At 37.2% G+C, this 72089-nt stretch overlaps 3 protein-coding genes and 2 long non-coding RNA genes across 5 annotated transcripts; 4 read left to right on the top strand and 1 right to left on the bottom strand.

The window, feature by feature from the left end:
* Window positions 1-24305: 24305 nt before the first annotated feature.
* Window positions 24306-29506, bottom strand: LOC103402475 (amino-acid permease BAT1-like). Its single transcript, XM_008341229.4, has 7 exons — window positions 29324-29506; window positions 28990-29169; window positions 28783-28902; window positions 28503-28694; window positions 25422-25727; window positions 24926-25108; window positions 24306-24848 (listed from the first exon to the last, which is right to left on the bottom strand). Exons 1-7 carry the CDS (start codon window positions 29405-29407, stop codon window positions 24357-24359), a joined length of 1557 nt encoding a protein of 518 aa, XP_008339451.4. The 5' UTR covers window positions 29408-29506; the 3' UTR covers window positions 24306-24356.
* On the top strand, window positions 26511-28484 carry LOC103402406 (B3 domain-containing protein REM8-like). Its single transcript, XM_008341151.4, has 3 exons — window positions 26511-26759; window positions 27430-27744; window positions 28015-28484. The coding sequence occupies exons 1-3, from the start codon at window positions 26670-26672 to the stop codon at window positions 28306-28308; spliced, it is 699 nt and encodes a 232-aa protein (XP_008339373.4). The 5' UTR covers window positions 26511-26669; the 3' UTR covers window positions 28309-28484.
* Window positions 29507-34208: 4702 nt separating the features above from the next.
* LOC139192215 (uncharacterized) lies at window positions 34209-36884 on the top strand. The gene is made up of 5 exons (XR_011576178.1): window positions 34209-34532; window positions 34616-34775; window positions 34881-34949; window positions 35580-35638; window positions 36631-36884. It is a non-coding gene; the product is annotated as an uncharacterized lncRNA (long non-coding RNA).
* A 2602-nt stretch (window positions 36885-39486) lies between these two features.
* Window positions 39487-44100, top strand: LOC139192214 (uncharacterized). Its single transcript, XR_011576177.1, has 6 exons — window positions 39487-41220; window positions 41304-41463; window positions 41569-41637; window positions 42268-42326; window positions 43319-43498; window positions 43930-44100. It is a non-coding gene; the product is annotated as an uncharacterized lncRNA (long non-coding RNA).
* A 19335-nt stretch (window positions 44101-63435) lies between these two features.
* LOC139191919 (uncharacterized) lies at window positions 63436-66774 on the top strand. Its single transcript, XM_070812949.1, has 9 exons — window positions 63436-64085; window positions 64200-64212; window positions 64327-64446; window positions 64555-64754; window positions 64929-65101; window positions 65246-65382; window positions 65517-65607; window positions 66261-66322; window positions 66427-66774. The coding sequence occupies exons 1-9, from the start codon at window positions 63436-63438 to the stop codon at window positions 66772-66774; spliced, it is 1794 nt and encodes a 597-aa protein (XP_070669050.1).
* Window positions 66775-72089: the final 5315 nt, after the last annotated feature.

The following is a 72089-nucleotide window of genomic DNA, read 5'->3' as shown; positions in this document are numbered from 1 at the left end:
GACGGGATTTCAGAGATCGAAGAGGCAATTCCAGATATCGGAGAGTGATAGGAGCATATTTGTGCGACTTAGTATGTTTGTTTTCGTGCATTTATGTTCTTAGTTCTTAGTTATGTTAGTAGTTTAAGCCATTTTTGTGTGTTTGTAGGTTCTATGGGCCAAGGATGCAAGAAGATGCATTTTGGAGCATTTTGGAGCATTTTTGGGCTAAGATTGGATGGTGCAAACATGGAGACATGAGGATGGACGTTTTGGGCTTTTGTGTGTGCAAGTGTGTGTGTGTAATTGCAAGGATAAACACATGCAAAGAAGCCCACATGCAAACTCAAGGCAAGAGAGGGAGAAAACACATGCAAAGAAGCCCACATGCAAAGTAAAAGGGACATACACGGCAAAGGGGAAGGAAATGGTGTGTTTTGTGGTTGAAATGATGAAGCAAGTGTGTGCAAATGCAAAGGGGATCTAAACATGGACAGCACATGTCATGTGCAAAGGAGAAACAAAGATGACAACACACACATGCAAAGAAGAAAACAGCAAGAAAGGCATGTGCAAAAGAGAAACATGGACAACCAACAAATTCGTCAAAACTGCCTGTGCAGATTAGCTGACTTTGGAAGCATGTTACGAACAGCTCCAAATGAATGAGAGAATGAGCCTTATATGCTTGGAAAGCTACGGATGTCTATTTTCTGGAGCAATTTACAGATTGTTAATATCATTTTTCTAGAAGAAGTTATGGGCATTTTAACACTGAAAGGTTTAGAAACGGGCTAAGCAGATTTGGCTAATAAAAGGCACTTGTTTTGTGTTTTGCTTTGTCATCAACACTCAGCAGCAAATGGGGTTATGATTACACTCATTTGTCTTTGGAGCAAGTGGAAATGCACAGCTAGAAGAGAAGGCACAACACATGCAAAGGAAAGGAGAAACATGGGCTGAAAATGTGGGTGTTTGGTGCTTGAAATGATGAAGCATGTGTGTGTAAATGTAAAGGAAAATAGGGCAGAAAATGTGTGTGTGTTGTGGTTGAAATGATGAAGCATGTGTGTGTAAATGTAAAGAGGAAACATGCCAACACACACCCACACAAGCTCACATGCAAAGGAAATGGAGTGGTCCTATCTCAAGCCTATAAATACCACCTTCCATATTCATCAAAGGGATAACAGATTTTCTCTCCAAATTTAGCCAAAAACCACCCCTAGCCACACCACCCATCAATCCTAAACCTTTCCATACCATTCCCCATCCATTCTACACCATAAAAACCACCCAAAACCGTCCAAAACCTCTAGTGCCGCAGCTTGCAAGTAAGGAAGGAGAAGGAACATCTTGTGCCGTGCCTAAGCCCAAGCCTTGGGAGTGTTGGAGCGTTTCTAGGTGTTTTCTATCTTTGATTTCAATGTCTAATTTTATGTATCTTTGTTTTGCAAGTATGAGGAACTAAACCCCCCTTTAGCTAGGGGGTGATTTGAAACTATGTTTATGCTTGCAATATGAATTGATTATCTTTGGTTGGAATTTCATAAGTTGTGGATTCAATTTGTTTAACCGTTTGATTGATAACTTATTTATGTATGTTTATTGAGAGTGCACGCTTAATTTTCATGCATAAATATGACGCTAGAATATAAGTGAGTTTCACCTAATCGTTATGAACTTATATTCACAAGTAGTGGAGGTTGCTTATAAACAATCGCGTTAAATGAATTCTTGGCACTAGTTTCATGCTTTTCATAGTAATGAATGCCTCGTCAACACTTATAGTTTTCATGATGCTTAATGATCTTTGATTGTATCTTTATTGTGCTTTTCACGTAAAGGACTTTTGGAGAATGTTGTGAATTGCGTTGCGCAAACCCATCCAATTCATTAACTTAAGGAGAACTTGACGGTTAATTTAAGCGGACCTAATTAACCTAGGGTGTTGAGTTTCATAATTTATCGAAAGACCAACTGAGAATCGATCTTGTATTGCAAGTGTGACATGTGTGGAAAAGAACCCCTTAATCTATTCCATCATCCATATTTTTCATTGCATTCATATTTACATTTTGCCCTTAATTATAATCTGTCCATTTAATTTAATCTCGTCAAAAACAACTCAATTCCCCCCCCCCCCATATTTTGTTAAAGTCTTAGTCGTTCAAATCTATCTTATTTTATGCTTTTAAGTATTTGGAGTCTTTTGAACTTGTTTTGAGTCTTTTGGTTTGTCTTAGTGTTTTAAAAGTTAGTTTTATTTATTTGAGTCAAGTGTTTAGCACCCCTAGTTAATCCCCGGTTAGAACGATCCCTACTTACATCATTACTACAATTGTCACAAATAGGGTTTAATTTGTGTGCTTATATATTTCTCACATCAGAGAGGCATCTGCTTTTCCTGACGTGTCAACATCTGTCACATGCAGAGTAAGCTTTGTGAAAATCACGGGCAGTTTGTCGAAGCGCCGATTCCAACCATCTACTTTTCAAGACGTGTCAACATCTGTCACATGCAGAGTCAACTTTACGAAAATCATGGGCAGTTTGTCGAAGCGTCGATTCCAGATATCGAAGAGGCACTCGCTTTTCTAGACGTGTCAGCGCCGATTCCAGATATCGAAGAGGCATTCGCTTTTCCAGACGTGTCAGCGCCAACCACATGCACACTCAGCCTTGCAGAAATTACGGGCAATCTGTCGAAGATCTCTTGTGAAGTAGAAAGCACGTGAAGTTTACTATTAAATCATCCAACGGTTGCTGACAAGAGTGAAAGAATAGTACCGGTTATTAATTCCTATAAATGTCACCCTTCACCCTCCATTGCAAGGCAGACATACATAACCCTCATTCTTCTCTGAGAATGCCTTTCCAACAAACCCTCTCGAGTCACTCAGTGTTCCTTATTCCTTGGGGTACCTCTGCAAACAACTCATCCAAAGCAAAAGTATTTCATATCATAAAGGTTGAAAGCAAGAGTATCTCATATCATGCTTTCTCCCTGTCCTTCTCCTTGTCGTTGTTTTGGGACAAGGAAAAAGAGAGCAATCAGCCAGCACTTGGTATCAATCTTCCGATCTGGAACCAACTACCTGGAACCCCTTCCTGATTGCTTACCTAGCCTTGCTCTCGAGTACTCATCTTCATCATCTTATGCTTTCTCTTCGTCTACCACATCTGCCTAGGGAACAGATAAGGGAAGTGAAAATGATACCTCGAAGCATGTGGAGACAATTTACCAATTCATCCTCAGCTAGGGACAAAGAGAAAGAAAGCAAGAGGTGGGCACTTGGAAAGATTGAAGAAAGAAACAAACCAACACCTTTACCTCGTGCCAGCCCGCCGTGCAGAAGAAACAAGCAGAGAAGAATGCAGACTACACAATCAAATCATCCCAGCAGAAGGAGTATGATTTGAAACCAAGGAACTCTCATATTTATTGCTCAAAATTCCAAACCAGTTCGAGATCAAAGCTGTGGAAAGTCAACAAGATCATCTATCTCCAAAACCGGATTTGCGTTCTTAAACTCTACTCTGTCTGGTTTTTACATTGCCATATTTGTCAAGTTTATTCGTTAATTGTTTGTTTGCTTGTTTTTGTGTGAGTTTATGCTTAAAACATTGAGGACAATGTTTGATTTAAGTGTGGAGGGGTAACCAAGTTGTTTTGCATGAAATTCGTAGGAGTTTAACACCCATTACTTCTAGTGTTGTTCCTTGCTGTTTTAAGTGTTTTTAAGCTATTTTGGAGTATTTTAGTGTGTTTTGACATAAAAATCCGAAAATCTCATAAAAATTTGAAAAATTGTTTTGAAAAAAACCAAAAAGAGTTGTTTTTGTATGTGTCTTAGGGTACCTTCCAACACAATGATGAGGATTTGGTTTTTAATTACATGACTGTTAAAGAGAGTTATAAACATGGATGAACATTTGATTTACTCTTTGGTGTATGCTTGGTTGTGGTTATAATTTATGAATTCACATGCAATCATAAAGGAAAAATCAGTTTTGTAACATGCTTGAAAGAAGGAACTCAAATGTACGCTACAACCTTGTGAGACTTGAGCCTAAACGTTTATTTGGAGAGTTAATAAACTGTGCATCATTGTTTTCTAAAGTCGTTGCATGATCTCATTATTCTTTGCTTGGTTGCTACTTAGAATGCGTTTCATCATTTAGTTCCAAATGCTAGAACTCATGCCTATTTCATTCAAAGCATGTTATTGATTTGCATAACACATATTCAAGATGAAGTTGTTCAGTGAACTGAGAGCCAAAAAGCCTATCCCATTCATTATATGTTTAAGTTTAACCCCGTTGAGCCTTGTTTAGCATACGTTCTTTGTTAACCCACACTATCCTCACCTAGCCTAGATTAGGACCATCCATACCCTTGTTCTTGAAGCATAGTAAAGCATGACTCAAATTGAATTCCTTTTGATTAATGTATTGCAGAAAACAAGTGTGGGGGAAGTGATTCTTATGTGTGTGTGTGCCAAAGTCTTTAATAAGGCACGGGTCGGAAAAAAAATAAAAAATAAAAAAAGAAAAGTTGTGAAAATGTATGAAAAAGAGTTCTAAAGTGTTGGTTGTTGAAGAAATGGTCCAAAACATTGAATTCGGCCCTAAGTGTTGCTTAAATCTTCCATTTGTGTTAAAAGTTGATTTCTGCATTCTAAAGTGAATTCTAAGTTTCGATTTCATTACTTTGCTTGCTATTGCTTTAAGAACGTTTGTTATCCCTATCTTTCCTTTGTTAACCATTACCCCAAGCCCCGTTACAACCCTTGACTTCTATCTTTAGTGTTATGTGATTCAATTTGTGGAGTTTGAATTTGGTATGAGCATATGGTGTCACTGGTTCTCGCATCTAAGTAGTAGCATTCCATTCATGAGATCATATCTAAACATGCTTAATAACTCCAGAAATTGCTTTCTTTGTAACACATATATGTGAGTGTTCGTTTCCATGTTTACATCAATCTTCTCACATATAACTAGTGTAGGGTGTGTAGTCAGAAAATGTGTGAAAATAGAGAGTATCTTGTAAGGAATTGAGCAAATTCTCTAAGGCATGTTACTACATTCAAAACATCATTTTAATTGGTTAAATGTGAACTAGTAAGTGGTGACTGTGATTAAGTATGTGCTCAAGTGTGAAGATAACTAAAATCTGTGGGAATAATGATTTTTAACATGTCATGTGCATTGGAAATCCCTGAGGCAAATGTTGGAAGGATTAGAATGTGTTTTATTTACTTTGTTTTGTTTGTTTGTTTCGTTTTGCTCGAGGACTAGCAAAAGCTAAGTGTGGGGGAATTTGATAGGAGCATATTTATGCAATTTAGTTAACATGTTTTCTTGCATTTACTTAGTTAGTTATTGCTTATAAGAGTGTTTTAAGCTATTTTCGTGTGTTTGTAGGTCCTAATAACAAAGTTGGAAAGAAAGTGCATTTTGGTGCAATTTGGAGCAATTTTGGGCCAAAATGGATTGCATGCATATGGAGCAAGTGGGATGGACGTTTTTGGTGTTTTAAAAAGGGTTTCAACACATGCAAAAATCTGAATAATGAAGTTGAAGTGTGGAAGTGTGCAGATACATACACCTAAGGAACAATTTGAAAGGAAAAGAAGTGAAAGATGCCATTTGTTGGATTGCTTTACAAGATGTATTCACATTTTCAGCAACTACAAACATAATTGCAAGCTGAAATGATGCATAGCATGTGTGTAGAGGTGTAAAGTGGTCAAAAGTTGATGTTTGCAAGATGAAATGATGCAAAACATGTGTGTGAAAGTTGTCTAACAGCTAGTACATATGGAAAAGGGATGGAATACAAGGCAAATGCATCATAAATTGAAGAATGAAGGCACATGGACAGCTACAAAGGAGTTGAATTAGCTAAAAAGGAATGATTGCCTTTTGTTAAAAGTAAGACACAATGATAAAAGAGCATGTAAACTAGCTGTTTTTGCATCATTTTGGTCTTTGTTTGTATTGTTTATTGAAGCCACTTGAGTGATTCTTTGCTTTAGAGCTTTTATAAATAGGGAGTGAAGGGAAGAACACTAAAGATTACACTACATCAAAAACACATCAACCACCCCTTCATATTCAGAATTTTCTCCAGAAATCATTCCCTCTCTTTACCGCAGCCTTCCTTCACCATTCTTCCATATTTTTCTGATTCTTTTTACCCTAGCCGTACCCCCCATCAATCCTAAACCCTTCCATACCATTCCCTACCCATTCTCCCATACAAATACCACCCTAGAACCTGACTTTAGACCAAGTTCCGCAGCAAGGAGGAAAGAAGACTTGTGGATGCACCTGCTGTCCAAGTTGGATCATCTAGGTGTTTTCTTTCTTTGGATTTTAATGTCTAAATTTATGTATCTTTGCTTTGTGAGTATGAGGAACTAAACCCCCCTTAGCTGGGGGGGGGGAATTCGAAACCATGTTTATGCTTACTATATGATTTGATTACTTTCAATTGCGTTTCATAAGTTGTGAATTCAATTTACTTATCTACATGAATTAAAACTGATTTGTGTATGTTGGTTGAGAGTGCACACTTAATTTTCATGCATAAGTTTGATGCTAGGATATAAGGGAGTTTCACCTAATCGTTATGAACTTATATTCACAAGTAGTAAAGGTTGTTGATCACAATCGTGTTAAGTAAATTCTTGGCATAAGTTTCATGCAATTCATAGTAACGAGTGCTTCGCCAATGCTTATGATTTTCATAGAACTTAATGATTCTTGCTTGTATCTCTATTATGCAATTCATGTAGGGAACTTGTGGGGAATGCTTTGGGTTGTCGTATGCAATTCATCCAATTCAATAAGTTAAGGAAAATCTAAGGGTTAATTAGTGCAATTCACGGTTAATCTGGGGTGTTGGGAATTCATGGTTTATTGAGAAGCAATTGGAAATCATTTTGTATGCAAGTGTGACATGTGTGGAGAAGAACCCCTTAGCTAGCTTTCCATCCATTCACTTTTATCAAATTCGTTTTAGAATCTGTTCAATTTACAAAGTTTGTTCTTGTTTTCAATTTTCGTCAAAACTCAATCCCCATTTATTTTGAAGTGTTAGATTAGTTAGAAATCAATTTAGTTTGTGTTTTTAAGTGTCTTGAGTCAAGTCATAACCCAATTTCGTCCAATTTAGTGTTAGGTGTTCAAAACTGCCCAGAAAGTGTTTTTAAGGCAGTTTTGAGTGTTTATTTGCTGTTTTGAGTCTTTTGTTTGTTTTGGTGTTTTATAGTTTAGTTTTGCATTCTTTGAGTCTAGTTTAGTGTTTTAAACTTTGTTTTTACGTTTTGAGTCAGTTTCAAGTGATTTGGCAATCCCTCCTAATCCCCGGCCTAGAACGATCCCTACTTACATACTTTGCTACAATTGATAAAAAGAGGGTTTAATTTGTGTGCTTATATATTTCGCATCAGTTTTGGTCCACAAGTGATGCAAAAATTAACTTAACACACAAATTTAACCCTCTTTTGACAATTGTAGTATAATTATAAGTAGGGATCGTTCTGGACCGGGGATTAGGAGGGCTTGCTAATAACCTCTAAACTGACTCAAAAACATAAAACTAAACTTAAAAACCCTTAACAAGACTCACAAGACTCAAAGCAAACTTAAAATACTCAAAACAGCTTAAAACAACTAAATAAACTTAAACTAGACACTAGGAATGACTTTGGACGAAAATTGACTTTTACTTGAATCAGAACACTTAAAAACACAAACTAAAACAGATTTGAAACACTTTGAAACAAGAAACTAAAAGGGGGGTTTTGATTTGGATGAAGTTGAAACAAACAAAGAAGTATGAAAAACTAGACAGATTGTAAAACGAATTTGAGAAATAAGATGATGGATGGAATAGCTAGAGGTTTTTTCTCCACACATGACATGTATGAAAATAAATCAATTTCCAGTTACTACTTCATTGAATTATGAACGACAATGCCCCAAATTAACTGTGACATCACTAGTTAACCCTTAGATTTTCCTTGTTTTATTGGATTGGATAACATCATTCGACAACCCAAAACATTCTTCAAAAGTTCCCTACATGACATCATAATAGAGATACAATCAAAGATCATTACGTTTGATGAAAATCATAAGCATTGACAAAGCACTTGCAACTATGACATCATGTCACTCATGCTAGAATTAAACTTAATGCGATCGTTTATAAGCGACCTCCACTAATTATGAATATAAGTTGTAACGATTATGTGAAAGTTTCTTATATTCTAGCATTGGATTTATGCATGCGAATTAAGTGTCGACCCTTAATCAACAAATACAAATAAGTTATCAATCAAATAGTTAAGCCAATTGCATTCACGATTCAAGAGTTCATAACTGGAATTTATCAAATCATATTACACACATAATCATGGCTTTGAAATCACCCCTAGCTAAGAGGGGTTTAGCCACTCATGTTCACAACCAAGCGAAAGATAATGAATTTAAACATAGTAAACAAAAGAAAGAAAACACCTAAACGCTCCAATGATCCAAGTTGGACAGCAAGCACGTCAAGCACTTTCTTTCCCTTCCTTTGCTATGGCACAAGGTGTTGGTGAGTGTTTGAAGGTTTGTTAGTATGGAGGAATGGATGTGAAGATGAATGGACGTGTTATATGAAGGTTGTGTTGAAACGGTGGTGAATGCTCTAACCAAAACTAACTCTATGGCTGCCGCACACACTTCCTTTTATAGAGGAAGTGTATGGCAATGGAGGGAAATTGGTAGTGTGTAATGATTCAAGGGTGAAAATGAAGTAATGATGCAAAGCATGGGGGTAAAATGGAGTGGTGTTGCAGCAATGAATGCATGGAGTGGTGTTTGAAATGATTCAAAGGTGAAAGTGAAGTGATGATGCAAACCATGGGGGGTAAAATGGAGTGGTGTTGCAGTTATGAATGCAAGTGGGGAACATGAATGATTGTGCACATGGTAGAGAAAGGAAAGGGAGGTGGAATGGTACAGAAATGAGTCAAAGGTGCAGGTTGAGTCATGATGCACGGCATGGGATTCCAAAGGTGATGGATGGTGCATCAATGAGTGCATGTAGTAGAGTTAAAAGTTGTTTGAAATCTGATGGGTGAATGGGACAAGGAATGTGTAGCAATTGAGTGCAATGATTCAATGTTTTGGTGCATGAAATCATAAATAATGAAGGAAACAAGGATGGTGCACGGCATGGGTGGTAAAATGGAGTGATTTATGGCAGAAAATAGGAAAGGAATGGCTCCCTTGCACGACAAGGAAGAGAAATTGTGAATGATGGTATGGCTTAGACTTTTAGGGCAGGTTTAGGACTTGTAGAATATGTAATGAAATGTCCCAAAGTATTTAGGAACCCTTCGTGTGACTAAATCTTTGGTAATTTAGGATTAGGAAAGGTAACGACAAGATAAGGCAAGTTTGACTAGTCTTTCCTCACTCTTAATGGTTTCCTTGTCCTCCTTGGTCCTCAATTTATTTTCTTCCTTTCCTTGGCACATTCCTAGCTCATTTAGATCTTTAATTTCGTCCAACCACTTTGCTCCATGCATGTGATATCCATTCCATGCCCAAAACTGCTCCAAAAGGCACCAAAATGCACTTTTTTGCCTCTTTAACCCTTTGTACCTACAACCACACAAAAATGGCTTGAAATACTAAATCAACTAAGAAATAACATCATAAATGCACAAGAATAAGCTGACTAAGTTGAATAAATAAGCTCCTATCAACAAGGCACATTATGTTTAAGTTGTATGACAACTAAAACAAAATGGGCAATTAGCCCAATAAACAAAGACAAAACCGGCCAAGGGTGAGTGTAGCAAACTTGGGTTAATTGCAAGTTTGCCACTCACATGTGAGGTGGTATAAAGGCAACTTTATAGCCATTCTATCACAAGGGTTTTCTTGAGGCAAAGAAGAGAAACCTTTTCTCTTTTTTTTTTTCTAAAGAAGCCGACCACTTAGGGGAAAAATAGCTAGCAATCTTTTTTTTCCTCTAAGTCATCCATTTCATCTTCACACCTCATCCTTGGTGTAGAGAATTAGAGGCACTAAACCTTTGGTGTTCTTGGAGATCCTTTCCTCACATCCTCAAGGGGGCAAAGGAGTATCAAAAGAAAGAAAATCACAAAGAAGATCTAAGGAGCTAGGAGGTGAATTGAAGGCCCTCCACTTGGGTGAATCCCTTATGTAAACAAGGATGAGCTTCAAGGGTAATGAATCTCAAAATCCTTTCTTCTCTTTAATGATGTTAAAGAGTCTTGTGGTTCACCATTCACTAGGCTTTGAAAGTCATGGGTTTTAGAATTTTTTTTTTAATGCATGCCTACTTTAAAGTGTTATTAGTTTGCTCATGTGTTCAAATGTTCTCACATGTTCTTTGTTGGAAGTATGCCCACAAAGCCACTCATTTGATGTAATAGCTTTTTCGAATACTTAATGTGTTAAACTATTATATGTTTAATGAAAGGCAAAACTTATTGTTAATCACTATTTATTTTATTATGTGTTTAAGCAATAAAGGAATCCAAGGAATGTATTTAATCTAAGAGAGAATTGACCTAAGTAAGTTAGATAAACGAGATCTTTCTCTTATGTTCATTCCTAAAACGTTCCTAGCCATAGAATTGCCAATTGGGCATTGACAATCCACTAAGGTTAGTATGTGTTATGTTAACTCAAGCATGAGTATGACTAGCCTCAAGTCATTTAGTGTTGGACACTAAGACAAACACATAGGTGCTCAAAAGGTAATCGAGTACACTGAACTATGATCAAAAGAGAGTTCAAACATACATATCATGTAGGAACTCGTAAGTTGCAATATGCAAAATAGTCCTTTGACCTGAGGCATCATAGATGTCTAATGGTTAGGTCCTTGATCTTTGATCATGTCAAAGGCATTCCATCTAAAGTGTCCACGACATTGTTGGGGTCAAGCAATCTAGTCATGTAGGCATATGAATGCACAACAAGGGATCTCTAACCTTCCATGGTGGAAGGAGAATACTCTGAGATATGATTCGGGAGTCTTTGGCCAAAGCGTACGAATGTGACTTTGGAAGTTTGTTCCAAATCATATTCAATTGAATCATATGGAGAAATATCACATTGGATAGTAGACATGAAACAAACTATCACTCAAACAATGTGATTAAGAGTATTGTATTAGAGAATGACCGTATTGCATTGTAATTGTAACTGGATAGGTTCTCCAACCACTTCTACTTAGCTTGGGTAGCCATGACATACTGCCAGTGTCACTCATGGTTTGTGGAAGCCCTGAAGATTAGCAAACACTAATCTTCATCAAAGGGAGAATTGAAATGTTGTTTCAATTCATAATCAATCATTAAGAGTAACAATTGCCACTGCCTCGCTAATTGGAACCTAATGGATCGTACACCGAGTCAGGATGAAAGTGAAGAAATATAAATGAGATAGAAAAGCAATTAAATGGTTTAATTGAGAATGGTCAAGATTAATTAATTAGTTAATTAATTATACAAAATGTTTGTATTTGGCTTTCAATTTAGTTTTGGGTCTCGGGGGCCCAAAAGTGTTTTGGTCCACAAGGCCCATTATGTTTAAGTTGTATGACAACTAGAACAAAATGGGTAATTTGCCCAATAACAAAGTCAAGGCCGGCCATAAGGGTGAGTGGAGGCAAACTTTGATTAATTGCAAGTTTGCCACTCACATGTGAGGTAGTATAAAGTCATCTTTATAGCTTTTACTCACTAGGGTTTTCTTGAGGCAAAGAAGAGAAACATTTTCTCTCCTTTTTCTCTATAGAGGTCGGCCACTTAGGGAGACTTTTACTAGCATCTAAAATCTCTCTAAGTCATCCATCTTCTCTTCACACTAGATCTTTGGTATGGAGACTTAGAGGTACCAAACCTTTAGTACTTTTTGGAGTCCCCTTTCTCACATCCTTAAGGAGCAAAGGAGATTCAAAAGGAAGAAAAATCACAAAGAAGATTCAAGGAGCTAGGAGGTGACTTGAAGGCCCTCCACTTGGGTGAATCCCTTATGTAAACAAGGATGAGCTTCAAGGGTAATGAATCTCAAAAACTTTCTTCTCTTTAATGTTGTTAAAGAGTCTTGTGGTTTACCATTTACTAGGCTTTGAAAGTCATGGGTTTTAGAATTGTTTTTTAATGCATGCCTACATTAAAGTGTTAATAGTTCGCTTATGTGTTCAAATGTTCTCACATGTTCTTAGCTAGGACAAAATTTCTCCTTCATTCTTAACTAGGACAAAAATTTTCCTTCAGTTCTTACATGACATGTATGTTCGAACTCTCTTTTGATCGTAGTTCAGTGTACTCGATTACCATTTTGAGCACCTATGTTTTTGTCACAGTGTCCAACACTAAATGACTTGAGACTAGTCATACTCATGCTTGAGTTAACATAACACATACTAACCTTATCGGATTGTCAATGTCCAATTGGCAATCCTATGGCTAGGAACGTTTTAGGAATGAATATAAGAGAAAGGCCTCGTTAATTTAACTTACTTAGATCACTTCTCTCTTAGATTAAATAAATTCCTTGGATTCCCTTATTGCTTAAACACATAATACAATAAATAGTGATTAACAATAAGCTTTGTCCTTCATTAAACATATAATAGTTTAACACAATAAGTATTCCAAAAGCTTTTAAATTAAATGAGTGGCTTTGTGGGCATACTTCTAACATTTCTTCCAATAGTGCATTACTATTGCCTGTCACAAGGTTGAAATGGAGATAGAAGAGCTCTCAAAAGGCAAAGCTATCGCCACCGAGGAAGAGAAGACCCTCACGTCCAAAGAAAGCATGCCATCACACTTTAGCATCGAGGAAGCACTACGATTGCCCAAGAAGATGCGAAAAGCACTGGTAGCAGTCTTGGGGAGTCCCGACGACCAAGAGGTGCAAGTAAGCAAGGATGACAACTTGAAGTTTCGGCCACATGAATATGCCACATGCGATGCTGCCCATGATGCAATCAACTTCAATGACAAAGACTTACTACTAGGGTTAAAGCCTCACAACCGTCTTCTCTTCATCTATGGGTACGTAAGAGAGAAAAAAATCAACCACATGCTTGTGGATAGTGGGTCGGCCATAAACATCATGCCAAAGTCAATAATGACCACAATTGGCATCAAGGTGGATGAACTATCCCAAAGTCGTCTCATTATCCAAGGTTTTAACCAAGAAGGACAAAGAGCGATGGGCATGATCTGAGTGGAGATGACTATTGGTGAACTTAAATCAAGCATGCTATTCCACATGATTGATGCAAGAACTTCCTGCAACTTGATTTTAGGAAGACCTTGGATCAACGAGAATGGAGTCCTGCTATCCACCCTTCATCAATGTTTAAAGTTCTACCGAGAAGGAGTAAAAGTGATACAAGGCGACACCAAGCCATTCACCGAAGCTGAATCACACTTCGCAGACGCCAAATTCTACATGGATGAAGACATGGTGCCCGAAGCTCTTCCAAAAGAGATCAAATCCACAGGAAAAGCCGTGCCCAAAAAGCAGGTATGGCAAGATGTGCCCAAGAAGCAAGAATGGGAAACCATGTCATCTTCAAGCAAAGAAGATGATGAGTCTGCGAAGTCTGCAACAACCAAAAGGAGTGCGACGCCCTTAAAAGGACTAAACATACCCGTCTTTCGATACATCCAATGTCGAAAGAAATAATAGGCAATCCCCATTCGAAACTGGAATAAGCAAAGCCGACACACAGCTGCACAAGGACGATGTAAAGCTGCGCAAGACAAATGCAATTTTATCTCTGACCAAGTTCTCTTCCAACCAAGAAGACCGAAGAAGGTTTCGACCTAAACGCCTACAAACTCAATTCAAAGGCTGGGTACGATTTCGCCTCATCTTCAAATCTTGGAAAGAAGAATGCAAACACCGTCAATGATAAAGAATGTGACCTTAACGAGACTCAAAAGAAGTTGAAAGAGCATGGTTATAGAGTTAACAACAACAAAGCTGGACTTGGCTTCACACCAAATACACTTGTGAATATTTCAAGCAAAGCAAAAAACGTTAGCGTTCAACATATTAGCGTGATCGTTGAACAAAATCAAGAGGAGCCTAAACCCGCCCCTTGAACGTCTGTCTTTGATAGGCTGAATTGTTCAACACCTAGACTCTCGACACTTGATTACATTGGTGGTCAAGATTGAACTTCTGTCTTCAAATGGCTTAACGCGCCAACAACTCAAAGCTCTGTGTTTGAAAGGTGGTCAAAACCTAAGAAGCATAACGACACGGCTAGCTTTCTTCAACTACGGTTGGTATTGGAAAGACTTGAAGAAACCAAGCAGCCTTTTAGGAAGAGGAAGACAATGCCCAAGGAAGAAAAACCCAACGATCTAGCAGAAAAAGACGATGTCGAAGCTCGATTCCTTCAAGGATGAAGCGCCAAGCAACCTTAGAAGTTAACACAAAAAGACAACTAAAGGTAAAATGGTGCACCATCATCCACATTGGCCAATCTTCAAGCCAACAAGCCCAAGGAGACGACATTAAAAATGAGGTCCAAGATGTCTTCCACATCAGTGGCGAGTGGCCAATGGGCCACCGCTGCCCTTTTGAGTTAAATTTGATGTTCTTATGTCAATTTGATAACCATTTGCTATAATTTGTTAGTTTGAACCTAATATGGAATACTACGTCACTTGACCATTTTATGATTCGATGATCCGACCATTGGATCGTCACCAAACCTTAATACGATATAGTACGTAATATTTGAGGACATTAGGAACTTATGAATCAGGAATCCAATGTATGGATCTTCTGGAATTGGATTTGTAAGTTTGTACAATAAAACGTTGATCGCCACTTGAACTGTGATTGGCGAAGATCCGACCGTCGAATCGTGGTAATATTTTGGTATGTTGTTTTAGAAGAATAATGTGGAACTTTGGAAGTTACGAATTGAAAATCTGAGGTGTGGATCTTCCGGATCGAGTTACGTAGGGTTGTGGACCCTATCGTCGACCTCTAACCGATGTTGACTTTTGGTCAATAGGTTTCAAATTATTTTAGAATATCCTTGGGGATATGTGTTATGTAAGTTACGTGTTCTATCAATAATAATTTATAGGAGTATATTTATGCGACTTAGTTAGCTTGATTTCTTGCATTGATGTTGTTAGTTCATAGTTATTTTAGTATTTTAAGCTATTTTTGTGTGTTTGTAGGTCCAAAGGGCTAAAGTAGCAAGAAAGTGCATTTTGGAGCCTTTTGAAGCAGTTTTGGGCTTGGAATGGATAGCACATGCATGGAGCAAGGTGGACGGACGAATTTGAAGACCAAAAGAGGCTAGGATTATGTTGAAGTTATGAAGAAATTAATTCAAGAAAAGGAAGTAAAGGATGCAAGCAAGAAAGAAGGAATATTAGCCAAAGTTACCCTATTTTGTCATAAACTTTCCTAATCCTTCACCATTTAATTTCAAGCTGCAAGGAGGATCTTTAATTAAATTAGGAGACTTAATTAGACCTAATTACATTCCTAAAAACTCCTTTCCTCTTCCTTGCCGCACAAGCCCTTTCCTTTCCCCCTTTCCCTTGCACGGCAAGGAATTTCCATTTCCTTTTCTTCCTTGCCGCACCCTACCTTCCCTTTTCCCCTTGGATTCTGAATTTAATTACCCTTTTTCCTTGAGGATTTGGTGTACAAATCCTTCTCCAAATTTAATTAGGTCGTGGTCCTCTCCCTAGCCTATAAATATATGTTCCTGCTGCACCATTCATCATCCATCCTTCACCATAAATCACCTACATCCATCCACCACCACAATTCATCACTCAAACCTTCACCCATACCTTGTGTCGCAGCAAAGAAGAAGAATGAGGACCCTTGGAGTGCTTGCTATTCAAGTTTGGATTGCTAGATCATTATTAGGTGTAATAGTATCTTTTGTTTTCAATGTTTCAGTTTATTTATCTTTGTTTTACGAACATGAGGAGCTAAACTCGTTTTAGCTAAGGGAAAATTCAAAGCCATGAACATATTTGCAATATGAATTAATTACTTCCAATTGTGATTTCATATATTGAGAATGCAATTTGCTTAACTATTTTATTCAAAACTTATTCTTGTTTGTGGATTAAGGATGCATACTTAGTTTTCATGCATGAATTTGATACTAGAATATAAGGGAGTTTCACATAATCGTTACAAACTTATATTCACAAGTAGTGAAGGTCGCTGGTCACGATCGCGTTAAGTTAAATTACTAGCATGAGTATCATGATGTCATAGTTACGAATGCTTTGTCAATGCTTATGATTTTCATAGAACTTAATGATCTTTGATTGTATCTCTATTATGTTGTTCATGTAGGGGACTATTGAAGAATAATTTGGGTTGATGATGCGTATCCCATCTAATTCAATGATTTAAGGAAAATATGAGGGTTAATTAGTGATGGCACAGTTAATTTGGGGCATTGTCATTCATGGTTTATCGAAAAAGCAACTGGAGATCGATTTGTATTCAAGTGTGGAGAAGGGCCCTCTAGCTAGCCCATCATCCATTTAATTCACCAAATTCGTCCAACTTTGTTTCAGTCTTTAATTCACTTGTTTTCACTTTAATTTCGTCCAAAACTCAATCCCCTTTACTTTAGAGTGTTAAACTAGTTAGAATCTGTCCAACTTTGTGTCTTTTATTGTTTTGAGTCAAATTAAAGTTAGAATTCGTCCAAATAACTCCCTAGAGTCTGTTTTGAGTCTATTTGCTTGCTTTGAGCTGTTTTGAGTCATTCTAGTCAGTTTTGAGTCTTTTCAGTTTGTTTTGAGTTCTTTGAATCTAGTTAAGTGTTTTTAGCCTAGTTTTGTGTTTTTAAGTCAGTTTAAAGTAGATTAGCAATCCCTCCTAATCCCCGGCCTAGAACGATCCCTACTTGCATATATACTACAATTGTCATTAAGAGGGTTTAATTTGTGTGTTAAGTAAATTTTCACATCAAATTTTGGCGCCGTTGCCGGTGATTAGTAACTTTGCTAATCCCCCTTGTTTCTTTTTCGTGTTTTTTTTTTTTTTTTTGACTTTGTTTTGCTAATTACCATGTTTGTTTAATTTACTTATGATATTTGATTTAGTTTTATTTCTTTGATCTCAGGTACTATAGAAGTAAGACATGAAAGTTGCTAATCTTCAAGCTCAAATGGCAAATCTTACTTCTAAATTGTCACAGTACATCGAAAGGACCACAATACAAAGCACCCCTACATTCGATGTGTCCTATACACAAGGATATCAAGCAAATTAATGTCCACAGACATATTAGAGTGATCATTCAAACTATATGTGGTGGGAATCTCAACAAGTTCAACACGAAAGACATTGGCAACCATATGAGGAGTTCTATTCACAACCTGCGCAACCACCACAACCTCATATACAATATGCCCAACCAAACTCAGGTTCGTCAATAGATTATAATCAAATTCTTTGGCACATGGCTCACAAAATCAAGCCTAGGAGGCTCAACAAAGCGAATATTGGTAGCCATATGAGGAGTTCTATACAACGCCGATGCATCCACCACAGCCTCCCCCACAACAATTCCAATCGAATTCAAGTATGTCTTTGGATAATGATAAAATTATTTAAGTACTCACCTCTTTGACGCAGGAATTACAAAATCAAGACCAAGTGATGAGCGAATTGAAGAATCAAATGGGAGAGATTGCAGAATTCATGGGACAAATTCAAGAACAAAGTGAACTCTCCAACTTAACCGTTGTTAATCCAAGGGGAGATTTTGAAATCGCTAAAGCTATCACTTTGGGAAGTGGTATGGAGGTTGGAGTTGAACTCAATATGTCTAAACATAGCCGAGAAGTAGACAAACAGTTGATGCTTGAAGAAGAGGAAGAAGATAAAGCCACGGCAAAGGAAGAACAACCTTTGCCACAGCCTCCCAAAGTTCCACCACCATCAAATTTAGGTGAGGTTGTTCCAAATTTAATTCTTTCTAACCCTGTTCCACCAACTGTCCCTATTCCTTGCAGGATCATGCAATCCAAGGAAGAAGAGAGTGAGAAAGGCATCTTCGAAACCTTTCCAAATAATCAAGAGCACGAAGTGGCTGGGGAATGTCGAGATTTCATAAAAAAGGTTATACTTACGACAACAATTCCCAAAGAAGTTGGATTTTATGACACGGGACAAGTCATAACTCTCAAAACACCAAATTTGGCTGAATTTTCTAGTCCCACAAGTTTGGCAAGGGTGTTTATTCTTGAGTTCATGTCGGAGCACACAGGTAAGCCACCTCCCCGAATTTCAATATCGTTTTATACTTACATGTTGTTAATAATTCAAGCACCCACTTTAGAATTTAAACCATTGCCGGATCACTTTAAGTATCACCTTCCATTCAAAGATCAATTCCATGCCGTGGGCTCCAATGAAGTTTGAAGGAGATTTGTCCGGCTGCAAGACATTAAAGCAAGCGCTTCTTGGGAGGCAACCCATGCATTCAACTAGGGGATGACGGAATTATCACTCCAACAATCAGATTTGAGTTCCTACACCCTTCTCTTTACTGCTTTATTTTGCCATGTTTGTTCATTGTTTGTTTGTTTGCTTTGTGTGAGTCTATGTTTGAAACATTGAGGACAATGTTTGATTTAAGTGTGGGCGGGTAAACAAGTGTTTTTATGCAATTTCGTAGGATTCTATCACCTATCACTTCTAATGTTGTTTCTCACTATTTTTAAGTGTTTTTAGTGTGTTTTGAGCTATTTTAGTATGTTTTTAAAAGAAAATACGAAAATTTGAAAAAAAATAGAAAGAGTTTTGAAAAACAAAAAAAAAGTCGTTTTTGTGTGTTTGTGTCTTAGGGTACCTTCCAACACAATGATGAGGATTTGGTTTTTAATTGCATGACTGTTAAAGAAAGTTACAAACATGGGTGGAAGTTTGATATGCTCTTTGGTTAATACTTGGTTGTAGTTGATGTTTATGAATTCACATGTAATCACAAAGGAAAAAAATCAGTTTTTGTAACATGCTTGAAGGAAGGAACTCAAAGTAACGCTACATCCCTGAGAGACTTGAGCCTAAATGTTATTTGGAGAGTTATTAATCTGTGCATTCTTGTTTTCTAAGTCGTTGCATATCTCATTATTCTTTGTTTGGTTGCTACTTAGAATGCGTTTTCATTATTATAGTTCCAAATACTAGAACTCATAACCGTTTCATTCAAAGCTTAAAATTGAGTGCATAACACATAACAAGATGAAGTTGTTTAGTAGTTACCACCAGTGTCAAAAAGCCTTCATCCCATGCATTTGTTTTGTAGGTTTAACCCCTTTGAGCCTTATTTAGCCTATTTTCTTTGTTAGCCACATTATCCCTACCTAGCCTAGAATAGGAATATCCATACCCTTGTTCTTAAAGTGTAGTGGAGCATAACTTAGAAGGAATTCCTTTTGATGAACATTATGCAGAAAAACAAGTGTGGGGGAAGGATATGTACACGGGTTTGAAAGAAAAAGAAAAAAAACGTGGAAAAAGAAAAAGAAAAGAAAAAGTGTATAGAAAAGAAAGAAAAAGAGTTGAAAATAAGTGAGAATGAACTTACAAGTGTTGATTGTTGAAGAAAGGGTCCAAAAGATTGAATCTAACCCTAAGTGTTTTGTGAATCTTCCCTTTGTGTTTAAAGTGGATTTTTGCATTCAAAAGTGAATTCTAAGTGTTAATTTCATTACTTTGCTTACTATTGCTTTAAGAACTTTTGTTTATCCTTTCCCTTTCTTTGTTAGCCAATACCCTAGCCCCGTTACAACCCTTAGACTTCTATCTTGGGTGTTATGTGTTTCAATCTATGGAGTTTGGAATTGGTATGAGCATATGGAATCCCTGGTTCTCGCTTCTAAGTAGTAACATTCCGTTCATGTGATCATATTTATATACATGCATTAATAATTCCAGAAATTGCCTTCTTTGATTAAAAGTATATGTGAGTACTAGTCTACATGTTTACATCAATCTTCTCACATATACCTAGTATAGAGAGTGTAGTCAGAAAATCTGTGTGAAAATAGAGTGTATATCCGGTGAGGAATTGAGGGAATTCTCTAAGGCACGTTACTACATTCAAAATGTTGTTTTAATTGATTAAATGCAAGCTAGTGAATGGTGACTATGATTAAGTGTGCTCAAGGGTAAGGATGACTAAAATCTGTGGGAGTAGTGATCTTTGGCATGTCATGTTTCATTGGAAATCCCTAAGGCAAATGTTGGAAGGTCTAGGTTATGTTTTGTTTGTTTTGTTTGTTTTGTTTTGCTCAAGGACTAGCAAAAGCTAAGTGTGGGGGAATAATTCTGAGATGTGATTTGATATTTGTTCTAGGGGATGATCGTTCATGATGCCTCGATATTCGTGTTAGGGAGTTGTAGCGCGGACTTCAGGTGCATGGGTCTTTTCCTTTTTATAGTGTATATATATATATATATATATATGATTGATAGTGCGTTTGAAAAAGAATTTCTTACGTACGCCTGGATTACACTAAAATTTATAAGCATTAGCGAAATGATGAAATTTATGAAATTATTCCAGATCATGCTGGATGCCTTAATCCAAGTGTTACGACTTTGATGAATGTTATATTGACTAGAAATTATGGAATATGCTACATCCTACGGGATGCACAGGTATGATTATAATCTTTGATGCCATAATTATTTCTACAACTATGAATGTTAGTATGTTGATTAGAACTATTGAATCAATGTAGCATGATTGTATTTATGTAGTCTGCTCATCATTGTTGCACCCCGGTGTTAGTGCTCACCTAGGACCAGGGCCATTCTTTCATGTGTATGTTCACATCCGCACTGCACGCTTGCCTTGGATCCATCTAGGTGCCAGTCATGTCATACAAGTTGCAATAAGCAACTCCGACATCTTGTTGTACAGGTTGCAATAAGCAACTCCAACTCATATGTGACAGGAATAGTGCCAGTCTTTACATGATTGTAGCACTAGAGCGTATATTATGATTACACCCAGTCTTGTCGTACAAGTTGCATTAGGCAACTTTGACTTGTGTGCTAGCATAGATTGATGAGCATCAGTCCAATCGTATAAGTTGCATTAGGCGACTCCGACTTGTGTGCTAGCATAAATCAATTACCACCTGATTTTATTATACTACTGTTAAAATATTGTGATTTGGCATGTTTATGGATTTACTGTTGATTTGCATTTGATTTCATACTTATACGTAGTATGATTTTCTGGAAACTATACATGTTTTACGGAGAGGGGTTATAACGTTTTGAAAGGTTTTTATTAAAACTTTATTTTTAGACCCACTCACCCTTGTTTTTCGCCTCTCCAGGTTTTAACTGCTGAACTTTTGTATCAACGTGGATTCTTCGCAAATCTCAGTATAGGTGGCTACCTTTGATGGTATAATCCTTATCCTATCTTACTGTACTTTACTTATGCTCTAACATCACGTGTGAAATGGGTTAATTCCCGCTCACCATGCACTCTTGTATTTAGGCACTTTTAGGTTTAAATTTATTCACATTTTCCACATCACTACACTTTATGGTTTCGTCACCTTCCAGGTGTTGGCTAGCACAGCTCGATTCGAAGTCCTAATGGACATTCCAAGTCGGGGTGTGTCAAATATGTGCATATTAATAAAATTAAAATTTTAATGTGGATACATTAAATAAAAATACACATTAAATAACAAAAAATAGAATATAATTTTTTATAAAAATACACTTCAAAGGATTAAATTGAATATGTAATCCAGCACCAGGTTGTTTTTTTGTAATTCTAATCTTTTGCAAGGACTAATATTCAAAAACCCCTTAAAACTTCTTGCTGCCAACAATTATTCAAACTCTTTTGATTTGGTTGAAATCAGTATACCAGACAATTTCTTACACGACACGAAAATAATGGGTTGCGGGTCAACATGTTAACTAATCAGATCATTATTGTGTCACCAGTTAAAACTCATTAATAACGGGCCCTTAATGGGTTTACACGTGGGTAACTCATTTCGACCGATTAAGCAAAAAAACAAATATTATTTTGATGATTTTAAAGTTAAACTACTAAAAAACTTACTATAAAATACAATAGGCCTAGTGTATATATTGTATATTAAACATGTATTATTGTATTATTATTCTATATAAATTATAAAAAAATTTAAATAATCAGATTGTTTTCCAGTAAGATATGCCACCAACTTTAACAATAAATTCACTATTGTTTGGCTCATAAACGTTGTATTTATTTACTCAAATTTCGCAAGATGTGCCACCAATAATTAGTTTAGAAAAATGCTGGCTACTTCACATACCCCCGATATTTTTTATTTTAACTTGTATAACCTTGTGTCCCAACTCTCCCTCTGTTTCAAAAATCATAGCAATATATACCAAAGTCTGATATTTTGTTCAAAGAAAATACTTGTGGCTTTTGGATGGAATGAGTACCATTTTCGACATCTTGTATTCTTATTAAGGATTTGATTCTTGCATTTGAACATCCGATAAAATCTAACCGTAGGTCCATCCGTGTTAACATACATGTCAATTATCTGAGTTTTCCTATCAAATTCAGTGATTAGGAAATATGGCCTAATGTTATGTTTTGCTTATGAACAGTCAATTCCGGTAGCTTTTACAACAAGTCTTGGCGGAAAGAAATTGGATAAGGCACTTTTTAAGAGCTGTCAGGGATCCTGGGACGTTAAAGTTGGTAGGACTGGCCATGGAGTGTTTTATTTTGAAGAAGGTTGGAAGGAATTTGTGAAGAATCATAGCCTGGAAGTTGGAGAGTTCCTAGTCTTTGAACACAAAGGCAACATGGGCTTTAATGTGAAAGTCTACGAGCTACGAGGTTGTGAGAAAGAGTTTCCTCCTCCCTCCTCCAGAATAATCGTGGGAAAAACTCATCGGAACCAATGTGCTGTTGCAGAAAGTTTTGTACCTTATCTTTCCCTCTAAATTGTGCCTTGACTCATGCTGTTATTTCCCCAAGTTCTAGTTGCAGTACTAGGTAGAGTTGTCATGTTAGGAGTTTTAGTCCATACAGCTAAGATTGATTAGCAACTTAGCATGATGAGGATAATTTTGTTTGGGGAAGTCCTTCTAAGACTCGTGATAGTTAATGAAAGATTATTCCCTCTGAATTCACGAGATCAACTGGCCTTGTTAACAAACCCAGCATGCATCTCAGAGATCCGTATGGAAAATTATGGCGCATAGCAACTTGAAACATCAGACCTAAGAGAAAACCTGCTCGTCCTCGTATTTTTATAAAAAGGAAAAGGTGGATTGAGTATAGCCAACGAGAAGGACGGAGATCTCTGCTTATTTGAGTTCATTGAGAAGCCTAAGTCAAGATCAAAACCTGCCATTATGGATGTCAAAATATTCCGCTTTGGATCCTAGTCAAGTGTTAGCTTCGCTGATTGGTTTTGGAGTTTGAACAATGTGAACAAGCATGTAGATGCCTAACTATTGTAAGTCAAGTATTAAATTCGGGTTTAGGTTGACGATCGACTACTAGCTAACTTTATCTTGTTGTCTTCGGTTAATCTTATGAGGGGTTATTCTTAAGGATCTTATTATGGTCTGACCACTTTGGTATGAACTATCTCATGTACTTGGCTTATGTCCAGTGCTCTGTTCTAAAAATCCCCTTCTACCGCTACCCAGGCCAAGGCGGTTGGTCACCCCCCGATTAGTCTCTAGGCGTTTGAAAATTAAGAAAGTGTGCCTAGACTTCCTTAGGTGTCTGACTAACCTGACTAAACCTGCCTAGGCACCTGCTTAGGTCATAAATCTCACTTAGACAAAAAAATCAATAATTTTCATTTTGCATTTTAATTCGTCAATAAAATGTAGAGACTTGTTAAATACTTAGATGAACACTCACTATATGTTTGTTACCCATGTTTCCATAAGTTCTAATACTTTATAATTTGTATGTCATTTTATTTTGCAATCATGTATCACAATACAATTATGTATTTTTTAAGTATAAATAGGCATTTATTTACATAATATATAATAAATTTACTTAAATTGCCTAGTCGGCCTAAGGCCCCGCCTAACCGCCTAGGCGCTAGGCCTCAACCCGCCACCCGACTAGCGTCTAACATTTTTTAGAACCTTGATCCAGTGTCAGTGTGAGATGTCAGTCCGACGAACTTTCTCGTATACTAACCCGAAAACTCCCCTTTCTCTCCCCCAGAAATCGAAACATAGCTACTTTTATCTCATCGTGACGCAAAAACAATTTCATTTTAATGGTGTCCATTTTGTACATCAATGTTTCTTACCGGTCCTTTGTACCATTTCCTTGCATCCAAAACCCACCAAAGCATTACCAGAGCCAAAGCAGCACCAAGAGCTATTGGTGCATAGTTGAATGTTCTCAATCTAAGAGGGTAAGAAGTTGGCAAAAGAAATATTGAGCATGTATAGCATATCCAAAGGACGGCCACAAAGCAAACTGGCCTTCTTGCTCTCCCCAAATAAAATGGTCCCGGTTTGAAGCTCTCTTCGGCCATCACCAGCCTTGCGAAAATTGGCACAGCGTAGCTGCCCACCCAACCAACTGTACTGACAGAAAGAATGGCGGTGAACACCACGTCAAGTTTCAGGATCGGTAATCCCAGCAGCAAAGTGATTGCTGTGCAAAGCCACACCGCGTTTATTGGAACCTTGCTCGTTGGATGCACTTTCCTCCAGATTGGCGAAAATGGGATGCATTTATCTCTTGATACAGCGTAAACCTTGGAGTGAAAAAACAAAGTTAACTGGAAGCTTCAGGATATAGAAATGTAGGATTAAGAGTTTCGGATTTTCTTACTGCTCTGGCGGCCGTTGTGGTTACAGATAGTCCACAGAAGAAGAAGGAACCCCATATGATAATCATGAAAAGAACAGCTCCAGTTGAACTATGAAACCTCCCATAGAATGCATCATATATTATCTGTGCTGGTACAAGTGCACCACCAGTCTCATTGTCCTCCCTGTATAAATACTCCAAGTCCTGCATTAAAAATTTAACCTTAATAAGCATCCAATAGTTATAGGAGACGATTTTTACACACATTTTTTAGCTTCTCAGGCTCCCTTCTTTATTTCTAGCTGTCAGATTAAATAAATCAAGCGAAAGAACAAGATTAAACAGGATAGTGTGAGAAATTTAAAAAGTGTGCTTATCATTTCCCTTCAATTTTAACGCCGTTAGCTTGACCAAAACACAGCACTAGTAATTTTCAACAGCGAGCGTGTAAGAAATAGTAAAATATTCAGCTTAAAGTGCATATAATAATTAAAATAGGCGTGCGAAAACCGCTTACCTTGATGCTGAAAGTGAGAGCCAAGTAATAAGCCCAACCAAATACTGATATAAGGGCAATACTAGAGAGAATGGCAATAGGACCGGTCCTATCTGCACCTTTTGTCTCCTCAGTGAGATGAGCGGCTGCATCATAACCATATAAACAGTAGTTGCTAAGAAGCACAGATAAAATCACCGCATAAGGTATGCTGGATACTCCAGTTGTCTCTGGAGATGTTTCGAAATGTGTGAAGACGTAGGAAGCTGTCTGTGTTGGCTGTGCCACCAGAGGTAGCATTATGATTATTAACAATCCACCAATTAACTGTATAATTTCAGTTAGGTTAATTAGTATTTGTTAAACCAGATTAGTAGATATATGAATAATATATGAGACAAATGCAATAGAGTGTAACACTGTATAGAAAATGAGAGCACATCATAAATTTTTGGTCTAAAAATACTAAACAAGGCTTAAGTGATGATGAAAGCACTGAGCTTGGTAGTATAGACTTATAATTAAGTATATAGGAAGATAAGTCAAGTGGGTAAGATATTCATTATCACCTTTTATTGAGGTCAAATTAAGCATGTCCTAAAACCTCAGGTTAGTAGAGCATGCCCCACACGCAACATGCAGATAACAAATCACCTTGTGAAAGTACAAAAGTGGCAACCAAAGCCAAGGGTTTCAAGATCTATTACGTCTATATAATTCGTTTAGGTGTGCCAAGTTAGTGCGTATGAGGAATGCGAGTAAATATATAAATGTGTTAAGGGTTGAATTTTTAATATGATTGTGGTCACGTCTAGCTCTAAGGGATGTATGTGTCTTGATACTAAATTATTTATGACAATCTTATTATCTGGCTTAATTTAAATGAGAGGTCTTAGTACTACATCTAATGCCTCTTTACTTGTAAATGAGATGTTTTAAATTTGATTCTTGTCAAAAGTTAATTTAATCCACATTCTTGTGCACGGGCTTGTTTCAAATTTGTAGCGAGGCCGGTGATGCAATAGTTTCAGGCAGCGTTTCTGCAGAGTACGAACTCGCCGTACGACCTCCAGCCAATGGCATTTATGGATTCGCCACCCCTTTTCTGCCACCCACTGCTGCGTTGGCCACCTCCTATGTACTGTCCCTTCCACCTATATATTCAACACTATTCTCCTCCTCCGCCGCAGCTCGTAAACCAAAAAAACCCTAACTTTTCACCTCCCCTCTAAATTTCTCCTCTTTTCTTCACATTTCTTCTATCTGCACATGGCAGATTGGTCGAGATTCATGGCCAGGTCACCTCCTTTTCCCAGAAAGTTTTTCAAGCCTTTGACGCCTGGCTTCCAAAATGGGATGGTATGCTTCTCCCTCTCCCCTTCTCTCTCTATGTCTCTCTCTACACACTCACACTCACTCGCATATGTCTGAGTTATTTTGAAATGTATTTTTTGAGAGCACATACCACTTTATTTGGGGTACATAATGAACATATACGTTACGCAGGGGTCATTTTAATCTTGTGTTTGTCTTTCCAATTTTATAGGATGTACCCGAAAGCACATGGTTTTTCATTTTCTATCTGTCTGGAGATTTCTTTTCAAGAAAGCAATATTTTTGAGAAATAAAAAAGCTAGACCTTTAAAGGAAGATGGGCAATGTAGTACCTAATCTGAGCTGAAACTTTGATATTTGTGAGCCACATGAACATCTGAATGATTTTGCAGGGTTTGCAACACATTTTCGTTAATTCTTGATTAACTTCACATACTCTGCTTTAGAAAAAGAGACTTCAGTACCCGACAGTTTTCGAAAAGGATATTTGTTCTAAGAAAATACTTGTAGTTTTGGGATGGTGCATACCATTTTCGACTGCTTACTTAACGATTTGATTCTTGCATTTGGACATCCAATAAAATCTAACTGTAGGTGTATACATGCTAAACATACATGTAAATTTTTCTGAGTTTTCCGGTCAAATTGAGTGATTAGGAAATGTGGGCTGATTTTTTGTAATGCATATGAACAGGCAATTCCAATAGCCTTTACTAGAGGCCTTGGCGAAAAGAAATTGGATAAAGCACTTATTAAGAGCTGTCAGGGATCCTGGGATGTTCAAGTTCGTAGGACTTGCGATGGAGTGTTTTGTTTTAAACAAGGTTGGAAGGAAGTTGTGAAGAATCATAGCCTGGAAGTTGGAGAGTTCCTAGTCTTTGAACACAAAGGCAACATGGTCTTTAATGTGAAAGTCTATGAGCCACTAGGTTGTGATAAAAAGTTTCCTCCTCCCTCCTTCAGGTTAATAATGGCAAAAACTCATTGGAACGTCAAATGTCCTAGCGCGGTAAGTTTTCTATCTTCTCTTTCTCCATATCAAGTCTTCTTGACTCATGCTGTTATGTCCGCAATTTTCTGAAGTTGTTTTCACAGTACTCATATTGGGCATACTCTAGACTCCGAAGTTTTAGTTTCAGTCCTAGTCAGAGTTGTCATATTAGACTGCTTGTTCAGGTTAAGTTGCAATCCTTACAACTAAACATTGGTTGGCAACTTAGCATGTTGAAGATATTTTGTTTAGGGGAAAATCCGTCTGACTTGTGATTGTTTATGACAGACAATCCCCCTTGACTTCGCAAGATCAACTGGCATTCTTGACAAATCCTGCATGCGTGTTAAAGATCCGTTTGGAAAATTATGGCCAATGGACATAGGAATTGTGAAAGATAAAGAGAAAATTGAAGCTGCTTGGAGTCGTCGTACGTATTTAAAAAGTAAAGGGTGGATTGAGTTTTACAAAGCCAACAAACTGAAGGACGCAGATGTTTGCATCTTTGAGCTCATTCAGGTGCCAAAGTCAAGATCAAAACCCGTCATTATGAATGTCAAGATATTCCGCTTTGGATCGTAGGCAGTTCCAAGTCAAATTGTTAGCTTCATTGATTGTTTTTAGATTTTGAACAATGTGAACTAACATTTAGATGCCCCTAGTACTGTAAGTTGTATTAGATTTGGGTTAAGGTATCAGATTGATAACTAGCTACTTTTATCTTGATGTTGCAATGGAATCTTTTATGCAAAAACAAAGGAGTTGGAAGGGCTCACCTGCCACCATATCGAAATTATGTTGAGAAATGCTATCACTCGTAATGCAAATGTATTGAGCACTGCCCATATGATGGTCAGACCGATATACATGCACAGGAATACACCCCTCGATGCAAAATAGCCTCCGCCCTTGTTCGTCCCTGTGGCTAAAAGAATGACCATCTGCAACGCTTGTGATGCGGAATATGCCTAAAGGGGAAAGAAAATAAAAGGCATTCAAGAAAACATGTTATTCTCTTTGATTCAAAGCCACTTGATGCAGAGGAAGTGGCTATACCTGAGCACCTATTGCGGAAACCAGACCGATGGTTTCAAGCCAAGCGCAGCACCACGACGCGAATGGCCCCCACATGGGTCCGGCCAGATGAGCAGCCCAAAAATAAAGAGAACCTGTGGTCTGATCAATGTTTAAAGCAACCAAGATCATCTCAGATGTTGCTTACAAGTCCATAGGAAAAAGAAAGGGAAAAACAGCACCGCGTACCGGAAAAGAGGAGCATATCTCAGCCATGGCAATTCCGACAAACCATGTGAAGAATGTGACAACAATCCAACCCCATATTAGGGGTGCCGGACCAGCATAGCGCAGACTTTGGCCGTAGAGAGGCGTACCAGTGAACACCGACATGCACGAAAATGTTATTGCCATCGTCTTGAACAATGACTGTAGAAAACCAAGTGAAAAACATTAGATTTCAACCTCTCTCAACATGGTTGCAAGAAAGTTTATGAACATGAAAGAAGCTAACACCCAGCTACGGCTAGAAAGAGAACAACAAATAGAGAGAGAGAGAGAGAGAGAGAGAGAGAGAGAGAACCATTTCCCTTCTGAGTTCTTGCTTGTATCCAAGCTCATTGAGCCGCTTTTCGCCGGAATCCATTTCCAAAGCTTGGTGATTCATTATGGTTTCCGGCGAAAAGTAAGTTTGAACGTAAGATTAAGAATTTCCAAAGTCAAAGGAAATCTGAGAATCAGGAACCTATATGATTCTCTTATGGTATTCTTTGCACGTCTTTGTATTTTAACTCCAAGTAAAAGAGAAGAAGGGAAAGCAGATGGAAAGTTTGAAATTTCTATGTTCCAAATAATGACAAAAAACTTCTAAGTTTGAATATTGATAAAAATAAAATATAAAGATATTGACATCCTTTTCTTCCCGCTGGTACAATAATTAGTATTTCTTGACCAACTAAAATTCAAACAAGTAAAACACAAGAGAGGGTCAAATTTAAGCAGGCCAGTTTGCTCGGTGGCCTTCCTGTTGATATGCTATGCGCCAATAACTCTCATTGATGTTTTGACACAATTACATTGTTTTTGTGGGTTTTGGATGCAAGGAAATGATTGAAAAGACGTGTCCGAAATATCGATGTATAAAACCATTAGAATATATGTTCATTCAAGAGGAAATCTATTAGTTGCTGTGACAATAGTAATAAGTACACATCAACTACCACATCACGTAAAATTAAATCAATGAAACAACCTTTAGAAATTCAATTGCCACTAAGATTTGGTGAGTGTGTGGTCGTATTTGGTTCAACAATTGTGGATTGGACTCAGATGTTGGACTGTCTCTAGATGAGAAATGGACCAACTGTATCGAGTCCGGGTCACAAACGTTTTTTTTTATTTTTTATTTTTATAACGATGTATTCTATTTTAATGGGGGTGAAGATTTGAATTAAACCTTGCAATGAGACAAGAACCAAATTAAGTGCAAATGGGTCAAAGCGCAGCTTGGTATGTCATTATCGTTTCGCATCCCGTTAAGTATTTTATCTCATCCTTGACTTTATACCCACGATTTTTCCACTAATATATTACCCGCCCATTAGAAAAGGTAAAAAAAATATTTTCTTTAACTAGTAGTATATGGACTATTTAGACGAATTAACATGTCAAAATCATAATAATAGTTAATTACATTTACAATACATGAACATACAAGTTTTGTTTTTTTTTTTTTTTTTGTGAGTAAATCAATATTTTTACACTAAAAGGAGGGGGAGTTAGGCTAACCATATAATGGACAACCTAATTTGGTATCGGATTTGTCATCCACGAGATTCGAACCTAAAACCTGTCGCTTCAAGTGAAGAGGAATACTACCAGACCGTAGTACTGAGTACCACATAAACATAAAAGTTAAACTAATAGAATTAAATAGATATGTCACCCAAAATTGGTCTCAAAACAAATTGAACAGGTCATAGTCCTCTACTTACGCTAAGATTGATCACAAAACAAATTGAATAGTTCATAGTCCTCTACTCACACTACGATTGGTCACAAAACAAATTGAATAGTTCGTAATCGTCTACTAACACTCGGTCACAAGAATATATAATTGATAGATTTCAAACAAAGACGATTCTTGGTGGGATTACAATAATCCTCACCCTATTTCTTTTTATCTGAATGATTCTAAGATATTGTATTTTGTTATGCTATAATACAATAATAATGCTAGAGAGATCAAAATTGTAAACCAAATTTGCAAACTAAATGATGCGTCACCAATATGAAATAAGCACGTTAATCGACGATTAAGTGGCAATCAATGATCAACAACCACATCATTTGATTTACAAAATTTAGTGTCTGTAGCATGAGTACGTGCACAATGTGGTAGTAGTGTAACGATGGTGATGCTATAATAAAGACCATTCAAAAAAGAGGATTCATGAACTTCACAATCTCATCTAATTGATTCCAACTTTTTTTTTTTGTCAAACGATAAATTTTGTTAGATTAAATGTTAAATTAGTGATAAGTCAATTTCATATTATAAATTTTACCCTATTCTTAGTATGTTTTGGTAATTATTATTGTAGAATTTTGATATTTTGATTTATATTTTCAATATAGACATCCGACTTCCTCTGGAGCAAAACATGACCAAACAGACGAATTTTGGAGTGATTCAAAGTGGAGGACGTTTGTGTGTCTCTTGGCGTATTCTTGTCAAAATTTGGGATTTTTCTACCAAGCGGTTATTTTCTGGCGATAGAATAAAAGAGTAGTGCGTAATGTTGGAAAATGACGCTTCTGGGTTTAAATTGTGTTTTTGGAGCCCAAGATGACCTCTGATGGGTTTGTGGCCCTTTGGAAAAGTGTTTAGAATATTCCAAACCATCAATCCAACTCTATTAGGCTGGGTTTGGAGCAGTTTAAGGGTCCAAAATGTGGTTGTTCAGATTTGAGGCAAATTTTACCATTTAATTTAGGGTTATGTTTCCTATTTATTTTAGTTTTTAGTTTCCTAGTTGGATTGGAAGACATTTTATTAGGAGGATTTAATTTCTGATAGATTAAATTAAGCTTGGCCGGCTTTACTCTTGAAACTTCTTCTCCGTGAGTTCTTGGAGAGAGGAAATTGGTCAAACGTAGAGATTTTTAGACTTTTTCCATTCTAGGCGTTTTCGATCTTTTATTATTTCAATAAAGAACTTTATGATTTTTATTATGAATATGCGTAACTAATTCTCCTTTTACTAGGGTGAGGCCACGAGCCTTATCAAAAATATGTAGTTTCTCTTCAGTTTGCTTATGATTCTATGTATGCAGGTTTTCGAATTATTAATCACTGTTTTAAACTATCTAATTGTCTTGATGCTTGATCACCATTAGGATTTTTAGAAAAGTAATTTGATGCAATTTTGGTCAGAGGTTGGTCCCTGAAATTGACGAAGGCTTCTTGTGACAGCCTGTCCCGAAATATTTTATCGATGGTGTGAAATGACTCATATGCCCTTTAATCATTGAGTTGTGTATGTGTAAATAGGCGAAGGTTTTGGACCAATTAGTTCTATTCCTAATTAATTAGATCCAATTAGAACTAAAAGACTTAAGGTTTTGTTTGATTGGCTGCAAACTAGACCACACACACACACCCATACCAAACCGTTGACTCTCTCTCTCTTCCCTTTCGGATTTTTTCCATTGTTCGTACAACTGTACAGACAACTCTCAAATTACCTTTGTGTGCACGGATCGATGTCGAGAAGGTTGTTCTTGTGTTCCTTGTGAGTCCAGGAGCTCATCCATGCCATTAGTTCGATGTGAGAACTCGTAGAGCACGAGAACCAGAAAACCCCGATTTGGTGCACTGTTCACTTGACGTGATCGCGGAGGTTTCAGGTAGTTTTGAGACTTAAGAAAGTTCTATTCTTGCTTTTCTAGCACTTTGGATTAATTTTGGAAGAGTTTTGACATAGAAATACTCGAGTTCATCGAGTTGCAGGGGTGGCCGGATTATAGAGATTTTTCCGGCGAAATCCCGTGAGTTTTAGGACCTAAAAGTGTTAAGGTTTTGTTCTTCTCAATTTAAGCTTCATTTGGGTGAAAATTTCATGGATTTTGGTTGAGAAATGGAGGAGATATTGAAGTTCTAAATTTTTCCAAAATCCGGCAATCGCAGAGGTCACCGGCTCCGGACTCCGGTGAACCAAGATTGAAGGAAGAGAATATTCTGTCAACTTTGAAGGAATACGCTAACGGTGTCAGGTATCTTTAACGGCATATTCTATATTTTAACGGAATATTCCCTAACGTCGTTAGGGAATCCGTCAGTGTGTCGGGCAAGTGTTTGCGTGTGGGTCGCTCGTCTGGTCGTGCCTTGACCGGTGCGTGACGGCGCATGAGTGGTCGGAAATTTTTTCTAAAAATATGGGCATGTTCCTGAGGTTGAGTAGGTCACAGTGGTATATTCAAGTACCCCAATTGAGCAATGTATGAGAAGTTATTACCTAGTTTTGTTTATTTGCTTAAAAATAACGTTTAAATAGTTGTTTCGCATATAGGTGAGACATATCATGAGGATGAGCGTAGTCAAGTAAGGCTCGGGGGTTACGACCCTTCCACCTATCAGTGAGTGGGCTTTTGGTTTTCAATATATATAGTTGATATTTTCCCCAGAAAACTTAATTAAATGATTTGATACTTTGAAATGCAATGTCAAATGCTCTTTATGTTTAATTGTGCATTATTATGGTTATATATATATATATATATATATATATATATATATATATATATATTGTTGCTCGATGCTGTGGACGCTCATGTAAGTTTCAGGTGAGTATATTGATGGTAGTAATGGTAATGAGTATATTAGTACTGAGATGTATTTCAAGCAATTTATCCTGCACCCTGGTGTTAGTGCTCTGCCAAAGGACAGGGCTTAGTCTTCACGTGATTATTCACCTCCCACACCACACGCTCACCTTGGATCCAAGGCAGGTGCCAGCCTATCGTACAGACCACTTTAGGTGGTTCCGACTCGTAGGTGACTTGCAATACTTCATACAGCTTTCACGTGATCATATCACTTAAGCGTATTTATTTACACCTAGCATGTCGTACAGACCACATTAGGTGGTTCTAACTCGTGTGCAGAATTTGATTGATGAGTTGTGGACCCAGCCGTACAGGTCACTTTAGGTTACTCCGGCTGGCATACTATTTCATATTGATTTATTGCACCTGGCTTACTTATTCCTTCTTGAGATTTGACATGGTATATTCAGTGGATTGCTATTTTGAATATGATTTTGAGATATAATCGTATATGCTATTTTCTGGGAATTATACAGGTTTTACGGCGAGGGGTTATGTCACAGCCCGTTCCAAATTATTATATTCGTGGCTGTGAATGGACGAAATTGCCCTTAAGAAATACTAAATTTGTGAAGCTCAGGTTGCTAATTATCTAGGTTCCTAAGTTTGAAAATAAAATGGAATTTAATAAGGATGGAACTTAGATTTTTAGGTTAAAATGTTAAAGTTTGGTGTTTGGAGATTGGAATAAGGACCACGTGGGATCCCCACATCCCTCAAAACCCTCCTCATTTCCCGTTCACTGTCTTTCTCTCTCCTCCTTCACGATTTCTCACTCTCTCTGTCTCTCTCCTTCGAACTCACACGGACCACCACCAAAACCACCCTAAATCTATACCAACGTCAAGTTTGAGACCACCATTGGAATCCTGAGGACTTCACGATCACGTTGGTATCCATTTCAGGTAAGTTTTACTTCGGAAAACCTAGATTCTAAACTCCCCATGAAAGTGTACTGTTCATGAGATTTGAATTGGTTGATTTTTAGGACAATCCAAGCTCATAGTGAGCTTAGTGAGGTCCCAAGGAAGCTCGGAGTGCTTCGTTGGAAGTTTTTGGACGTAAGAACACGGAGATCGACAAGTTCAAAGTTTGGCCGGAGCTTTCGAAGCTTTTTCCGGCGAATCCCTGGCGAGTTAGGAGTCGAGGTAGGTATCAATCTCTTCGTCTCGTCAAGTACTACAACTTTCCTTTTTGTTTCACTCAATTGCGTTGAGTATTGAAGAAGTTATACTCATTTGAAAAATACCCAGTTTCCGGCGACCTCCGAGGCTTTCGAGGCAGTTTCCGGCCAAACCACGGCGAACTAGGTGTTTTGCAAGGTACCATTCTCTTTGTCTCTTCAAGGGCTACAACTTTCGTTTTTGAATCACTTGATTTCGTTGAGAAATGACAAAGTTATGGCAATTTGAAAAACTGTTCAGAAAACGGCCGCCGGAAAAACCAGTCCGGCGACCCAAGGAAGAAGAAGGTGCTACAGTAAAAATAAAAAATAAAAATAAAATTATTTTAAAAATATGTCGACGTCCGTGACGTCGAGTAGATCACTGTGGTATATTCATATACCTAAATTGAACACCGTATGAGAAAGTTATTGAAGATTGTTGGTTAGGTGTTCAAATAACGTTTTATAGTTTTCACATTTAGGTGAAAATGTGAATTGATGATCCGACCGTTGGATCATCACCAAACTTTGATACGTTATAGTACGTAATATTTGAGGATTATTGGAACTTACGGATTGGGAATCCGAGTTACGGATCTTCCGGAATTGGAATTGTAAGTCCATAATATAAAATGTTATCCTAGAGATATATTGTGGACCTCTGGAAGTTATGGATTTAAAATCTGAGTGGCAGATCTTCCGGATCGAACTACGTAGTGACGTATTTTATATAAGTTAAATATTCTATCGATATGAATTCTGAGGTTGGATTTGATTACTATTCTAGGCGGCGATCGTCGTGACGCCTTGATGTGTGGTGCTAGGGAGTTGTTGGATGAACTCCAGGTGAGTGGGCAGTTTTGTTTTCCGTATATATATATATACTTAACGTTTTCCCAGAAATTGAAAATGCATGAAAATATGTTTAAAATGAAATGCATATGAGTTATGTGGAAAAACGGGAAGTGAAATACCATGCATAGAATTGATATGAAAAGTATATAGAAATGTGAGTTGAAATGCCATGCATGAATTAATATATGATGCATATGTATGAATTGGTGCGGTGGACGCACAGGTAAGAATTGATTTATGATGCATATGTATGAATTGGTGCGGTGGACGCACAGGTAAGAATTGATTTATGATGCATATGTATGAAATGGTGCGGTGGACGCACAGATGAGTATTTAATTACTGTTATGATGATGATGATATATATTGAGCTCAAATCCTGCACCATGGTTTAGTGCTTATAGTATTCACCGCATCGCACGCTCGCCTTGGATCCAAGTAGATGCTAGTCGTACAGTCCACGCGGAGTGGGTACGACAGACCAGTCGCGAGAGTGTTAGTGAGATTCCGACTGGTGGGTGACCTTAGATTATGTGCACAGATGATTTATGAGAAGCACTAGAGCGTAACTTGTGTGCAGAAGGCCGGACGGGTCACAGAGGTGACTCCGGTAGAGTGATAATGATAGATTTTGAGCTCTAGGTTCAACCGTATAGGGCTATTAGAGGGCCTACGGTTGATTACTTTCTTGCACCTGATATGATTATGTTGATGCATTCATACCTTATTACTGTTGAGATGATGTGGCATGGCATAATTAATATGAGAAATGTTGAGATGACATGGCATGGCATGATTGATAAAGAGATAATGTTGAGATAGTAAAAATGAAGTTTTGAGAATATATATGTATATTTATATTTTACATTTCTGGGAAAGTATACAGGTTTTACGGAGAGGGGTTACAACGTTTTGAGAAATGTTTGGATTTGGAAAAGAATTGTTTTACTGACCCACTCAATTTTGGTTTTGCGCCCCTCCAGGTTCAGGAATCACAAAGGTGTGGTGACTACGAGGAATTCGACGGTGTTCTGACAGATTGGACAAAATTAGGACTCACCTTCGGGTGTATCAATTTAAATTGTATCTTAAAGCTTCCGTACTGTGCAAATGGTTACGTCACTCTCACGTGACGGCCAGCATGCCCTCCTTCGGGACGGGGTGTGTCAGTTGGTATCAGAGCATGGTTGCAATCTTGGACATCTTGAGAAGTTTATAGTGAATTCTGTCAGAACTACACCGCCTCGTAGCAAACCACGTAGTTAGAGGAATTTAGTCTCCCTGATTTAGCGGTTTGGGGGAAACTATGATTATGGTGATTCAGTATATTATCAAAATGGACATTTTAAGACGGGTTATGAGTTGAATTTGAATCACCTTATGAAATGATGAACCTGAGGGAGCGGAGTGACGGTTTAACCAATTGGAAAAGATGTTTCATATTATGCAAGTCAAAGGAAATTTCCTTCTGACAGGTGGGTCGAGACGACTACCTGGTTTTGGGTATGAATTTGCATCCTGGTGGAAACAGGAATGTTAATTGTTGTCACCAGAGGAATCAGCCGATTTAAAATTTTTTAAGGAAAAGTTTATCCCTCCGGCATTTATTGATGGTAGTAAACAAGAGTTTACAAATATGAGACAAGGAAGGTGATGATCGAGGGATATTATAGAAAGTTTTCAGACTTGCCTCGTTCCATCCAGATATTGTTGTTAATTTGGTGGAGGTGTTATGTTGTTTTAAGCTGGGTGGCAAAAAGGGAAGTGGTATTTTGGGTGACCACTATCCATTGTAGTTCTTATCAGGAGTATGCTAGATGTTGTTGAGCCTTGAGGACTCTGAGAACATGAGCAACGAGAATAAAGAAGAATAAGAAAAGAATGGGAATTAAAAGAAGACAATAAAGTTAATGATTCGTCATATCAAGAATATCGAAGGATTCAGAGCTTCGAAAGAAGTGAAGCTAGAGTTAATTCTTCCAGCTGAGGTTTTAATGTCGCTGGTCAGAGTAAAAGTGATGGATATACTGGTAATCCCAGATATTTGAGACAAGGTGTCTCGAGTAAAGGAAATGTACTTTGTGCAGCAGGTACAAAATTAACACTTTGGGAAATGTGAAATTAATGAATGTGTTTATGTGAACAGAAGGGACACAGAGTTGTGAATCGTCCCTAGAATCAGTTGTACTCAACAATTTTCCATGAAATCATAGTGTCGATTCAGCAGAGTTATGGATTTAGTAGTTTGGTCGGATTGACCGTGAGTACAGAGATATTTGATGAGTTATATGTTCAGCCTTACGGACCATGAGAAATGGATTTGACTGACACATGAGAAATTGGTGAGTTATAGGCTCGGCCGTGCCGACCACGCGGAGTGGATCCGGCCGACGTATTATTGAGATAAGAGTTGAATCAACCGTATTGGTCATTCTAGTTGACTTCGGCTGATATATTTCTTATTATGTATGATATTACCTAGAGAGTGGTAAATAAATGTAGTTGAGACGAGTGTATGTATTTTGCATTGAGTGACAAAATAGTAATGTTATATCTTTGTGAGTGGTTGCCTACTTATCGAGACAACGATGATTTATCAGTATTGCGGGCTGCAGACCGTAATATTAATAACTCATTCGTGGATTCGTTAAGCAAGCAACCCGGTAGATTATTTTATGTTAGTATTGTACTTATTTGGAATGCTTAATAATAATAGAATATATATTGTATCAGTTAATTCTGTTCCATTAGATTGGTTGGTTATAATTGTGACAAGACGAAATGTTATGGGAAACCAGTACTTTCCATCGATCTGGATGAACAGAGATTACTTTTGTAAGTATGCAAAGTGGATTGAGTTCAGCCATTATTTATGCTGTGAGAGCAAAGAGATTGTTTTCGAAAGGCTGTCAAAAATACTTAGCTCATGTGGTGCTAAATGATGTTGTTTGGAGTAGTGTGAATAATGTCGAAAGAGTTAGACTTTTCTTGATGTCTTCTCTGAAAGTATATCTGGATTGTCTTCAGGCAGAGATATGAGGTTCATTATTGATTTGTTGCCAGGTATAAATTTATGTTAAAGATTGGTTCATGATGAGTTAAGGGAATTGGAAATTCAGTTGAGAGAATTGGTTGATAAAAGTTTTATTCAACCTAGTACAACACTGTTGAGGAGCACCAGTTTGTGGGTGAGAAAGAAAATGGACTTTAAAGACTATTCCTTGATTATAGATAATGGAGTCGGGTAACGATTGAGAACCGTTATCCATGGTGATGTACTGATGTTTATTTAACCAACTCAAAAGTAATTGCGAAGATTCAAAGATTGAATTGAGATCTGGTTACTACCAATTGAATATTATAAGTGACGTTGATCATAAGATGGTTTTCTGGACTTGTTATAGTTTTTATGAAGTTTGGTGATGCTATATGGATACTCATGCTGTTTTATGAGTTATTGGATGAAGTATTCCAATAATGCCTTGATAAATTGATATCATTTCCATTGAAGATATTCTGGCATATTCTGAGCCAGAGCAGAGTATGTAAACGTATTAAGTCAATGAAGCAAAGATTGAGAGAACGTTAGTTGTATGCTAAGTTTAGCAAAAGCTAAAGTTAAATGGATCAAGTGGCATTCTAAAATTTGTTATGTCTGCTTAAGGTATTCAAGTGAATCCTTAAAGGATAGCAGAAATTGAGAATTTGGAACAACCACGAGTCGTAATTGAGATTTGGAATTTCTTAGCTTACCAGGCTATTTTGGATGGTTGTGAAAGAATTTTTAGTCATTGCTTTGTCATTAACGAGACTGATGAGAAAAGAGGTTATGTATGAGTGGGAAGGAATTGTAAGCAAAGGATTCAACAACTGAAGTATTTCCTCACTCATGCACGTATTTTAATATTCCCAGAAGATAGCGATAATTATCGGTATATGGTGATGTTACATTAAATGTTCTTGGATATGTACTAATGCAAATGTTAGGGTGATTGCATACGTTTCACGACAAATGGAATCTCATGAGATGAATTACCCTACTAGTGATTTGGAAGTCACGATTACCATCCTTGCTGTGAAGTTATGGAGACATTATATTTTAGTGAGAATGCAAGATTTTACAAATCAAAAGAGTCTTCAATATCCATTACTTGGAAGGATTTTGATATGAGGCAGCGAAAGTGAATTGTATTGCTTAATGAACATGATTGTACGATCAGGGTGATCGTAAAGTTTGTTCTAGCTGAAGCACTTGATAAGAAGACTGCAGTAAGAACTAATATCTAGTACGCTTGCCAAGATTATCTTCTTGTGGATTGGAAATCAACTAAAGTAAAGTTAAGAATGAAAGATCGAGAAGAAGTTATACTTGCTAAGTTTCAAGTTAGGCCTTTTGGTAAGGTCGTACTCGAGACTCAAATGGTATGTGGATACAAGAAAACAAAAAGTATGTGCCTAATGCTGAGGATTTGAAGCAAGCAAATATTGGACGAAGTTCACTGTTCAACTTCTGCAATATTCCGAAAGTAATAAGGTTTATCATACCATTTGACATTTTTATTGGTCAGCAGATTGAGGCAGAAAGAAATAAACCTTTGGATTGAGACAGCTATTTTCTATTTCGAAACGGAAATGGAAAGAGAATTGGATTACGGAACTGCTAAGTTTCTTAAGTATGTTGGTTGCGCAGTTTCCGAAGTGAAGCCATAAGGTTCATGAAGTGTGTCATGTGTGTGTTTTGTTGACTTGTGAATGGAATATTTCTGGGTAGAGAAAGATTCGATCGAGAAAGAGTTTTAGTAGACCCTGAGACTATGGATGAGTCTCCTCAAAGTATTCAGGTGATTAAGTTAACCTAAAAGTAACCAGGAATGACAAAAGACATCAACAGATGGATATGCCACTAATCGAGTATATAAGGTAAATGGTTTTATATTTTAGAAGTGTTCACCTTAGAAAAGTAGAATTTGGATTGGAAAAAGAAGGTTCTGAGAGTTAAGATAGAGTAAATGGTAAACGTTTTGTGAAGGAATCATTCAGTGGAAGAAAATTACGTGAGAGAAAAAGAATCGGATGAAAGAAACTTACCGAGGTTGGTATAAGTGTTGATGAATTGGTTGGTTACTGGAATTTCGGGGACGAAATTCTATAAGGAGGGAAGATTGTCACAGCCCGTTCCAAATTATTATATTCGTGGCTGTGAATGGACGAAATTGCCCTTAAGAAATACTAAATTTGTGAAGCTCAGGTTGCTAATTATCTAGGTTCCTAAGTTTGAAAATAAAATGGAATTTAATAAGGATGGAACTTAGATTTTTAGGTTAAAATGTTAAAGTTTGGTGTTTGGAGATTGGAATAAGGACCACGTGGGATCCCCACATCCCTCAAAACCCTCCTCATTTCCCGTTCACTGTCTTTCTCTCTCCTCCTTCACGATTTCTCACTCTCTCTGTCTCTCTCCTTCGAACTCACACGGACCACCACCAAAACCACCCTAAATCTATACCAACGTCAAGTTTGAGACCACCATTGGAATCCTGAGGACTTCACGATCACGTTGGTATCCATTTCAGGTAAGTTTTACTTCGGAAAACCTAGATTCTAAACTCCCCATGAAAGTGTACTGTTCATGAGATTTGAATTGGTTGATTTTTAGGACAATCCAAGCTCATAGTGAGCTTAGTGAGGTCCCAAGGAAGCTCGGAGTGCTTCGTTGGAAGTTTTTGGACGTAAGAACACGGAGATCGACAAGTTCAAAGTTTGGCCGGAGCTTTCGAAGCTTTTTCCGGCGAATCCCTGGCGAGTTAGGAGTCGAGGTAGGTATCAATCTCTTCGTCTCGTCAAGTACTACAACTTTCCTTTTTGTTTCACTCAATTTCGTTGAGTATTGAAGAAGTTATACTCATTTGAAAAATACCCAGTTTCCGGCGACCTCCGAGGCTTTCGAGGCAGTTTCCGGCCAAACCACGGCGAACTAGGTGTTTTGCAAGGTACCATTCTCTTTGTCTCTTCAAGGGCTACAACTTTCGTTTTTGAATCACTTGATTTCGTTGAGAAATGACAAAGTTATGGCAATTTGAAAAACTGTTCAGAAAACGGCCGCCGGAAAAACCAGTCCGGCGACCCAAGGAAGAAGAAGGTGCTACAGTAAAAATAAAAAATAAAAATAAAATTATTTTAAAAATATGTCGACGTCCGTGACGTCGAGTAGATCACTGTGGTATATTCATATACCTAAATTGAACACCGTATGAGAAAGTTATTGAAGATTGTTGGTTAGGTGTTCAAATAACGTTTTATAGTTTTCACATTTAGGTGAAAATGTGAATTGATGATCCGACCGTTGGATCATCACCAAACTTTGATACGTTATAGTACGTAATATTTGAGGATTATTGGAACTTACGGATTGGGAATCCGAGTTACGGATCTTCCGGAATTGGAATTGTAAGTCCATAATATAAAATGTTATCCTAGAGATATATTGTGGACCTCTGGAAGTTATGGATTTAAAATCTGAGTGGCAGATCTTCCGGATCGAACTACGTAGTGACGTATTTTATATAAGTTAAATATTCTATCGATATGAATTCTGAGGTTGGATTTGATTACTATTCTAGGCGGCGATCGTCGTGACGCCTTGATGTGTGGTGCTAGGGAGTTGTTGGATGAACTCCAGGTGAGTGGGCAGTTTTGTTTTCCGTATATATATATATACTTAACGTTTTCCCAGAAATTGAAAATGCATGAAAATATGTTTAAAATGAAATGCATATGAGTTATGTGGAAAAACGGGAAGTGAAATACCATGCATAGAATTGATATGAAAAGTATATAGAAATGTGAGTTGAAATGCCATGCATGAATTAATATATGATGCATATGTATGAATTGGTGCGGTGGACGCACAGGTAAGAATTGATTTATGATGCATATGTATGAATTGGTGCGGTGGACGCACAGGTAAGAATTGATTTATGATGCATATGTATGAAATGGTGCGGTGGACGCACAGATGAGTATTTAATTACTGTTATGATGATGATGATATATATTGAGCTCAAATCCTGCACCATGGTTTAGTGCTTATAGTATTCACCGCATCGCACGCTCGCCTTGGATCCAAGTAGATGCTAGTCGTACAGTCCACGCGGAGTGGGTACGACAGACCAGTCGCGAGAGTGTTAGTGAGATTCCGACTGGTGGGTGACCTTAGATTATGTGCACAGATGATTTATGAGAAGCACTAGAGCGTAACTTGTGTGCAGAAGGCCGGACGGGTCACAGAGGTGACTCCGGTAGAGTGATAATGATAGATTTTGAGCTCTAGGTTCAACCGTATAGGGCTATTAGAGGGCCTACGGTTGATTACTTTCTTGCACCTGATATGATTATGTTGATGCATTCATACCTTATTACTGTTGAGATGATGTGGCATGGCATAATTAATATGAGAAATGTTGAGATGACATGGCATGGCATGATTGATAAAGAGATAATGTTGAGATAGTAAAAATGAAGTTTTGAGAATATATATGTATATTTATATTTTACATTTCTGGGAAAGTATACAGGTTTTACGGAGAGGGGTTACAACGTTTTGAGAAATGTTTGGATTTGGAAAAGAATTGTTTTACTGACCCACTCAATTTTGGTTTTGCGCCCCTCCAGGTTCAGGAATCACAAAGGTGTGGTGACTACGAGGAATTCGACGGTGTTCTGACAGATTGGACAAAATTAGGACTCACCTTCGGGTGTATCAATTTAAATTGTATCTTAAAGCTTCCGTACTGTGCAAATGGTTACGTCACTCTCACGTGACGGCCAGCATGCCCTCCTTCGGGACGGGGTGTGTCAGTTTACTACTTTTGATAAACCAAATGGTCTTTGAAAAGCTTTGTTTTTGCCCACTCACACTTTCTGTTTTGCGCCCCTTCAGGTTCTAGTTAAGAGTGCTCGTTGGTGGCTCAAGAGGATTTCACGGCAGCTTTGACATATTATTACTAATGTAGGACCATATTTAGTATTGTATAATTAGGCCATCTCCAACCGAAGGGTCCAGAGGGCTAGAGGGCCGAAAATAGCCCTAAAACCGTCTCCAACCGAGGGCTAGGCCAGAGGGCTCTGGAATCTGGGAGGGCCCCACGGGATCGGAGAGGGCTGGAGGGCTGGCTGCTTTCGGCCAGCCAGCCAGCCCCGGGCTGGCTTATTTTTTTTTTAATGTTTTCTATTGCTGTCGGTTAAAACCGACAGCATTAAACAGGTTTTATTTTTTTTAATAGTTCTACTATTAGTGTCGGTTATAACCGACACTAATAGTTTGAATGTTTTTTAATACAACGGCTAGTAGCCGTTGTATTATTAGGCCTTTTTTTTTTTTTTAAACTTTTTTTTTTCCTTTTCATATTAATCAAATTTTGTTTCATATTTTTTTTCAATTCTATTTTACAAAATTTGTTTCAATTTTTTTTTAAATTCTATTTTTTTCCTATAACTTCTATTTTACAAAATTTGATTCATATTTTATTTCCTATAACTTCTATTTCACAAAATTTGTTTCATAATTTTTTTCAATTCTATTTTTTTCCTAGGCCATTTATACAACATTAAATTAAATTAAGTAACATGAAACAACATTAAACAATATGAAATAACATTAAATAACATTAACCAACATACAAATTATACAACATAAAAAAACATTTAACAACATGAAACTTAAACAACATTTTTAAAAACATTTAACAACATAAAACTTAAAAGCCTACTCCATGCTTCTTTTGGCCCAAAGATGTGCAACAAGATCCTGTTGTAGTTAAATTGTAGTTTTTAAATAATAAATTATGTTTGGCCCTATGGCCCTTTGGCCCTTGGTTGGAGACGGTTTTTTGTGACAGGGCTAAAACGAGCCCTCTGGCCCTCTGGCCCTCGGTTGGAGACGGAGGCAAATATGGCCCTGTACTGTTCATTAAAATATTAATATCTTGGAGAATCTTGGAGGGCCAGAGGGCTAAAACGAGCCCTCTGGCCAGCCATCGGTTGGAGATGGCCTTAGTATTCGCCTTGCTGGACTGCACTTAGACTACCTATGCTCTGGTTATGTGTAGTCACTTTTAATATCGCACTTTCACCTTATCTCATCTAGTGTTTAGTCAGTTGCTTCTTATATCTTTATTGCTTTCGCACTGTGCATATGGCTACGTCACCCTCACGTGACGGCCAGCATACCTCGAATTTAGGTCGAGGTGTGTCGGTTTGGTACCAGAGCCTAGGTTTGGTAGTTCTGCATATCTTGTGAATATTCTAATTATCTTGGTGTCTTCTATCAGAACTATGCCGCCTCGTAGAGAGCCACATCCTTCAGCTGAGCCTAGTTTCCTTAATATTTCTCAGTTAGAGGAAGCTTTAGCTAATACTATTTAGTCTTCGCTTCATCCTCCCCAAAGGACACCTCTGGAGACTGTGTATAATTTGATGGGTAATGAAGGACATGATGGAGCAGTGCAGTGACTCAATCATATTGAGAAGACTTTCCATGTGATGCAAAGTCAGGGGGGTCTTCCTCTTGATAGGTGAGTTGAGACAACTACTGTTGGAAATGTGCTCTAAAACCAATCATATGATGATACTTTATGAACATTTCACATGTTAAACTAATCTAGTTTAATATCAAGGGCAAAGATTATTGTTTTAAGTCGTCTCATATAAATGTAATATGCTTAAACGATAAGTCCAAGGAATATGTAATTAGGAGAATGTAATTTAAAGAAGTTACATTCATGAGACCATTCTCTTTCGTATACATATCCTAAACGTTCCTGATCATAGGATTGCCAATTGGGCATTGACAGTCCGTTAAGATCAGTACGTTCTGTGTCTTCTCTCAGGGAGAGTGACTGGTCTCGAGTCATTGGTGTGATTGACACCAAGACAAGCATGTAGGTGCTCAATAGAGAATGAGTCCACTAAACACGATCAACGAGGAGTTCTCATACTCATGTCACATGAGAACTCATGGTTGGGATAATGCAAAGTAGTCCTTTGACCTGAGGCATCATAGTTGTCTTGTGGTTAGGTCCTTGATCTTTGACTATGTCAAAGTCACTCTGTCAGAGGGTGTCCACAGCATAGTTGGGGTTAAGTCACTTAGCCATGGAGGCAAGTGAGTGCACAACAAGGGATCTCTAACCTTCAAACCGTTTGGGGGAGAATACTCTATGATATGATTAAGAATCTCTGGCTAGAGTATGAATGAGATTTAGGAAGTCGTTCCAAATCACATTCAAGGTAATCATATAAGTAAATGAATCACATTGGATAGTAGACATGATTAAACTATCAAACCAAACAATGTGGTCAAGAGTATTGTATTAGAGAAATACTGTATTGCATTGTAATCCTAAATTGAATAGGTTCTCCACCTCTTCTGATTAGCTTGGGTAACCATGACATACTGCTAGGTGTCACTCATGGTTTGTGGAAGCCCTAAACGTGTATAATCACTAAAGGGAGAATTGAAAGTAAGTTTCAATTCACAATCGATTTGAAAGAGTTCTAATCGCCCACTGCCTCGCTAAAAGGAACCTAATGGATCGTACACCGTGTAAGGTGGAGATTGAAAAAACAACGGAGATGAGTAAGGATAATTAAATGGTTTAATTATTTATGGCAAGGATTAATTAATATGTTAATTAATCAAACGAAGAAAGTTCGTTAAAGACCTCGGGTTAGTTTTGGGCCGCAAGGCCCAATGGGATTTGAATGTCAAGCCCATTAACTCAACTTGTATGACAACTTGAATAAACAAAGGGCTTGAAAGCCCAATAAACCCTTAAGGCCGGCCAAATAGAGGAGGGTAGTGAACTTGCTTTAATTGCAAGTTTGCCACTCCATTGTGAGGTGGTATAAAGGCAACTTTATAACCATTTCATCCTTAGGGTTTTCTTTCGGGGAAAGGATGAGAACACAATGCTCTCATTTTCTCTCTAAGAGGCCGGCCCCTTTGGAGGAGATTAGCTAGCAATCTCTCATCCTCCAAGGTCACTCATCTCTTATTCAAGTCCCTCCTTGGTGTGGAAAAATTAGAGGTTCTCAATTTTTGGAACTTGGAGAATCCTTTCTACCATCCTCCTCCAAGAAATCGATGGAACTAAGAAGCAAGGAATGAAGGCCCTCTCCTTGGGTGATTAGCCTTTGATTATGCAAAGAGAAATCAACAAAGGTATAAAATATCTCAACTCACTTTGTTCTTGAGTTGAGTCTTGGTTCACCTTTCTACTAGGCTTTGAATTTCATGGGTAATGTTTTGTTTTTGAGTGCATACAAGCATGATTCCGCCTTTAAATGTTAATTGCATGCCATAGATGTTGCTCAAATGAACATGTTTTTCACAAAATTTCCTTCAAGTGGTATCAAGAGCCTAGGTTCAGTAGTTGGTGAATCCTTTTGGGTTTTGTATTTTCATAGTCTTTGATTTGAATGTTGTAATTGTTACAAGCTTTATTCTTGCTTCTTTGAATGTAAATTTTGTTAGAAAATTTGCCATCTCAAATGTTGTAGATGTAGTTCATATGAGCATGAATTTTGGAGCTAAAATTTGGTGCCATGTTTTTGGGGAAATTCGGCCAAATCCAAAGGATGGATTTTTGGGTTCATGTTTGTCTTGTTAAAAGTGTTTTAAAGTGACATTAGGAACCCCTAAGTACCCTAGTATGGTAATATGTTTTTCCCCTAAGTTTGAGAGTTTTTGGGGTGTCTTTGGGTGAAAAATGTTCATGGAGCTCTTATGGGTTTTCATGGATGTTCTTCATTGTTCTTGTTATGTTTTTTGGCAAGAACAAAAAGGTTGGGTATTTTGATTCAAAAGTTTTGGTTGTTGAATAAAGTTTTTGTTTGTGATGGATGGTTTGAATTTTCAATAAATACCCATACCAATCACTTACACCTTTTCCTTGTTTCAAGGAACCATGTTTTATGGAAATCTACTTTTTCAAACCAACCCATCACCTTTTCAACCCATCACCTTCCACTTTGTTGAAAAATTCAAAAGTTTTTATGACACCATCACTCTCACCAACCGGCCACCCTATTAAAATAGGGTACTTTTGGGGCTTTTATGCAATTACATAAAGTTTTGATACTTTTGTGTATTTGTACTTTGACCCGAAAGTTTAGTTTTTTACGTAAAGGCCCAAAAACACTAAAGGACAAATTGTTTTGCTCCTTTAATGAAGTTTTTGTATTTGATGAAATTTTTGGGTTCTAGTTGTAATTACATGAAGTAGTGGACTTTTGTGTTCTTACAAAGTGACCTCAAAAGTTTGCATTTTACAACATAGCCCAAAAAGTTGAGGTTATTGCATTTTGGCCCAAATTAGTTGAGAACAAAATAGTTTTGTATCTTTAAATGAGAATTGGATTTTCATTTCATTTAGCTCCATTTAAATCAATTCTATGGAAACAAAAACCAAATGAAAATGTTGCATTCAAGTTTAATTAGTTAAAGCGTTAATTAATTAAAGAAATGATGATTATGAACCTAAGCCTACGATAATTGAGCTATGTGAAAGGCTGCCTCAAATTTGTTTGAACCATGGGAATGTGTAGATTAGATTTTGGTTGTAATTTGATATGATCAAATGTTGTAAAAGAGTATAAGCTCTTCTTTACTTTAAAGTAATTTGTTTTGATCAAATGTTTTAAAAGAGCATAAGCTCTTCTTTACTTTGAAGTACTCCTTTCTTGTTTTTTGATATGCATGAAATTGGAGTAGTTGGGTCCAACGCCTAATAGGAAAAACACGCCTTAATATGATTAAACGCGTAACTAAAATCAATCACCATCCCTAGACCAAGATTCAACACTAGGCTCGTGTTGGATCTAATCAAAGGTTCATAGTCATCCTAAGGCCCTAAGGCAACTATATAGTCCATCAATGAATGCAAATCTTATGTTAGTAGTACCATATACTCTTGCTTTAAAAACCATTTTACAAGCATAGTGGGAGTATTATATACAACTAAATCAATCACATGGACCAATAGTTATAATAGGACCAAATTGTTTTAATAAGATTAAAATGCATGCTTATATGTGATGAGACCTAAAACCCTCAACCAAACCATTATTAAGTTGATAAGCGTGAGAGTGCTTTGAACACTCTTTCGTGGCCTTCCACCGTGGTAGGCTCCGATCGTTTGTGACTCGTACACCGACTTCACCCTATCATGGGGGAGTACAAAGTGCGTGCTTACACTCAAGAGGAGTTCTATATGCATACATGATGTTGTGATGGTAGGCAACGAGAATGACCAACATCATATCATTGTGAGGTTGTTCTTGAACCCCTACTCGAACTTGCATGATGGGAATGACTTAACTAAGTGCAATGGAGCCAACATCATATCATTGTGAGGCTTCATTCTTTAGAGGCCAAATAAGATGGGTACTTGCAAGAGATGCAAATGAGTAAGCGTACTCTCTCATTATTATTGATGCTAGCCAACATCATATCATTGTGAGGTGGGCTTGGTAATGATGAGTCTCCCATACCCTACTAAGAGTTTCCTCCAAAACTCTCGAATTCCGATGAGGGATATGGAATTTTCCAAAAATAGTGGGTGGTGCTATTTGATCTAAAGACCCGGATCAAATGGCTTAAAATCAATTTATATTCGTTATGTATTTGTTTACCAATATATTTGCAAACGCTATCCAAAAACTTGACAAAGAAAAGCCGAAAGCTTTAGTTTTCGGACTTGGTACTACAATCCTATAGATTGTCTATAATGGCTTGTATATGTACCTAAGTAATCTCATCCTCACAATCTTCCTATTGATAATGTATCATTGGAAGAACATGTTAGATAAGTCTATCATAAAGAGGACAACACTTTTAATGTCATAAATCTTCAATTACAAATTGTTGTATGAAGAAATAAGAGTTGCTTTGAACAACCCTTAGCTAACGCAAACATTAGTGCTCGTTTCTTTGTTACATGAACAAGGAACTTAAGAAGTAAGCACAAGGACATGGACACTTTGTGTGCCAAGATTCTTCACTTACAAATTGTTGTATGAAGAAATGAGAGTTGCCTTGAACAACTCTTGAAAGTTTGTAATTATGTTTAGAACATAATGGTTGGTTGACAAAAATAGTCCATCAACATGGACTTATGATGATTTTGAATCATTGAGTGTTGAAGTGTTAAACCACTTCTAGAGATGGAAACTAGGCAAGGACTTCACCTTTGTGTCCCTATCCAAATGGTTCACTAAGTTTATTGTAAACTATAAAGTGAACAATAACCACATGCTCTTCAAATCATTTGATGTGTATAACACAATTGAAATAAGTTTCAAAAGAGATAGTGGGAGTTTAGGGACCATGACTATTGTAGTCAAAGGAGAAGTCAAATGAAGAAGGGGAAATAACTCCAAGGGAACAAACTTTCTTTATGAAAAGATGGACATTGGAAGGGGTATTTGCAAGAAATGTCTTGCAAGTGTCAAGAACACACCTTTCGAAGGCGTTGTGAATTGTTCTTGAAAAGTTCAAAACAATTGGTTCTTCTACTTGAATGCTTGATTCCGTATTAGTAACTATGTTTTACAATTGTTGTAAAAGTGTGGCTAATAAGAAGTAGAAGATTAATGAGAGAAGAGAAAGTACTTCACATTCGGAATGTGAATCAAATGTAGATCTCTGCGAAAGTAGATCATACTTACTTCCTCATATGAACTACCAAAGAAATTCGAAAAACCAAAGATTGTCTTTACATTCCAATTTTAAGGAACTTAATTCCATCACTATGAGAGATGGATGAATGTTTTGTTTGACAAAACATTGTTCTTTATTAATGAATGATTAGATTATTGTAATCTAATTGATTATCTCTATAGTAGAGATGATATGGTAGTGTTAACTGTTTAGAATATAATGATGCTTAAAACCCAAACGGTTGCAAGGTAGTGACTAATCCCAACTGAGTTGTGATACCTCTAAAACATAAATTACGAGTTGGTCATAGATGGATGCTTTGGATCTTTAGATCCGGATCCAACGCCTTCTTGTTAAAATTGTATAGAGGCAAAATGTTTGAATCTTTATTCTTTTGGAAAGGAAGAAAGAATCAGAAAGTTGTTGAGGTTAATTCACTTAGATGTTAGTGGCACTTGTTCACAACATAATACTACTCATGTTGTATGACATTCACCGAAGATCGCTCTCGGTTGGACTATCATTTATTTTGAATAAACACAAGTTCGAATACTTTGCAAAAGGTTTCAAAGAATTCAAGAAATGTAAGTTGATGAGTAAGATGTCTAAAGTATTTACCTCCTTAGATTTGATCCAAGGAAAGGTAACACTGTAGAACAGTTTCCTTGAAAGATATCAAGGAAAGAAGCATCATAAGATAATGGATTTCTCCATTAAGAGAAGAACGTACTCAAATAAGATTTAGTTCGTTGGATGTTATCAATTACCCATATATAAGATATACACTTCTAAGACAATATGATTGTCAATTAGAAGATCTTCCAAAATTTTCATGACTCCATAGGATGTAGTTGGAAAGAAAGACAAATCTTAATCATGTTAAGATTTGGGGTTGTGTGCTAATAAGCAATATTTGTTTAAAGAATTATCTTGTGGGTATCCTTAAATTAACATTTGGATATCACTTCTATAAACCAACTAACAAATGTTGTTTGTTGGGTAGTTCATTGTAATCCTACACTAGGATTTGCCTAAGATAGAGCAAATGAACGAGGGATAGAACTCAAAGAATGGGTTCTTTGAGAGACAAGATAGTGATAAACAAATATAACAACCTAGTTCCCATACCACAAGCTCCAAGGTAGTCGAGAAGGATTTATAAACTGTCTCAGTTGAATGGTTTGAACTTTATGATTATGTCATAGAGTTACACCTCTTAATTTGAAAGAAATAAGAATGAAAATCCTTATGACTACATTGAGTGTATATACGACATATACTCAAGGAAATGGTAAAGTACCATTTGACCCGAAATAATGAAACCTTTGTAGCTAATTGGTAGCTTAAAGTGACTACAATCAAAGAGATTGGTTGACTTTGAAGAAACCATCTTTAACGTAGTCTTGATTTCAATTAATTCGAAGATTGCTAGCTACAACTAAATGGTGATTCACTGTTTGGACATAATATGGGTTTCCGAAACCATTATTAAGATAGTCTTGATAATATATGTCTAAAACTATGAATCACAAGACATGTAAGTTGTAGAGATCCATCCATCATGAATCTTAGCAAGCTAGTGGGAGCTATAAGCGTCTTATGAGAGAAAAGATCAAATCGTTTGATTTCTCATAAAGATGTAAATGAATCTTTTGTTTACTACGTTTACAAAAGATTAGTGGGAGTTAATCATGTTCCTAAATTTGAATATATATACACACACACACACACACACAGATATATATATATATATATATATATATATTAATTTTGGAAATGAAAAGAATACTTCTTCGTTAAAGTTATGACTTTAAACATTCTATAAAGATAGAATGGATATGGGAGACATAGTCTATATACATGGGATGGAAATCTACAATGACAGATTTCAAGATATAATTGGATTATATTAATCCCTAATAATAGAAAAAAGATGCTAGGAAGTTTCTCATATGATGATAAACTTCAATCAGAAGAACAACTCTAGTGAGACTGGGAGGTAGCTCTTCTCAAAGGGAACGTACCCTTTGACTCCCAAAGAAATAATGCGTAAATAGAATCCTTTATGCATACGCAAAAAGGTGATTTACGTATTTCATATTGTATGAAAAACGTTGATATGAGTTGTACCAAGATTAGTACAAGACTATATCAATGCAAGCCCAGGATCAGAACCATGGCAACTGTCAAGTGAATCCTTAATTATTTGAGAAATAATAAAGGATGGATTCCTCAAGAATGAGGAAGAATTAGAGTAACGTAATGGAAGCGTAAATGTATTAGATTATGAATCTAATCCATTATTGGATGTTTCTTCATTGTGAATGAAGAGATAATCAGATATCTCTTTATTATGACTAAAGAGATATTTGGATGGAAACATTAAAAGTAATGACTTTAGTATGTTCCATTATGAATGCAAAATATATTGCCATATACAAGCTTACAACAATGTTGTTTGGATGGGAAAGTTCATTTATGAACTCTCTATTCGATTCCAACCAGAAAGTATCTCCAGTGTACCGACACTACGACATTAATGGGGCGATAGCTCAAGCCAGGGAATCACGGTCTCATCAAGATCCGAACTCAAATAAGAGACTGAACCACATGATTGAGAATCATGTATAATGGTGACGTCGTTATTCTCAAGGTTGCTTATATGGATAACATATAGATATCCATTACCTAGGTCTACTAATCAGCCATTTTTCAAATGACTACAGAAGAGGTATCATCATTGATGGCCAAGCTGATTGGCTCTAGTGCAAGTGGGAGATTGTTGGAAATGTGCCATAAAACCAATCATATGATGATACTTTACGGACATTTCACATGTTAAACTAATCTAGTTTAATATCAAGGGCAAAGATTATTGTTTTAAGCCATCTCATATAAATGTTATATGCTTAAACAATAACAAGGAATATGTAATTAGGAGAATGTAATTTAAAGAAGTTAGATTCATGAGACCATTCTCTTTCGTATACATATCCTAAACGTTCATGATCATATGATTGCCAATTGGGCATTGACAGTCCGTTAAGATCAGTACGTGCTGTGTCTTCTCTCAGGGAGAGTGATTGGTCTCGAGTCATTTGTGTGATTGACACCAAGACAAGCATGTAGGTGCTCAATAGAGAATGAGTCCACTGAACATGATCAACGATGAGTTCTCATACTCATGTCACATGAGAACTCATGGTTAGGATAATGAAAAGTAGTCCTTTGACCTGAGGCATCATAGTTGTCTTATGGTTAGGTCCTTGATCTTTGACTATGTCAAAGTCACTCTGTCAGAGGGTGTCCACGGCATAGTTGGGGTTAAGTCACTTAGCCATGGAGGGAAGTGAATGCGCAACAAGGGATCTCTAACCTTCAAACCATTTAAAGGAAGAACATGTTAGATAAAGTCTATCATAAAGAGGACAACACTTTTAATGTCATAATTCTTCAATTACAATTTGTTGTATGAAGAAATAAGAGTTGCTTTGAACAACCCTTAATCAATGCAAACATTAGTGCTTGTTTCTTTGTTACATGAACAAGGAACTTTAGAAGAAAGCACAAAGGCATGGACACTTAATGTGCCATGATTCTTCACTTACAAATTGTTGTATGAAGAAATGAGAGTTGCCTTGTACAACTCTTGAAAGTTTGTAATTATGTTTAGAACATAATGGTTGGTTGACAAAAATAGTCCATCAACATGGACTTATGATGATTTTGAATCATTGAGTGTTGAAGTGATAAACCACTTAACGAGACAGAAACTAGGCAAGGACTTCACCTTTATGTCCCTATCCTAATGGTTCACTAAGTTTATTGTAAACTGTATGATGAACAATAAACACATACTCCCCAAAATGTTTGATGTGTTTAACACAATTGAAATAAGTTTCAAGAGAGATAGTGGGAGTTTAGGGACCATGACTAATGTAGTCAAAGGTGAAAGTCAAATAAAGAAGATAAAAATAACTCCAAGGGAACAAACTTTCTTTATGAAAGGATGGACATTGGAAGGGGTATTTGCAAGAAATGTCTTGCAAGTGTCAAGAACACACCTTTCGAAGGTGTTGTAAATTGTTCTTGAATAGTTCAAAATAGTTGGTTCTTCTACTTGAATGCTTGATTCCGTATTAGTAACTATGTTTTACAATCGTTGTAAAAGTGTGACTAATAAGAAGTAGAAGATATATGAGAAAAGAAAAGGTACTTCACATTCGGAACGTGAATAAAATATAGATCTCTGCGAAGGCAGATAGTACTTACTTCCTCATATGAACTACCAAAGAAATGTTGGAAATGTGCCCTAAAGCCAATCATGTGATGATACTTTACGGACATTTCACATGTTAAACTAATCTAGTTTTACATATAAAAGGCAAAGATTATTGTTTGAGCCGTCTCATATAAATGTTATATGCTTAAACGATAAAGTCCAAGGAATATGTGATTGGGAGAATGTAATCTAATGAAGTTAGATTCATGAGACCATTCTTTCGTAGACACATCCTAAATGTTCCTGATCATAGGATTGTTAATTGGGCATTGACAGTCCGTTAAGATCGGTACGTACTATGTCTTCTCTCAGGGAGAGTGATTAGTCTCGAGTCATTGGTGTGTGTGACATCAAGACAAGTACGTAGGTGCTCAATAGAGAATGAGTACACTGAACGTGATCAACGAAGAGTTCTCATATTCCATGTCACATAAGAACTCATGGTTGGGATAATGCAAAGTAGTCCTTTGACCTAAGGCATCACAGTTGTCTTGTGGTTAAGTCCTTGATCTTTGATTATGTCAAAGTCACCCCCTCGGGGTGTCCACGGCATCGTTAGGGTCAAGTGACTTAGCTATGGAGACAAGTGAATGCGCAACAAGGGATCTCTAACCTTCAAACAGTTGAGGGAGAATACTCTATGATATGATTTAGAATCTCTGGCCAGAGTATGAATGAGATTAGGGAATGCGTTCCAAATCATATTCAAGTAAATCATATAAGCACAAGATTCACATTGGATAGTAGACATGAACAAATAAACTATCAAACCAAACAATGTGGTCAAGAGTATTAGATTAGAGAAAGACCGTATTGCATTTGTAATCCCGAACTGAATAGGTTCTCTAACCTCTTCTGATTAGCTTGGGTAACCATGACATGCTGCTAGGCGTCAACCATGGTTTGTGGAAGCCCTAAACGTGTGTAATCACTAAAGGGAGAATTGAAAATAGTTTCAATTCACAATTGATGTAAAATGGTTTTAATCGCCCACTACCTCGCTAAAAGGAACCTAATGGACCGCACACCATAAAAGGTAGAGATTGGAGATTAAACAGAAATGAGTAAGAATGATTAAATGGTTTAATCATTTATTTATGGCAAGGATTAATTAATATGTTAATTAATCAAACGAATAAGTTCGTTAAAGACTTCGGGATAGTTTTGGACCTTAAGGCCCAATGGGCTTCGAACGTCAAGCCCATTAACTTAAGTTGTATGACAATTTAATGAATAAAGATTAATTAAAGCCCAAAAGCCCAAAAATCCCAATATGGCCGGCCATAGTGTGATGAATTAGGGTTTTGGTTATATAGTCACTTAAAGAAGTGACTATATAAATGACTTTATAGCCAAATATTCATTAAGGATTAAAAGGGTTTATTTTTGGGGAAAATTGGTGAGAATTGTCTCTCCATTTCTCTCTAAAGAGGCCAACACCTTGGAGGGTACATCTAGCAATCCTAACAACTCCAAGGTCACTCATTTCTTCTACAATCTAACCTTGGTGAAGAGACTTAGAGGTTCTCAATTTTGGGAACTTGGAGAACCTATTTTTCCATCCAAATCCATGGATCTAAGAAGCAAGGAATGAAGGCCCTATCTCTTTGGGTGATTAGCCTTTGCTTATGCAAAGAGGAATCCACAAAGGTAAAAATTTCAACTCACTTTGTTTTGAGTTGATTATTGGTTCACCAATCTACTAGGCTTTGAATTTCATGGTAATGTTTTGTTTTTGGGTGCATACAAGCATGATTCCGCCTTTAATTGTTAATTGCATGCTATATGATGTTGCTCAAATGAACATGTTTTTCAAAATAATTCCTTCAAGAAATTGGAAAAACCAAAGATTGTCTTTACATTCCAATTTTAAGGAATTTAATTCCATCACTATAGTAGAGATGGATGAATGTTTTGTTTGACAAAACATTGTCCTTTATTAATCAATGATTGGATTATAGTAATCTAATTGATTGTCTCTATAGTAGAGATGATATGGTAGTGTTAACTGTTTAGAATATAATGATGCTTAAAACCCAAAAGGTTGCAAGGTAGTGACTAATCCCAACTAAAGTTGTGATACCTCTAAAACATAAATTACGAGTTGGTCATAGATGGATGCTTTGGATCGTTAGATCCGGATCCAATACCTATTTGTTAAAATTGTATAGAGGCGAAATGTTCGAATCTTTATTCTTTTGGAAAGAAGAAAGAATCACAAAGTTGTTGAGGTTAATTCACTTAGATGTTAGTGGCACTTGTCCACAAACATAATACTACTCATGTTGTATGACATTCACCGAAGATCACTCTCGGTTGGACTATAGTTTATTTTGAATAAACACAAGTCCGAATACTTTGCTAAAGTTTTCAAAGAATTCAAGAAATGTAAGTTGATGAGTAAGACGTCTAAAGTATTTACCTCCTTAGATTTGATCCAAGAAAAAAAAAAACACTTTAGATGAGTCTCCTTGAAAGATATCAAGGAAAGAAGCATCATAAGATAATAAATTTCTCCATTAAGGAGAAGAACGAACTCGAATAAAATTTAGTTCGTTAGATGTTATCTATTACCCATATATAGGATATATACTTCTAAAACAATATGATTGTCAATTAGAAGATCTTCCAAATTTTTCATGACTCCATAAGATGTAGTTGGAAAGAAAGACAAATCTCAAGCATGTTAAGATTTGGGGTTGTGAGCTAATAAGCAATATTTGTTTGATAACAATCTTGTGGGATATCCTTAAATTAACTTTTGGATATCACTTCTATAAACCAATTAACAAATGTTGTTTTGTTGGGTAGTTCATTGTAATCCTACAATGTGATTTGCCTAAAAGCAAATGAACAAGAGATAGAACTCAAAGAATGGGTTCTTTGAGAGACAAGAAAGTAATCAACAAATATAAACGACCTAGTTCCTATACCAAAAGCTCCAAGGTAGTCGAGAAGGATTTATAAACCGTCAAAGTTGAATGGTTTGAACTTTATGACTATGTCATAGAGTTGCACCTCTTAATTCGAAAGAAATAAGAATGAAAATCCTTATGACTACATTGAGTGTATATATATGATATATACTCAAGGAAATGGTAAAGTACCATTTGACCCGAAATAATGAAACCCCCTTAGCTAATTGGTAGCTTAAGGTGACTGCAATCAAAGAGAATGGTTGACTTTGAAGAAACCATCTTTGACGTAGTCTTGTTTTTCAATTAATTCGAAGATAGCTAGCTACAACTAAATGGTGATTCAATGTTTGGACATTATATGGGTTTCCAAAACCATTATTAAGATAGTCTTGATAATATATATGTCTAAAACTATGAATCACAAGACATATAAGTTGTAGAGATCCAACCATCATGAATCTTAGCAAACTAGTGGGAGCTATAAGCATCTTATGAGAAAAGGATCAAATCGTTTGGTTTCTCATAAAGATGTAAATGAATCTTTTGTTTACTAGGTTTACAAAAGGTTAGTGGGAGTTAATCATGTTCCTAAAATTTAAATATATATGATATATTAATTTTGGAAATGAAAAGAATACTTCTTCATTAAAGTTACAACTTTAAAACATTATATGAAGATAGAATGTATATGGGAGTTAATCATGTTCCTAAAATTTAAATATATATGATATATTAATTTTGGAAATGAAAAGAATACTTCTTCTTTAAAGTTATGACTTTGAAACATTATATGAAGATAGAATGTATATGGGAGATATAGTCTATATACATGGGATGGAAATCTATAATGATATATTTCATGATATAATTGGATTATATCAATCCCTAATAATAGACAATAGATGCTAGGATTAGAAGGACAACTCTAGTGAGACTAAGAAGTTGCTCTTCTCAAAGAGAACGTACTCTTTGACTCCCAAAGAAATAATGCGTAAATAGAATCCTTTATGCATACGCATAAAGGTGATTTATGTATTTCATATTGTATGAAAAACATTGATATGAGTTGTACCTAGAACGGTACAAGACGATATCAGTGCAAGCCCAGGATCAGAACCATGACAACTGTCAAGTGAGTCCTTAAGTATTTAAGAAATACTAAAGGATAGATTCCTCAAAGAATGTGGAAGAATTAGAGTAACGTAAAGGAAGCGTAAATGTATTAGATTATGAATCTAATCCATCATTGGATGTTTCTTCATTATGATTGAAGAGATAATCAGATATCTCTTTATTATGACTAAAGAGATATTTGGATGGAAACATTAAAAGTAATGACTTTAGTGTGTTCCATTATGAATGCAAAATATATTGCCATATAGAAGCTTACAACAATGTTGTTTGGATGGGAAAGTTCATTTATGAACTCTCTATTCGGTTCCAACCAGAAAGTGTATCTAGTGTACTGACACTATGACACTAATGGGGCGATAGCTCAAGCCAGGGAATCAAGGTCTCATCAAGGTCCGAACTCAAATGAGAGACTGAACCACATGATTGAGAATCAGGTATAATGGTGACGTCGTTATTCTCAAGGTTGCTTCTTTGGATAACATATAGATATCCATTGTCTAGGCCTACTATTCAGCCATTTATGAAATAACTACAGAAGAGGTATCATCACTAATGACCAAGCTGATTGGCTCTAGTGCAAGTGGGAGATTGTTGGAAATGTGCCCTAAAACCAATCATATGATGATACTTTACGGACATTTCACATGTTAAACTAATTTAGTTTAATATCAAGGGCAAAGATTATTGTTTGAGCCGTCTCATATAAATGTTATATGCTTAAACGATAAGTCCAAGGAATATGTGATTGGAAGAATGCGATCTAAAGAAGTTAGATTCATGAGACCATTCTTTCGTAGACACATCCGAAACGTTCCTGATCATAGGATTGCCAATTGGGCATTGACAGTCCGTTAAGATCAGCACGTGCTGTGTCTTCTCTCAGGGATAGTGATTAGTCTCGAGTCATTGGTGTGTGTGACATCAAGACAAGTACGTAGGTGCTCAATAAAGAATGAGTTCACTTAACACGATCAACGAAGAGTTCTCATATTCATGTCACATGAGAACTCATGGTTGGGATAATGCAAAGTAGTCATTTGACCTGAGGCATCATAGTTGTCTTGTGGTTAAGTCCTTGATCTTTGATTATGTCAAAGTCACTCCATCAGGAGGGTGTCCACGGCATAGTTGGGTTAAGCCACTTAGCTATGGAGGTAAGTGAATGCGCAACAAGGGATCTCTAACCTTCAAACCGTTTGGGGGAAAATACTCTATGATATGATTTAGAATCTCTGGCCAGAGTATGAATGAGATTTGGGAAAGTCGTTCCAAATCACATTCAAGGTAATCATATAAGCACACAAATCACATTGGATAGTAGACATGAATAAACTATCAAACCAAACAATGTGGTCAAAAGTATTGTATTAGAGAAAGACGTATTGCATTTGTAATCCTAAACTGAATAGGTTCTCTACCTCTTCTGATTAGCTTGGGTAACCATGATATGCTGCTAGGTGTCACTCTTGGTTTGTGGAAGCCCTAAACGTGTATAAACACTAAAGAGAGAATTGACAGTAAGTTTCAATTCACAATCGATTTGAAAGAGTTTTAATCGCCCACTGCCTCGCTAAAAGGAACCTAGTGGATCGTACACCGTGTAAGGTGGAGATTGAAGAAACAACGGAGATGAGTAAGAATAATTAAATGGTTTAATTATTTATGGCAAGGATTAATTAATATGTTAATTAATCAAACGAATAAGTTCGTTAAAGACCTCGGGATAGTTTTGGACCTTAAGGCCCAATGGGCTTCGAACGTCAAGCCCATTGACTTAAGTAGTATGACAATTTAATGAATAAAGATTCATAAAGGCCCAAAAGCCCAAATCCCTTATGTGGCCGGCCATGTGTGTTGAATTAGGGTTTTTGGTTCGTTAGGTCATTTAAAGAAGTGACTATATAAAGAACTTTATAGCCTAAAATTCATTAAGGGTTCTTTTGGAGAAAATTGGAGAGAACATATCTCTCCTTTTCTCTCTAGGAGGCCGGCCCCCTTGGAGGGATTAGCTAGCAATCCCACTCCTCCAAGGTCACTCGTTTCTTCTCCAATCTAACCTTGGTGTAGACACTTAGAGGTTCTCAATTTTGGGAACTTGGAGAACCATATTCTTCCATCCAAATCCACGGATCTAAGAAGCAAGGAATGAAGGCCCTCTCTTTGGGTGATTAGCCTTTGCTTATGCAAAGAGGAATCTACAAAGGTATAAATTTCTCAACTCACTTTGATTTGAGTTGAGTCTTGGTTCACCAATCTACTAGGCTTTGAATTTCATGGGTAATGTTTTATTTTTGAATGCATGCAAGCATGATTCCGCCTTTTAATTGTTAAATGCATGCTATAGATGTTATTCAAATGAACATGTTTTCACAAAATCATCCTTAAGAATACTCTATGATATGATTAAGAATCTCTGGCCAGAGTATGAATGAGATTTAGGAAGTCGTTCCAAATCACATTCAAGGTAATCATATAAGTAAATGAATCACATTGGATAGTAGACATGATTAAACTATCAAACCAAACAATGTGGTCAAGAGTATTGTATTAGAGAAAGACCATATTGCATTGTAATCCTAAACTGAATAGGTTTTCTACCTCTTCTGATTAGCTTGCGTAACCATGACATACTGCTAGGTGTCACTCATGGTTTGTGGAAGCCCTAAACGTGTATAATCACTAAAGGGAGAATTGAAAGTAAGTTTCAATTCACAATCGATTTGAAAGAGTTCTAATCGCCCACTGCCTCGCTAAAAGGAACCTAATGGATCGTACACCGTGTAAGGTGGAGATTGAAAAAACAATGGAGATGAGTAAGGATAATTAAATGGTTTAATTATTTATGGCAAGGATTAATTAATATGTTAATTAATCAAACGAATAAAGTTCGTTAAAGACCTCGGGTTAGTTTTGGGCCACAAGGCCCAATGGGATTTGAATGTCAAGCCCATTAACTCAACTTGTATGACAACTTGAATAAACAAAAGGCTTGAAAGCCCAATAAACCCTTAAGGCCGGCCAAATAGAGGAGGGTAGTGAACTTGCTTTAATTGCAAGTTTGCCACTCCATTGTGAGGTGGTATAAAGGCAACTTTATAGCCATTTCATCCTTAGGGTTTTCTTTTGGAGAAAGGATAAGAACACAATGCTCTCCTTTTCTCTGAGAGGCCGGCCCCCTTGGAGGAGATTAGCTAGCAATCTTTCATCCTCCAAGGTCACTCATCTCTTCTTGAAGTCCCTCCTTGGTGTGGAAAAATTAGAGGTTCTCAATTTTGGGAACTTGGAGAATCCTTTCTACCATCCTCCTCCAAGAAATCGATGGAACTAAGAAGCAAGGAATGAAGGCCCTCTCCTTGGGTGATTAGCCTTTGCTTATGCAAAGAGGAATCCACAAAGGTATAAAATATCTCAACTCACTTTGTTCTTGAGTTGAGTCTTGGTTCACCTTTCTACTAGGCTTTGAATTTCATGGGTAATGTTTTGTTTTTGAGTGCATACAAGCATGATTTCGCCTTTAAATGTTAATTGCATGCCATAGATGTTGCTCAAATGAACATGTTTTTCACAAAATGTCCTTCAACTACCTGGTTTTTAGGTTCGGACCTGCATCTCGGTGGAGACAGAAGTCTTATCAGTTATCACTAGAGGAAGTTGCTGATTGGGAAATTTTTAAGTAGTTATTTCAGAAGAGATTCATTCTTCCGGAGTATATGGATTGCAAGAAGCAAGAATTCACGCACCTAAAGCAAGGAAAGATGATAGTTAATGAGTACTACATGAGGTTTATTGATTTGTCTCGTTATGATCCGGAGGTTGCTGCTAATCCTGTTAAGATGCTTCGTCGTTTCAGATTGGATACTCAGAAGAAATGGCGTTTTATGGCAACCACAACTCCTTGTGCTACTTACCAAGAGTTTTATGAGATCCTGCTGCGGATTGAAGATTAAGAGAATATGCCTAGTGAGAGTGAGAAGGAAGAAAATGATGGAAATTAGAAGAAAAATGATAAAGGTAAGGGTCAATCATCTCAGAGACCTCGTATCAAAGTTTTAAGTGAAGTGGTGCCAGTTCTAGTTCTTCTAGTGGGGGTATGAGTTCCATTGGGCAGAGGAAAGGTGGTAGATTTTCTGGAGGTCCTTGTTTCCAGAGGCAGATAGATTTTGGTGGCTCTGTTGGTTCTGGTAGTCCGTTTTGTTGTAGATGTAACAGTCGACATTTTGGTGAGTGTAAGCAGGGTAGTAGAGGATGGTTGATCTGTGTTCAATTAGGGCATAGGGTTATGCATTGTCCTCAGAATCAGCAGAGGCCCTAACATCATTCCTTACCACCCCCAAGGCCGACCCATCAAGTTTCAGCACCTAGTGGTTATGCCCAAGTGGGTCGTGGAGGTGCTTATCATTATTAAGGTGATGTAGCTCCTTATTTTGCAGGGAAGTATCAGTATCAGCAGGACCCATATCAGCAGAGTAGTTATCCTCAGTATTTTGGAGATTATGTGCCATATCCGCCATATTCACCTGTTGGATCACAATGGTACCTTGGTGGATAGTACCAATACTTGGAGGTTGCTTCTAGTAGTGCAGGATCATCGAGGCAGCCCAGTCAGCCGGTTCAGGGGCGTAATGTGCAAGGTCGTAGCGGTCAAACTAGCACACGTCGTGGAGGTCGACAGCAGGCTTAGGGACTTATTCACCACATGACACTGCAGGATGCTTAGAATAATCTTGATTTGATCATGGGCACGTTGAATATTCTTGGTCATTTTGCTAGAGTATTAATTGATTATGGGGCTATGCATTCTGTTATTTATTATACGTTTGCTCAGTTGACTCAACCTCACCCTACACCTCTAGGGTATGATTTAGAGTTCGCTATGCCTAGAGGAGAGAGATGTTATATTAGTTGTGTTTATCCAGGGTGTCCCGTGTTAGTGGAGGATGTAGTCATGCCAGCTAATCTCATCCCATTAGATATTGTTGATTTTGATGTGATTTTGGGCACAAATTGGTTGCATTATAATCGTGCCAATATAGATTGCTACGGGAAATCAGTTACTTTTCATCGTCCTGGATTGCCTGAGGTTACATTTGTTGGCGAGTGTAGTGGGGTGAGGCATGGTGTTATTTCTGCCATAAGAGCTAAAAGGTTGCTAGAGAAAGGCTGTCAGGGATATTTGGCTCATGTGGTGTTGAATGATTATACTTCTACTAATGTGGAGAATGTTCGAGTGGTCAGGGATTTTCCTGACGCATTCCCTGATGATTTACCTGGATTTCCGCCACACCGAGATGTGGAGTTCACCATTGATTTACTTCCAGGTACAGATCCTATATCTTTGACTCCTTATCGAATGGCTCCTGCTGAATTGAGGGAATTGAAGATTCAGTTGCAGGAATTAGTTGATAAAGGTTTTATTCAGCCTAGTACTTCACCTTGGGGAGCTCCAGTTTTATTTGTGAGGAAGAAAGACGTGACTTTGAGGCTATGTATTGATTATAGGCAATTAAATCGGGTAACGATTAAAAACCGTTAGCCATTGCCGTGTATAGATGATTTGTTTGATTAGCTTTGAGGTGCCTATGTGTTTTCTAAGATTGATTTGATGTTTGGTTATTATCAATTGAAGATTAAAAGTGACGATGTCCCTAAGATGGCTTTTAGGACTCGATATGGTAATTATGAGTTTCTTGTGATGTCGTTCGGGATAACTAATGCACTTGCAGCTTTTATGGACTTGATGAATCAAGTATTCTAGCAATATCTAGACAGGTTTATCATTGTCTTTATTGATGATATTCCGGTGTACTCTAAGTTGAAATCAAAGCATGTTCGACATCTTACTTTGGTGTTGCAGAAATTGAGGGAACACCAGTTGTATGCTAAGTTTAGCAAATGCCAATTTTGGCTAGATCAAGTGGCATTTTTTGGGCATGTCATATCTTCTCAAGGTATTCAGGTGGATCATCTAAAGATAGCAGCTGTTGAGAATTGGGAGCAACCACGAACCGTCACTGAGGTACAGAGTTTGCTTGGCCTAGCAGGTTATTATGGACGGTTTGGTAAAGATTTTTCAGTTATTGCATTACAACTGATGAGATTGACTAGGAAAGATGTTAAGTTTGAGTGGGATAATAACTGTGAGCAGAGTTTTCAGTAGTTGAAATATTGTCTCACTCGTGCGCCTATTTTGACGCTTCCTGATGATAGTGGTAATTTTGTGATCTACAGTGATGCTTCCCTGAATGGTCTGGGATGTGTGTTGATGCATCATGGTAGGGTGATTGCTTATGCTTCGCGTCAGTTGAAGCCTTATGAGATGAATTATCCTACTCATGATCTTGAATTAGCGGCTATTGTCTTTGCCTTGAAGATTTGGAGATATTATCTTTATGGTGAAAAATGTAAGATTTTTACAAACCATAAGAGTCTTTAGTATCTTTTCACTCAAAAGGATCTTAATCTTCGACAATGAAGATGGATTGAGTTGCTCAGTGATTATGATTGCACGATTTATTATCACCCTGGCCGTTCAAATGTGGTGGCAGATGCATTTAGTAGGAAACCTCAAGCGAGAATTAATGCTTTGTACGTTTGTCATGTTCCTCTTCTTGTGGATTTGAGGTTTATTGGAGTGAAGTTAGAGGTGGAAGATAGAGATGACACCTTACTTGCTAATTTCCAGGTTAGACCAATTTTAATTGATCGAGTGCTCGAGGCTTAGTTGAATGATGAGGAAACCCAGGAATTAATTCAAGCAAGAAATGATAGGAAAAAAAAGATCTAAGAATTAGATAATCGGATGGCATACTTATGCAGGAAGGAAGAATGTATGTGCCGAATAATGCAGAGTTAAAGAAAGAAATTCTTGATGAAGCGCATGTATCAGCATATGCAATGCATCCTGGAGGTACTAAAATGTATCATACCATTTGACCATTTTATTATTGGTCGGGTATGAAAAGGGAAAATGCTGAGTACGTGAGTAGGTGTGCCATTTGTCAGCAGTCAAAGCTGAGAGGAAAAAACCATTTGGATTGATGTAGCCACTTCTCATTCCACAATGGAAGCGGGAAGATATTAATATGGATTTTGTGTACAAGCTTCCTTGTACACAAAATGGTTATGATGGCATTTGGGTGATAGTAGATCGGCTTACTAAGTCAGCTCATTTTATTCTTGTGAGGGAGAAATATTCTTTAAGCGGATTAGATGAATTGTTCATATCGAAGATTGTTAAGTATCATGGAGTTTCGGTTAGTATTATCTCAAATCGGGATCCTAAATTTACTTCTAAGTTCTGGGTAGCATTTCAGGAGGCTGTTGGTTCGAATTTACTTTATAGTATGACATATCATCCTCAGACAAACGGGCAATCTAGGAGGACTATTCAGATGTTGGAGGATATGCTGAGGTCTTCGATATTGTAGTTTGGTGACACTTGGCATCAACGGTTAGATTTGATGGAGTTTGCATATAACAACAGCTACCATTCACGTATTGGTATGTCACCATTTGAGGCACTTTATGGCAAGTCTTGTCGTACTCTTTTGTGTTGGTTAGAGGTTGGTGAAAGAGTTTTAGTGGGCCTTGAGATGGTAGAGGAGACTACTCAGAATATTCAGGTAATTAAATTTAACTGAAAGTGGCCCAGGATCGACAAAATAGTCTAGCAGACAGGTATGCCACTGATCGAGTGTATAAAGTGGGTGATTGGGTATTTTTGAAGCTATCACCATGGAGAGATGTGGTGAGGTTTGGGAAAAAAGGTAAGCTAAGTCCTAGGTACATCGGACCGTACCAGATCACCGAGCGAGTCGATGAAGTTGCTTACAGGCTTGAGTTGCCTCCAAAGTTGTCTCAAGTGCACGATGTGTTCCATGTTTCTATGCTTCGTCATTATGTTTCTGGTCCATCGCATGTGATACTTCCTCAACCACTGGAAATTCATTCAGAATTGACTTATGATGAGGAGCCAGTGACGATTTTTTATTGGAAATATAAGGTTTTAAGGAATAAGACTATGCGCTTAGTGAAAGTTTTGTGGAGGAATAATTTAGTGGAAGAGGCTACCTAAGAGACACAGGATCATATGCAGGAAATGTATCCGCACTTATTTTATGATTATTAGTGGTTGTACTTTATTGTATGGAATTTTGGGGACGAAATTTTCTTAAGGGGGTAGGTTGTGACAACCCGTCCCGAAATATTTTATTGATGGTGTGAAATGACTCATATGCCCTTTAATTGTTGAGTTGTGTGTGCGTAAATGGGCTAAGGTTTTGGACCAATTAGTTCTATTCCTAATTAATTGGATCCAATTAGAACTAAAAGAGTTAAGGTTTTGTTTGATTGGCTACAAACTGGACCACACACACACCCATACCAAACCGTTGACTCTCTCTCCCTCAGATTTCTTCCATTGTCGGTACAACTGTACAGACAACTCTCAAATTACCCTTGCATAAACGGATCGACGTCAAGAAGGTTGTTCTTGTGTTCCCTATGAGTCCAGAAGCTCATCCATGCCATTAGTTCGATGTGAGAACTCGTAGAGTGCGAGAACCAAAAAACCCCGATTTGGTGCGCTGTTCACTCGACGTGATTGCGGAGGTTTCAGGTAGTTTTGAGACTTAAGAAAGTTCTATTCTTGCTTTTCTAGCACTTTGGATTAACTTTGGAAGAGTTTTGACGTAAAAATACTCGAGTTCATTGTGTTACAGGGATGGCCGAATTATTGATATTTTTCCGGCGAAATCCCGTGAGTTTAGGACCTAAAAGTGGTATGGTTTTTTCTTCTAAATTTAAGCTTCAGTTTGGTGAAAATTTCATGGATTTTGGTTGAGAAATGGAGGTGATATTGAAGTTCTAAATTTTTCCAGAATCTGGCAATCGCAGAGGTCATTGGCGCCGGACTCCGACGAACCAAGGTTGAAGGAAGAGAATATTCTGTCAACTTTGACAAAATATGCTAAAGACGTCAGGTATCTTTAATGTCATATTCTATATTTTAACAGAATATTCCTTAATGCCATTAAGGAATCCGTTAGTGTCACAGGCACGTGCCGGTGTGTAGGCTGCGTGTCTAGCCGTGCCTTGGCCGCCGCGTGATGGCGCGTGAGTGGTCGGAAAATTTTTCTAAAAATATGGGGATGTTCCTGAGGTTGAGTAGGTCACGATGGTATTTTCAAATACCCCAATTAAGTAATGTATGAGAAATTATTACCTAGTTTTGTTTATGTGCTTAAAAATAACGTGTAAATAGTTGTTTCGCATATAGGTGAGGCTTATCCTGAGGATGAGCACAGTCAAGCAAGGCTCAGGGGTTACAACCCTTCCAGCTATCAATGAGTAGGCTTTTGGTTTGCAGTATATATCTATATACTTGATATTTTTCCTAGAAAACTTAATTAAATGATTTGATACATTGAAATGCCATGTCAAATGCTCTTTATGTTTAATTGTGCATTATTATGGTTATATATATATATATATTGTTGCTCGATGCTGTGGACACTCAGGTAAGCTTCAGGTGAGTATATTGTGGTAGTGATGGTAATGAGTATATTAGTGCTGAGATGTATTTCAAGCTATTTATCCTACACCCCAGTGTTAGTGCTCCGCCCGAGGATAAGGCCTAGCCGTCACGTGATCGTTCACCTCTTGCACCTCACACTCACCTTGGATCCAAGACAGGTGCCAACCTATCGTACATACCATTTTAGGTGGTTCTGACTCGACTTGTAGGTGGCCTGCGATACTTCGCATAGCCTTCACGTGACCGTAACACTTGAGCGTATTTATTTACACCTAGCCTATCGTACAGATCACATTAGGTGGTTCCAACTTGTGTGCAGAATTTGATTGATGAGTTGTGGACCCAATCGTACAGGTCACTTTAGGTGACTCCGGCTGGCATACTATTTCATATTGATTTATTGCACCTGGCTTACTTATTCTTTCCTGAGATTTGACATGGTATATTCGGTGTATTGTTATTTTGAATATGATTTTGAGATATAATCGTATATGCTATTTTCTGGGAATTATACAGGTTCTACGGCGAAGGGTTACTACTTTTGATAAATGAAATGGTTTTTGAAAAGCTTTGTTTTTGCCCACTCACACTTTCTATTTTGCGCCCTTCCAGGTTCTAGTTAGGAGTGCTCGTTGGTGGCTCACGAGGATTTCACGGTAGCTCTGACAAATTATCACTAATGTAGGACCATATTTAGTATTGTATAATTAGTATTCGTCCTGCTAGACTGCACTTAGGCTACCTATGCTCTGGTTATGTGTAGTCACCTTTAATATCACACTTTCTCCTTATCTCATCTAGTGTTTAGTCAATTGGTTTTTATTTCTTCATATTTCTTATATCTTTATTGCTTCCGCACTGTGCACATAGCTACGTCACCTTCACGTGACGGCCAGCATGCCTCAAATTTAGGTCGGGGTGTGTGACTTCTTGTGATTATTAATATATGCAAGTTCACTTAGGATGAATACCACGTCTTAAGGGTTGCATGGTTTTTCAAAAGGTTTCACATAACTTAATGAGTTATGCATGTTTAGATTTGATCTGAATACCACAGATAGATTGCATGTTTGATATACGTTCTATGTTGGGGGTCCAAGTAGGCATATATTAGGAAAACCTAAGCTTCAAAATGTGCATGTATAAGTCATAAGTAATTGAGAGAACTATATAGGATTGTTAAAGTGACGGCGGATCCCTAGTGCTCTCTTAATTTGATTTTTCCAAAACTATTTTCTTTTCCTTTCAGCTTTAATATTGCAAATTGTCTTATTTTTATTAGTTAAATTCATTTTATTAAATTAGGTCATAAAAATCAATCACCTCAATTTTCTCCTTTACAACAATTAATTGGAATTTGATTTGCTTCGATTTATTTAATAATCCTTATGAAGAACGACATTGCAAGATCCGTTTATACTGCAATAACCTTGTCATTCTTGTAAGTAATATAAGAGTTTTTAACCCTTTTGCGTGTGTGGTAAAATCTCTATCAATTAGCCACCGGTGGGGTTTGAACCCACACCGTCATGCAATGGTTCAACACATTTCCATCACTGTGATAACGGGCCACTTGCAATTGATTCTGACTCATTTAATGCTTTAATTAAGATATTTTGAAAAATAATATTTTTTGCTCTCGTTGTCTTAAGAAAGCAAACCCTGATTAAACAAATAATGGAAGTCGCCATACTGTCAACGACCCTTTGAATTACTATGTATATGTTAATATTATAGCTTAATTTAATATTAAGAGGAGGGAAGGAGTGGAATGGTTCGAAACTCCCATGATAATTTAAGGGAAGAAGAATTTTGAACTTGGAACGTAAGTACGAAAAATCAACACCCTATTTATTAAAATATTAGACTACATGCAAATTATACGATTGGCAAGCTATGGCTTGTTCCAGTAAGTAAGAAAATGTATTATCATGCCAGAAAATTGACTCTTCGATATAAATTAAACATTGGTTTTGTCACGAAAGAAGAAGTCATTGGATAGTTCGTGAAGGAAGTGACGATGTTTACAATAAAAATATATATATGCACAAATTCAAAACCTTTTTTATTTTTTTTTCCAAATGCACAAATTCAAAACTTAGTGAGTTGACTATTTGCAAGCTTCCAAGTTTCCAGAATCTAATTTTTATTTTATTTTTCTTCAAATAGTTAACACGATGTTAATTAGTTGATAGGAGCATATTTATGCGACTTAGTTGGCTTGTTCTTGTGCATTTATGTCGTGTCTCTTTAGTTATTTTAGTGTTTAAAGTCATTTTCGTGTGTTTTCAGATTTTAAGGACAAAGTAGGCAAGAAGATGCATTTTGGAGCAAAATGGAGCTTGGAATGCATGTCACATATTTGGAACCAAGGTTTGGACGAAATTGAAGAATTAAAGAGGCTAAGAATGTGAAGAATTAATGTACAAAGGATCAAGAATTCAGCCACAAAAGAACACCCACTCCTTGCCGTGTAACCACATAGCATTCCCTTTGGATTCCCATGCATGCTTAATCATCCTTGTCCCCTAAAATATTTCTGATTTCATGCCTCAATTCACTCAATTATCACACTCAATTGCTGCATACCTCTTGTTCCCTTCACCCATCAGATTTCACACAACTTTCATAACCATTCCATGCACCAATTGATGCTCCATCATCCACATTTGGGATCCAATGTTGTGTGCAACACATGTTGCTGCACCTTTGACTAATTTCTGAAACATTTCACCTCCCCTTTTCATTTCCATGCAATGAACACAATCATTCATGCTCCCTAGCTGAAATACCAATCCATTTTACCCTCCATACTTTGCATCATTGCTCCATTTTCATCCTTGGACCATTGCACACCACAAATTCACCCTCCTTGCTGTGCATTTTCCCCACTGCCCAATCTGATTCTCTAGGGTTTTTGGGGCCTATATATACATGTTTACACCCCTTGGCAAAGGGTTCACACTTTCATATTCACCATTCATCACAGAAATTCGTCCATACTCACCCTAGGCAGCAAAACACCCCAAAAACACCATTCTAGTGCCCAGAAAATATCACAGCCACTCCACCTTCTTCCACCCTCTTTGCCGAAGTTCTCCACCACCCTTCCACCATCAAACACTCCTCTACACTCACCATAAACCTTTCTGCACCATAGAACTACCCAAAACCTGTCCACAAACCAATCTGCCACAAGCAAGGGAAATGAGGAATCTTGGATGCACTTGCTGCCAAGTTGGAGCATTCTAGGTGTTTTCTTTCTTTGGATTTTAATGTCTAATTCATGTAATCTTTGTTTTGCTTTAAGTATGATTGGCTAATTTCATTTTGGCTAAAGGTGGATTCAAAACCATGATTATATATGTGAAATAAGTTGATTACTTTCAGTTATCGTTGTATAAGTCGTGAATACAATTTGCTTAACCGTTTGATTTAGAACATATTCTTGTATGTTGGTTGAGAGTGCACGCTTAATTTGCATGCTTGAATTTGATGCTAGGATATAAGTTTGTTTCACCTAATCGTTATGAATTTATATTCGTAAGTAGTGAAGGTCGCTAGTCACGATCATGTTAAGTAGATTCCTGGCAAGAGTATCATGCTTTTCATAGTTACGAATGCCTTGTCGATGCTTATGATTTCCAAAGAACGTAATGATTCTAACTTGTGTCTTTATCACGCTGTTCATATAAAGAACTTGTTGGGATTAATTTGTTTGCGATGCATATTCATCCAATTAAATGATTCTAGGGAAATCTGAAGGTTAATTTAAGCGGACCTAATTAACTTGGAGTGTCGAGATTCATAACTTATTAAATTGATAACTGAAAATTGATTTAGGTTGCATATAT

This window comes from Malus domestica, chromosome 15, assembly GCF_042453785.1.
Source record: "Malus domestica chromosome 15, GDT2T_hap1".
NCBI classification, from domain to species: Eukaryota; Viridiplantae; Streptophyta; class Magnoliopsida; order Rosales; family Rosaceae; genus Malus; species Malus domestica.
This window is presented reverse-complemented; position numbering and strand designations above follow the sequence as displayed.

What these genes read in the sequence shown, in the direction of transcription:
- LOC103402406 (XM_008341151.4), top strand. Translation starts at nt 26,670, where the DNA reads ATGGCAGATTGGTCGAGATTCATGGCCAGGTCACCTCCTTTTCCCAGA. An exon ending in CTGGCTTCCAAAATGGGATG is followed by an intron (nt 26,760 to 27,429) that starts GTATGCTTCTCC and finishes GCATATGAACAG; the next exon opens with GCAATTCCAATAGCCTTTAC. An exon ending in ACGTCAAATGTCCTAGCGCG is followed by an intron (nt 27,745 to 28,014) that starts GTAAGTTTTCTA and finishes TGTTTATGACAG; the next exon opens with ACAATCCCCCTTGACTTCGC.
- LOC103402475 (XM_008341229.4), bottom strand. Translation starts at nt 29,407, where the DNA reads ATGAATCACCAAGCTTTGGAAATGGATTCCGGCGAAAAGCGGCTCAAT. An exon ending in AGATATGCTCCTCTTTTCCG is followed by an intron (nt 28,903 to 28,989) that starts GTACGCGGTGCT and finishes AACATTGATCAG; the next exon opens with ACCACAGGTTCTCTTTATTT. An exon ending in TTTCCGCAATAGGTGCTCAG is followed by an intron (nt 28,695 to 28,782) that starts GTATAGCCACTT and finishes TTTCCCCTTTAG; the next exon opens with GCATATTCCGCATCACAAGC.
- LOC139191919 (XM_070812949.1), top strand. Translation starts at nt 63,436, where the DNA reads ATGGGCACGTTGAATATTCTTGGTCATTTTGCTAGAGTATTAATTGAT. An exon ending in ATATGCAATGCATCCTGGAG is followed by an intron (nt 65,608 to 66,260) that starts GTACTAAAATGT and finishes TGTGTTGGTTAG; the next exon opens with AGGTTGGTGAAAGAGTTTTA. An exon ending in AGACTACTCAGAATATTCAG is followed by an intron (nt 66,323 to 66,426) that starts GTAATTAAATTT and finishes GTATTTTTGAAG; the next exon opens with CTATCACCATGGAGAGATGT.